The following is a 62380-nucleotide window of genomic DNA, read 5'->3' on the forward strand; positions in this document are numbered from 1 at the left end:
CTTCCTTTGTGTCAGCAGTCTTCCCTCCCCTACAGAGGGCCCGTCCCACCCTCCGACCCTCAGGGATGACCCTTCCCATCTCCTGATTGGTCAGTGGAGGAGAAAGTTGAGATGGGGTTGCAGGGAGCGGGAGGGGAGCAGGTGCACCATAAGGGCAGCTGGAGGGGGAGACCCCAGTTCCTGGTACAAGTCCCCACTCTGCCCGCTGCCCCGACTTCCCTGCGCAGCAATTTCGGTTTCTATTTTAAACAGTTTGGGTTGGTTGCTTCCCTGCCTTCCTGCTGGGTGTTTATAGTGGGGAAAATAATTGGTGATATTTGCACAGATGTGCTGGTACTGCAGCTCATCACGGGCACCTATGCCCAGGGGACCCTCCCTGCCCCCAGTTCCTCTGCCAGCCTGAGGAACCAGCCGGGAAGGGGGGAAACTGCTGGCCCCCTGCTTCCCCGGAGCCTCAGGCACTGAGACTCAGGCAGAGCTGGAAGCAGGAGGCCTGATGTGCCCCAGGCATGCCCAGAGGCTGGCCCCGGCTTGCCAGGGGAAGGGGCCCTGCCCGAGTGGCAGGGACTGATCAGGATGGGCCCCAGGCTCCATGGGATGGGCCCTTCCGAGGGGTCTGGGCAGAGAAGCCCTGAGGGCTCTGTTACTGCTGACATCGTTTCCTCCTGCAGAGTCTGAGTTTGCTGTTGAGGGTAGGCAGGGGGTGAGGACCATGGGGAGAAAGCCCTGGGTTGAACACAGGAAATCGTTGACCTGTTTCTCTTTTGTCTCCGGGCATGGAGCAGCGTTCTGGGGGGCTGGGCAGGAGGCAGGGGCTACAGGACCCGGACTGGAGTGGGTGCTGCCCACTGCCAGGCACCCAGCCCACTGGGGATGAGGAGACCCCAGAGCAGGTGTGGCTGGGTGGGGCCACCACGTTTCCTGTGTCACGCCGGTGTGGGCATGTGCTGTGTGTGTGTGCACATGTGAGTGTGTGCACGCAGTATCTGTGCTTGTGTGGGCTGTGCCCATGTACGCACACGCGTGGATGGAGGTGTGTATGTATGGAGGCGCGGGCAGGCACATGCTGTGTGCACATGTATGTGCCCGTGTATGCGTGTCTGTGTCTTGGTTTGGGTTCCCCAGGGTTCATCTGAGGCAAGGGTTCAACTGTAGGTAGTTTATTGGGAGCTGATCCCAGGAAGCAGGAAAGTGAGGAAGACGATGGGGAGAGGAAGGCAACCAGCGAGGGACGTGCTTTTGGTTAAATTGCCACTGCCAGTAGCTGAAGCTCCATTCTTCTGGGGAATCTCAGAGCAGGTGGAATATGGCTGGTGTCCTTCCATCGAGATGCTGCGAAACCTATTTGTCCACTAGCTTCTATCCATCAGTGGTTGAAGCAACTTCGGCTTATCCTACCTGTGTGCCCAGTGGCACAGAGTTCCCAGGAAGCAGCCTTCGGTGTGGGGAGGTAAATGCTGCAGGATATAGGTGGCATCACCGGGTCTGCTGCTGCATGATGGGTGTGCTGGGTGCGGTGATGCACTGTTCAGGGCCCTGCGGGAATGACAGGCTTCGTCCTCCAGCAAACAGCCTTCAGGGCATCCCTCAACCTGGGAGCAGCCTCGGCTGAAGAGATCCACTTTGCCCAAGGGTCACAGCCCTTTTCTGGGTGGCTCCCATCCAGTGACTGACTGACAAGCAGCAGTGGAGGCCTGGCCCTTCATCCCACCTTGAGTCAACTCTGAGGGCACCTTGGCTCCAGTCCCCTCCTCGGGTTGGCCCAGACAGTCATTTGGCCAGCACTGCAGCCTGACTGGAGAAGGCGACGGCACCCCACTCCAGTACTCTTGCCTGGAAAACCCCATGGATGGAGGAGCCTGGTAGGCGGCAGTCCATGGGGTCACTAAGAGTCAGACACAACTGAGCAACTTCACTTTCACTTTTCACTTTCATGCATTGGAGAAGGAAATGGCAACCCACTCCAGTGTTCTTGCCTGGAGAATCCCAGGGACGGGGGAGCCTGGTGGGCTGCTGTCTATGGGGTCGCACAGAGTCGGACACGACTGAAGCGACTTAGCAGCAGCAGCAGCCTGACCTCCCCATAGTTCAGATCTGCCTTCTTCTGCTCCTCTCCTCTAATGTTCTCCCAAGAGTATCTTCTAAGGAGTATCATGCAGTGATCTCCGTCTCAGGGGTACCCAGCCTGTGCAGCATGTGTGTGTGTGTGTGTGCGTGGAGCTGTGTCTTCCAAGTAGTCATGTGTGGGTATGGGCATGCCAGTGCCCTCCATGCAGTGACCTAGAGGCCAGGCTGGTCCCTCTGATAGCCCAGGCAGGTTCCTGGGGGCCTGGAACAGAGAGGATACTGGGGATTTGGTGCTGAGGTTGGGGCCTGAATCCGACAGAGATGGTTTCCTCCCCATACCACGCTTGAGCAGCCCCCACTGGGACTCAAGAGAGGGCATCAGGGGAGTGGGGTCCTTGGTGACCCCATACCTTGCGTCCACCACTGATGGCTCCAGGCAGCTCAGGGGAGCCTCAGTCACCCTGGCCCACGTCTCTTCCTACTGACCTCCCAGGCTCTCGAGTCTAGAATGGATTTTTCTTCAGCCTGGACGTTGCCTTGTCTTGCAGAGTCAAATGCACGCCACACCATCACCCGGCATCCAGGCTACTCCCAGCAGAGTAGTCCTCCAAGCCAGAGCGCCCACCCCCTCTCCTAAGGCCCGGATGTGGGCAGGTCCTCTAGAGAACATGCTGCAAGGGGCCAGGAGCGGTAGACTGGGGGTTGGAGGTTGGTCTTGGGGAAGGATCGGACGCAGGCGAAGGTGGAGGTAGGCGGGGACAGCAAGAGGCCCAGAGGCAGCAGGTGTTACAGAAACGTTTATTACAAGGGTAAGTATATACAGTAACGGGACATTAAAACTGCTGATCCTGGGCCTGTGAGGCTTCAGGGGATGCACTGAGTGGAGGGCTGGGTAATGCCTGGGCTCGCGGAGGATGGTGGACAAGTTGGGTTCACAGCTCCGAGCTCTGGATGGGGCCCCGGCATGACCAGGTCCACAGACCATGCACAGTGAGAGCCATAGCTTGAACGCTGGCAGGGCTGCCCTCCCAAATGTGCTCCTCCTGCCTGTCTGGGTGTTTCTAGAATTCTGAAATTTCCCTATTGGCTAAGAGTGTTAAGAGCAGCTCTGAGAAGAGGTGCCGGTGAAGAAGCTGCAAGGCTGACCAGGGGTCCATCACTGACCTCCAGCATTCAGAGGTGGAAAAAGATCACTGGCACTTGAGGCACAAGCCTGACTTTCCTCTTCTTTGAGTTGGTGGAGCCTTCAGTGTGGCTCCAGCTGGATGTTCTAGGCGTAAGCGAAACAGCTCCAAAACTCCCATGGGAGGCTCCTGCCACAGCCCTGCCCACAAATACTAAGGGTCATCCCTTAGTATCCCTTCAATACATTCTCTGTATCCGTCTAGACCTTGCTCACCTCCTCTAGGAGGCCCTCCTGGGCTGCTCAGCCGCCATGCCAGCCCTGTGTCCCCTCATCTACACTCACTACGCAGGGTCTCCTTGCTACATGCCTCCATGGCTGGATCCAGGATCCTGCACTCAGTGGCTGCTGGACTGATGGCACTCTCTCTCTCTGTCTCTCTGCCTGGCATGGTGCCAGCTCAGAGCCCCCGGAGGAATCCAGAAAAGGAGGATGGGGGCAGAGAACAGGAGCAACGATATTCCAGGGCCCTCCAGGCTCCGTCATCTCATCTGCCTTTCGCTCCTGCATAAAGACACTCCAAGAACCTGCCCTCAGTATACCCACCCCAGGCGCCCCTTCTCCACCTGGAATCTACTCTGTCTTACAAGCCCACAGAAGAGGTAAGTACCCTCTAGAACCAGAAAGACCAAAGGGGTCCCTTTGTGTGTATTTCCATCTTGGCTGGCTGAGGTCTGGGCATCACAGGCCAGAGAGTGGAGTTGGGAAGTTCAGGGAGACCCCAGGTGGAGACGCCTGTGTGTCTGCCCCCCAGCCACCCCTTTATCTCTCTGTAACCTGTTCTTCTCTGTGGAGAGGTTAGCAGAGTTGGGTAGTGGGTGGCCACAGGGCAGGAGACCCTTTGGGGAATGAGCAGAATGGGGAGCGATCCCAGCCAGAGGCAGCTCTGCCTGGATGGCCAAGTGGGCAGCCCTACCCTCTCCTGGACTGAGTGATGCCCCCGGCCTGCTCTAGGCCGGTGGCAGTGGGTGGGAGGAAGTGAAGCTCGTGCCCCGCAGGCTGCAGCCTGGGGGGCCGCCTCCTGACAAGCCACCCCCGTGAGTTGTCTCCCCAGAGAGTCTGCTACCCCCAGTACCCCATCTCTACCTCCTCAGGCGGAGTAGGGGAGTCAGGATGCCAGACCTTCTTGGCCACTAGCTGTGGCCATTCTGGGACATATAAGCTGCCAGGGCCACCACCACGGCTACATAGAGACCAGCCCCCACAGCAATGGAGAGTGTCGCCAGGAAGAGGGCCCGGCGGGAGGTGGTGTTGGCCAGGCGGAAGTCCCCCTTGGAGATGGCCTTGCTGGTCTAGGGAGAGAGAGGCGCTGGTGAAAGGGAACATTCCCATGCCCAGCAAAACAGCCCCGGCTCCCCAGGCCCTGACCCCAGGTCCCCTGGGGAGGGGGGGTGGCCAGAGCAGAAGCCCTGGGCCCCCATGGGCTCTTACCCCCTGGGAGAAGTAGAAGGCGGCGATGCCCAGGGGCCAGAAGCAGCAGAGCATGGAGAAGATGGTGAGACCCAGGTGGTCCCTGGGAGGCAGCGTAAGGAAGTTGTCTTCACTTTCACTCTCTGTCGATGTGGCATCACTCTGAAAAACATGAGTGGGCTCTGGTGACCTGGCCCGGGACACCCATCGGCAGTGGTGTGGGGCACCAGGCAGACTCATCTGTCATTAGTGGCAGTGTGGTTGGGCTCCGGACTCTCTACCAAAAACCTTGACAATGGTTCGATGATTCCACCCTTAGGGATTTATCACTAGGAAAGACTACAAGGATACACATGCAAGAATACACACACAAGTATACATGTACTAGAATGTTCATTATAGGATAGTAACTGTGAAAGATCAGGAAGTCTCAATGCTCAGGGACCAGGAGATTGGTGAATAAGTGGTAGAAGAATGTACAATGGGATACCATGTGACCCTTAAAATTCACCTTGGTAGAAAATATTAGATTACATGGACCAAATACGTTGCTTAGAGAGGAAAATTCAGTTACAGAAATATGTATAGCAAGAACTCTTTTGTGGGGTGAGGTAGAAAAAAATGTAAGTAAAAAGACTGGAAGATCATTCACTAAAATAATAGCTATCTTTGAATAATTTTTTGCACTGACTTTAAATTGCTTATATAATTAAGACAACAAGAACCAGGTGAACTTTCCTCAAAGACCAGAAGTCCATAGCTGGATGGATGAGTGGACAAAGACAATGTTTATCTATATGTATAAGGGAATATTATTCAGCCACAAAGAGAAGGAAATCCTGCCATTTGGGCCAACATGAGTCTTGATAATTATGCTAAGTGAAATAGCAGTAGTAGTAGGGTTAGTCACTAGGTTGCATCTGACCCTTGTGACCCTGTGGACAGTTGCCTGCCAGGCTCCTCTGTCCATGGGTTTCTTCAGGCAAGAATACTGGAGTGGGTTGCCATTTCCTTCTCCATGCTAAGTGAAATAAGTCCAAGACAAATACCATTTGATCTCATTTATATGTAGGATCTAGAAAAGCTGAACTCATAGAAACAGTGAGTAGGTCGGTGGTGGCCGGGGGCTGGAGAGTAGGAACAATGAGGAGAAGTTGGTTAAAGAGTAAAAACTTCCAGTTATAAGGGGAATAAGTTCTGGGGATCTGCTGCAGCGTGGTGACTGTAGTTAATAATAATGTATTATACACTTGAACGGAGAAGGCAATGGCACCCCACTCCAGTACTCTTGCCTGGAAACTCCCATGGACGGAGGAGCCTGGCAGGCTGCAGTCCATGGGGTCGCTATGAGTCGGACATGACTGAGAGACTTCACTTTCACTTTTCACTTTCATGCATTGGAGAAGGAAATGGCAACCCACCCCAGTGTTCTTGCCTGGAGAATCCCAGGGATGGGGAAGCCTGGTGGGCTGCCATCTATGGGGTCGCACAGAGTCAGACACGACTGAAGTGACTTAGCAGCAGTAGCATATACTTGAAAGTTTCTATGAGAGTAGATCTTAAATATTCTCATTATAGCAACAGCAAAATGGTAATTAGGTGAGGTAAACGATGTGTTAACTAACCTTACTGTGGTAAACATTTTGTGATACATACATGAATCAAATCATGGCATTATATACCTTAATGTTACAAAACAATTATATCTTGATTGAACTGGAAAAAAAAAAAAACAAGAACAAAAAACACTATTAAAAAGTCAAATAGTCATAACCTTTAAAAATTGTGAATCATTATGTTGTACACCTGAAACTTATGTAATATTGTACATGAGCTTCAATAGAAAGATACCTTAATGCAATAAATAGTAAAAAAAAAAAAAAAATTAGTCAGCTCTAACTAGTGTTTCTCAAAGTGTGGATAGCATCTGTGTCAGAAGGTCTTTTCTTTAGTAAAATACAGATTCCTGGGGCCCAAGCCAGGCCTACAAAATCTCAGTACCCAGAGGTGGGCCCGAGAATCTGCATTTACACACACGTCCTTACCTCTTCTTCCTCCGGGTCACCCTCTTGGCCTTGGAACTCCTCTTGAACCCCATAGGACACAGTCTGGATGGCAACATCCTCTTCCGCTTGGCCAGGTTCCGTGGACCGCTCCGTAGGCCCAGCTGGGGGCTCCCTGCCCTCTGTGAAGCTGGTCTCACAGCTGCCTGCCCTGGGCTCCTTGACCTTGTCTCTCCCCAGGAGGCAGCTGGGCCTGTACCAGGCCTCCACGGCCAGCTGCAGGGACCCGGGGTCCAGGAGCTGGTGGGCATGCGCAGGGCCAGCACCTCCCAGGAGGTAGGAATAGATCTTCTCCCGGCACGGCCAGGCGGGAGAAGCCTCGGGGTAGGGGTAGGGGCCATGGAGGTGCGTGGGGCTCCGAGGCAGCAGTGGGTTCTGTAGCTCACTCAGACTCTCCATGGTTCTGGGGGCAGCTCCAGGGAGGGGAGCCCCAGAGCCCTGGGACTTGGTGGCCAGTTGAGCCGTCCTCAGAGGGCCTGCTGGAGAGAACAAGACAGACACTGCGGCCGGCATTCTGGATGAAGGACAAGAAGTAGTGAAGAGCACAGACTCTGCAGTCTGACTTGCCCTGGACCCTGCCTGTACCACAGGCCAGCTGTGGGACCTTGAGCTGGCTACTTAACTCAGATCCTTCGTTTCTTTGTCTGCAGCAGAACTTACCTCATAGAGTTGGGTCATTCATTTATTCATTCACCACATCGTCACTGAGCATCGGTGATGGTCAGGCACTGTACAGATGCTGGGGATGAAGCAGGGAGAGGAAGAAGGATGCCCACTTGGTCTTCCAGAGCTCACAGTCTGGTGCAGAAGATGCCTGCCCTGAAGGGGAGGTACAGCAGAGGGTGTCAGAATGTACGACAGATAGAACTGACACAGAGGTGCAAGGGGAGGCTTTGGAGCTGAGATCTGAAGGAAGAAGATGGGTTGACAAGGCGAGGGGAGGGGGACACATTTCACGCAGCGGGTGGATAAAGGCTGGTTGGCCTGAGAGCTGGAGATGAGGCTGGTGTGGCTGCAGGGACAGAGAAAGGTGTGAGACGGACTGCGGGCCCAGACGGTGCAGCCCTGTTGAGGTCAGAGGGGTCCTCGGGGGTCTTGGTAGGGTTGATAGGATGAGACTTGGGCCCTGAAGCCTTCCTTGTGGCTGTGTGTGGGGTGGCTTGGACTGACTGTCTCATGGATAGGAGGCTTTGCCATGGCTTCTGATAAACTGAGGACCACTGAGACTGAGCAGATGGCGAAATGGGGAGTGGGCCTTAGGAGATACTGTCAGGATCAGTGGCAGATGGGATGCTGCATCAACAGAGGATTTGTTCTCGGGTTAGGTGGGCCCACGTTTAGCTCAGAGCTCGCCCCATGCCACGTGCTCACAGAGGTCAGCTCTTCCTGGTGGAGGCGCTTCTCCCCAAGTATGGTCTTAGGGGGTGCTCCTTAGGCTCACCTCCCTTCTAAGGCGAGTTCTGGGATCTGCGAGAGGGCTTAGGTCACTGCTGTCTGCGGGTGGGGGGTGGTGCTCATCAGCCCAGAGGTGTCACTGCTGCTCTCTCCTCCTTCCTCTCCAGAGGCCAGACATGCAGGGAGGGGAGCCCTTGGACTACAGTGACGTGGAGGGGCTCCTTCCTGCTGATGGGGAGCTGGGCGTCCAAGGCAGAGGCCTCATAAGGTTACGTCCGTGTCTGGGCTCCTCTGGGCTGATTCCTAGCAGAGCTGGACTCTCTAACCCCCCAGGGCAGCTTCTGAGCCCCTGTTACAACCTCCCTCCACCAGCAGATGTGAGCCACAGACGTAGAGCTAAAGGACATGTGACCACAGGCCTGTGGGTTTGGGAGTTAGATACACAGAGTTTCCATTCCTGATCCACATTAGCTTTTGACCTGACGGTTTCCCCATTTGGAACCAGAGGAGTTGGATTAAACAGTTGATGGTGGCACTAATATACCATAATTCCATAGCTTCAAGGAGCCCACCAGAAGTGAAATTCCCCCATTCCCTGTCCTTTTTCAGTAGTCAGGAATGGATGAGCACACTCAAATGAGCCCAGGGGGTACAGGGCTCTGCTTCCCCACCACGGCCCCTCCAGCAGGGTCAGGGAGGCAAAGGGAAGGCAAGACATCTATTTGCCAAATGAGCCATGGAGCTAAGGGGTCGTTGCCCAGCTTCCCAACTCCCTCTTGGCTGCCTTATCCTGGCCCTGCTCCTCCACCTGGCCCCTGCCCCTGCTCACCTCACCTACTCTCTGGGCTTCCATCCACGTGGGCAGAGGTGGGCAGGGGCCTTTCTGAGGGAGTAGGGTTGGGGACACCAGCCCTAGCATCTTCAGAGCGGATGAATGCATCAAATTCACCTCTGCCCTATGGCTTGCCTCACCAAGAGGCCGCACTGTCATCCCCTAGGGGCAAAGGAGGGATATTTATGACCAGGAGTCAGGCCCTGGAGCTCTGAGGGGTGTTTGTGAGGGCCCTTATCCAGGGCTGGCAGGGGTGGCTGTGTCCCAGCCCATCACCCAGTTCCTGCCAGCCACCCTTTCTTGGTCAAAGTACACCCAGCTGAGCCTCTGAAACCCAAGCCACGCACCCTTTCCTGGATCAGTGTCCCCCTGCCCCCCCCAACACATGCCCTGGTCGTGTCTTAAAGTAGAAATCAGTGCTTCATGCACTAAGGGATATGAGCCTGGGTTTTCCACCATAGGGACAATCTGGAAGCCACCTGAATGTTCAACAACTGGGGACAAGTTAAATAAATTATGGTGCGAAAACAATGGTACAGGGCCTTCAAACAGGTTTGCAAAAAAGGAATAATATGAGAAAATGCTCTCTGCAGATTCAGTGAGAAGGGAGAAAAGAACACCGTATGTGCATGTGATCTCAACTCCGCCAAAATGTCAACAGTGATTATCTCCAGGGGTGGGAGCACAGGTGCTTTTCATTTTTTTTTTTTACATCACATTTTTTTCTGTTTTCCACATTCATTTTTTACGATGAGCATGCATTACTTTTAAATCAGAAAAAAATTAATGGATTTCTTCTGAGCCAAATTATCTAAAATCAGTTTAAAACCTCCCCAGGCTGGGGCATTCCTTCTGAGAAGGAATGAGGCTGAGCACAGCATCAAAACCTGCCCCCTGGCCAATATGCACAGAGAGGCACAGAGCACACGTACACAATCACACACACCCGTGTTCAAAGAGTAACCAAGTCACAGGCTGCAGCACCTGCCCACAGTCCGGCTAAGGGTCACGATTCTCTGTTCTTTCCGTCACCTGTCAGGGTCACACAGGAGTTCACTGGGCTGACTCTGGGGACCCAGCTCCGAGTCCTGGCCACTAGGAAGTGGTGGCTGGGCTCTAGCCCAGTCTTCCCTGGCCTCGGCCTGGCCTGGCCTTTCGGCCTGTTGCTTAGGGTTGCCTCCCTCTCTTCCTGGAATAAGGGACTAGCATTCAACGCAGAGCAATTTGCATCTCCACTTCAGCTGCCTGGTCTCACCTGGACTGTGGTCCTTCCACACTGTATATGGTACTGCGTACGTGCTCAATCGCTGGTGAGCATGTTTCTGTGTGTGTGTGTGTGTGTTTTTGTGTGTGTGTGTGCATGTGTATACTCTGCTCCGGAGGAAAGACATGAGATGTCTGGGATACTGAATGTAAGAAGATTGCTCCCAACGTGTGGTCGTGGCTGGAGGTCTGGGCCAGGCCAGGAGACGGGAGGAGAGATGGGTCTGTGAAGCCACGGTCCCTGGCTTCTTTCCTTTGGAGCTGAGAACTGAGCTGGGCTCCTGGGTGTGCCATGATGATCTGGGGAAGGAGAGCACACTGCCACCTCCCAGACAAGGGGCAGGAAACCATCCAAATACAGCCTCCCAAGGGAGTCTGATTGCACTGGAGCCCAGTCACGCAGTGTGACGTCAGTTTGCTTATCTATGAAATGTATGGAAAGGGTAGAAGGAGTTGATTTTTAACAGCTCAGCTCAAGATGACCCTAGGATTCTACTGGGAGAAGAAAGAAGAAGAACGTATACTTATTGAGTTTTTTGCCACGTGCCAGGAACTGAACTGTTCTAAATGCTCACTTTGACTCTGTAATTCTAGTGGGGAAATAACAACAGGACAGAGGGCTTCTTTTCCAGCAGTTGCAGACTAACTTGTGTTATACAAACCTGTCTACGAAAGCCAGGGGAACTATGAAGGCACTGAACAGTCACCAAGGAAGAAAGAGCTTGAGGGGTCAAGGGGCTAAGGACAGGTGAGCCTGACCTTTGGCAATACTTTCCCCCTCTTCCAGTAGGGAGGAAAACTGGAGTTCAGGGATGGTTAAGGAGGAAGGGCTCCAGTAAGCATGTCCAGTTTTCAACTGGGACCACTTTAGGGCTACCCATTGGGAGTAGAAGAAAACCAGGAGCAGATCAGCCCTCCCGAGGACAGAAACCTGCTTTGAATCAGCTCTGCTCCTAACTGGATTAAGGTGATCTGCATATAACCTTGCTGTTTGCCAGAAGCAAAAGTTGTCTTCAGGCAGTGGTTCTCAAACTAGCCAGTCTCAGCATCACCAGGAGGACTTGTTAAACCCAGATGGCTGGCTTCCACCCTCGGAGTTTATGATTCCAGGATGGGGCTTGAGAATTTTCATTTCTAACAAGAATCTGGGTAAGTTGAATCTGCTGGCCCAGGGACCCACTTTAAGAACTATTGCTCTGATAATCACACAAAGAAGAGTAAAATATATAACTAGTGAGATAACAGACATGAAATAATAAAGGTATTTAATTTACCCTAAATGAGACAGAAGGAATATAGAACCAGTTAGACAAATAGAAAACAAATAGTAAGATGTTAGGCTTACACCCAACTATATAACTATATTGGATATAAATGGAATAAAATTGCCCATAAAAGACAAAGATAGTTCCATAGTGTATTATTCCATTTATATGAAGTTCTAGAGAAGGGAAAACTATGGTGACAAAAAGCATATCAGTGGTTAAGGGCCATGGTCGGGAGGGGATAGGCTGCAAGGGGCATGAAGATTTTTGGCGGTGATGTTCTGTATCTTGATTGTGGTAGTGGCTACATGACTGCAGGTGTTTCACAAAATTCACTGAATTGTGCACTTAAGATTGGTGACTATTATTTTATGTAGATTATACTTCAAAGATGATTTTAAAAAGAGACAGAGACTAGATTTTTAAAACAACACAATCTGACAATATGCTACTTATAGTCAATGTACCTTAAATATAAAAATACAAAGAGTTTAAAGTTGAAATAATAACATCTCACACTTAACTAAATTCTTACTGTGTCCTAGGCACCGTTCTAAATGTGGTGTATTCTCTCATTTAATCCTTAGAGAAACTCTATAAATCATTGTCTCCATCACTGTCTCCATTTTACAGATGAAGACACTGAGGCATAAGCAACTTGTAAGTGCCCACAGGCATGCAACTGGAGAGTAGTGGACAGGACATGACACCCTGGAAATCTGACCCCGGAGTCACTTTGCTTTCTTGCCACTATCTGTTGGTGGCCATCTACTGAGAGCTTGCTTTGCTCTCGACACCATGGAAAGTGCTTCAAATGCAGTATCTCACGTAATCTGTCCTCTTAATGTGGGTGAGGGGGATTGCAACTCAGAGAGGTTAAACAGGTTTTCTGAGATCACACAGCAGGAGAGCGGCAGAGCCCCATCTGACCCAGTCCGTCTGATGAGAGCTCTTGCAGGCCTGAACAGTATCAAATTCTCTGGGATTAGCTGTGGGGGGTGGGGCTTAGAGGAGGTCTCCTGTGCTGAGAACAAGCAGGGTGAACACTGCTAAAAAGAGATCATGGGACAGTGTGATGTGGGACCAGGAGTTGGGTTGTTGTCCATGGGATAGGGCCAGTCCTTATCAGAATGCTGTAAAATCATAACAGCTACTTTTTACTGCATCCTCACGTGAGCCCCGTGTTTCACACACTGTATCTCAAACCTGTACAACAACTGATGAAATTGGCTATTATTATTTCTCATTTTCAGATGAGGAAACTGAGGTTCAGAAAGGTTAAGTAACTTGCCCAAGATTAAACAGTATCAGACCCTGGATTTGAACCTAGGTTTAACTGAGTCCAACACCTGGCCTTTCAGAGCCTACCTGTGTGTAAAGGGTTGTGATAAATGGCGTGGGTGTGAGAATGGCAAGGACTTGGTCTTGAATGGGTTAAAATCAGAGACCTTATTGAAGGGAATGGGAAATGGGAGCTTTAGGAAAAGATTAAGAGATTTGGGGTGATTTAGCAGCCCAGGGATGGCTGCCGAGATAACCTTAAGGTCTGGATTCAAATAAATGCAGAGCTATAGTGAGGAAGTTCAACCTCTGACCACTATCTCTCAGTGCAACAAGAAAGACTGTTTCTAAACTGGAAGATAAAAGCCAGAACTTCCTAGCAGGGCAGAAGATTAAATAGAAATGATTACAATCCAGAGGAGAGGTGCCGTCTTTAAGAATAGGTGCTAGACCAACTTCCAGGCAGATAATATGTAAACTGTTCTGTAAACTGTGAAGTCCTGTGACTCGAGAAGCTGTTAGTAGATGACTTGGGGCTGGATTTGATGATTTCTGGCCTGTAAGCAAGAGAGCCACCAAGCCAGCTTTGGAGTCATGGATGCTGCTTGTTGCATCTGACAGCAAAGAGAGACAGAGTCAGGGGTCAGGGTCCGGGTGGGAGGCAGCAGAGTTGAGGGAAAATGGGAGATTTAGCTTTCTTTGCTTCAGTTTCCCCCTCAGGAAGCTAACGCAATTGATTATGCTTTCTTTCTCCTCTGTCTTCAAATGCTCCTAACTCTTGATCTTCCCCAATGGCACTTAAACATATTGTCATTCCCTGGCTTAAAAAAGAAATCATGATGACTGCACAACCTGGCTGTCAACCCTTTGACATTCCTCCCATCGAGAAGTAGGGGTCTATGTCCCTCCTTTCTAATCTGAGTAGGTCTGTGACTGCTTTTACCACACAGCACAGCTAAGGTGATGCTCTGAGACTTCAGAGGCCAGGTTACAGAAGGTCATGCATCTTTCACCTTGCTCGCTGGAATACTCACCCTTGGGACCCTGAGCTGCTCTGAATTACCCTGAAGCTGTCAGGCTGGAAAGGCTGTGTGTATGACGCTTTGGTCAGCGGAGCCTGCTGAACCCAGCCTTCTGGTCATCCCAGTATGCCAGGCATGTGAGTGAAGCCATCTTGGACTCTTCAAGCCAGCCCATCTGTCCGCTGAGAACCACTGGGTGACCTCTGCTCATGCCACATGGAATGGAATAATCACACAGCTCAAGCCTGGGTGAATTTCTGACCCTCAATGTCATGAGATAAAATAAGATGTCTCTTGTTTTAGCCGCTAAGCTTTGAGGTAGTCAGGCAGAAACAGAGGGGAGGAACATTTATCTTCCACGCCACCTCCCCTCCTTCAGCTCCTGTCCTTCCCCTCTCCTTTACGTCACGGCTATGCTGCTCAGAAACTGTCTCCACCCATATCAGAATACTTCAGCTCTCAGTTCAAAAGTCACCTCCTTAGGGAGATCATCCCTCCATACTCAGCCTAGATTTAGGTTGCTGGTTATCTGCTTTCCAGGCTCCAGCTCTTTCTTTCCAAGAGCTTATCCCAGTCTCTATTTACATATGTGTGATTCCTTGATTAGTGTCTCTCTCCCTCACCAGATCTCGTGAGCTTCAGGAGGGTGAGGATTCTGTCTGCTTCCTCATACTTGCAGCCCCTGGCCTGGCATATAATAGGCACTCCATAAACAGTTGGTCTCATGAATGAATGAATGAATGAATTAGTGGATGAGTGAGCTAGGTGGGCTGAGTCTCCTCCTTAAGAAACTCTTTCCAGGACCTGGGATGGATGGAGCACATCTGGCTGGGGCATATTTAATTTTGTACAACCAACACTTCTTAAGCAGTTCAGACCAGTTTTTGGAATGCAAAAATCAACCAGAAGTGGTACCTGCTTTGAGGAGGAGGGGAGAAGACAGACTAGCAAATACAAGGCTTCAGTACCATGGAGTAAGTTGTGCTAGCAGGACATGGGGAGTTGTGGGTACACTGATATGGGACTCCTATCCCGAGGAAGGAGTGGACGTGATGAAACTAGGAAACGGTTTGCACAGCAGGTGACATCTGAACTGAGTCTTGAAGGAAAAAGATGAGTCATTAGGTGAGACAATGAGAAATGAGTATTTCCAGCAGAGGAAACAGCACAGAGGCATGGGACAGTGGTCTAGAGGGGAAGCCGGTGGCTTGATATTGATGGAATCAGGCACGGGAGGTGGGGAGGCCTCCAATTCCTTGCAGAGAAGTTTTTTACTCTGGGCAGTGGGGAGCCAATGATGGTTGTTGCAAGGAAGAGATACAGTCATGCCTGTGTTTTAGCTATGGTTCGTTCCAGTAGTCATGTATGGATGTGAGAGCTGGACCATAAAGAAGGCTGAGCACTGCAGAATTGATACTTTCAAACTGCTGTGCTGGAGAAGACTCTTGAGAGTCCCTTGGACTGCAAGGAGATCAAACCAGTCAATCCAAAGGAAATCAACACTGACTATTCACTGGACAGCCTGATGCTGAAGCTGAAGCTCCAATACTTTGACCACCTGATGAAAAGAACCAACTCCTTGGAAAAGACTCTGATAATGGGAAACACTGAAGGCAGTAGGAGAAGAGGGTGACAGAGGATAAGATGGTTGGATGGCATCACTGACTCAATGGACATGAGTTTGAGCAAACTCTGGGAGATAGTGAAGGACAGGGAAGCCTGGCATGCTACAGTCCTTGGGGTTGCAAAGAGTTGGACATAACCTAGCGACTGAACAACAACAACAACTCTGGGTGGCAGCAGTGGATACAAAGGATTTGAGGAGTGTGAAAACAGAAGCTTGGAGTCTATTAAGAGGCTACTGTACAATGCAGGCAGGAGGGGATGAGGACCTGAACCTGATGGTGAAATGGATGGAGATGAAGAGTAATACCTGAGGGGTAGTTAGGAGGCTAAATGAATAAGATTTTGAGACCAACCATAAGTGAGGAAGAGAGAGGAGCAAGAATGACTTCCAGGTGTCTGGTTTGTTTAACTAAGTAGAAGGTGATGCCACAAACTTAGGCAAAATCTAGGGGGAAGCTGCTGGTTTGAGAAGGCAGCCTGAGCGTAAATGTCCACATCTTCTCCCTCTTAAGGTTCCATTAAGATGACAGGATATATTTTCAAAATAATGAAATCACAACAAAACTGGAAAACAGAAAAGATTATCAGTGGACCAGAAACTCAGAGGAATTTCTGGGAGATAAAAAGCAGATGAGATTCCTTGGTGAAGAAATGAGTACAGAGACAGTCACAGTCCCGAACACCAGTGGTAAGAACAATAAACATTCAAAGGAGAGGCCTGTTAGGGAAACAAACTTATCCAACTTCAGAGGAAATACATGCCAGCTGCCTATATTAGTCAATATCTTTTTTATTCATGAGTCTGAATGAACAACAAAAGATAAAGAAAAATAGCTATGTGACAATAAAAGAGAAAGATTAAATAAACAAATATAAAACTGACCCAACAAGAATTCCAAATCATTCAAGTTATAGACAATATATATAAAATTTTTTTTCAATGCATACCTTCAGAGAGATGTGAGAGGATGTTGCATTCATAAAACAAGAATAGGCTGCTATGAAAAAGGAGTAGTCAAAGAACAACAAAGTATTTTAAAGATTGAAAATAATTGTCTACATTTTTAAAAATTCAATTGAGATTCTGGATAATAGAATGGACACAGTTAAAGATTAACTTTTTAATGTAAAAGAAGAAGTTAATGGAATTTCCCAAGACACAGAGCAAAAAGACAAAAAGATGGAAGATATGCAAGTTAAGAGAAACGGAGGAGAGTCCCAGGAGATCAAACATCCATCCAACAGGAATGTCAGAAAGACAAAACAAAGAGACTGGAGGGAAAACAATAATAATTAAAGAAGCAAAAGCAGAACATGATTCATGAACTGAAAAAAAAAAGAATATTTAGATTGAAATGGGTCACCAAGTATCAAGCTGAAAAAATGAAACACACACACACACAGATGGAAAGAGTGAGAAAGAGAAGCAGATGAGTTTGGTTTTAAAGTGCCTTTGGGATACAAGGAGAGAAACCCCACCTGGCAATTGATGTATGGAGATGAAGCCCTGGGCGGTGGTCAGGTCTGGAGAGAGATTTGAGAATGAAGAAGGACCTATGGAGAATGAGGAGAAGAGGGCTGAGGGGGAAACCAGGAAAGATAAACAGCTGGAATACTTCTCAGCTCCCACAAGAGGCATCTCAGTTGCTCTTTTCTTGGGAACTTCAGTTCACCTTCTGTTTTATCCACTGCCACCCTGGACTCCCAGAGGCTGGACTGGCCTCTTCCAGAGCAAAATCTGCTTGCCTTAGGGGTGCGTTTGTGGCTGACAAAGGTGAAAATTGCTGGGAGGATAGGAATGGTGATACCATTACACAAATTAGTCTGTTTTCAGGTGGAAATCAAATCTTTATTCTTGCTCAAACAATCTCTCTCTCCACTGAAGCAGCTCATTCCCGAACACTTAGAAGCAAACAGAGCATCTAACAGTGAAAGATAACACATCTGATGGAGAGGAAGAGCACTGGGCTCTCACTCTTTGCTTGGTTTGCTTGGGGCAAGGGTTGAGGCTGGGAGTTGGGCAGAGGAGCTACTGGGAAGAGGAAGAGAGAATAAAAGCAGAGGCAAGAGAGGACCTGGTTACAGAGAGCAGAGATGAGATCAGTCTTTTGTGTCCCCTGGCTTGCAGCAGAGGGGGCCTTGCTCCAGGCAGGCTGTCCACCCAGCCCCTGAGAAGGGAAGGGGCTTATAAAATACCAAAGATTTAAAGATCTGGGATATTTATTCTCCCCAAAGTGAAGCCTATTCCTTCTGCCTTTTCCTCTCTGGAGTGGTGTACTTTAAGGCTGGAGGTCCCTCTAGGATGCACAGATGAGTTGGCCTTTTGAACTTGAAAGTAATTAATAATGTACAGATTTCTCAGATATTCTCTGCCTCTGTCATCTTGTGTATGCCACCAGGGGAAGGGGCCTGCATGTGGATATTTCAGTTTCAATCTGTTGCTTCACACACACACATTCTCATACACACACAACACACATTATTATTTAATGACCACGTCACATTGATCTCCTCTTCCTCAGATCTCCCTGCCACCCATCCCTCTACTCCCAGCCCCAAATAACTGAGATTAGCCAGTCATGTGCCAGGGTCGACTCTTTTTTCCCTTTGAGGCCTTGTGAAGGGGGTCAGAATGGGAGCCTCAGATGGAAGGGGGGCTGGAGGGGAAGATAAGAAGTAGTCAGTGGGCAGCTTTCCCTGGTTGGGAGAGGAGCCAGATGTGTCTGCCTGGGTGACCAGAGGTGCCCTGCACCCTGACACCTCCAAATCTGGAAAGTCTACTCAGACAGCTGTAGAAGCGGGGCAGTGCATTGTTCTAGCCCCAGCAGCAAGCCAGTACCCCCAGAGACCAGTCACACAGAAAATAAAGCCCCTTTCTGTGCTTTCTACCGCCACTGTTGCCATCACTTTGTTGTGAGGGTTAGTGACTGCCCATTAACTCTGGAGAGCTGATTCTTGCCAGTGCTGCACCAACAGCTGGGAGCCAGAAAGTGCTGACATGGGGGAGGGGTTGATTCCCCCACCCTGGCGGGGCGCTTGCAGGGTAAGTCTGGGAGGTCACTGGCATGGCTTACTCAGCTCTACTCAATTGCCAATTAGCTAAGGTTTTTCTGAACATCACTGGGCCTGCCGCAGTTGAGGAAAATTATTGTCAGAGAAGCTCATTTTGTTTTCAAATTAAAAAACTCTCCCCAGGGATGGAGCTTTCCTGACTGTCCCCTCCTCTAGTCTTAGGAGGGGGATCCCAGTCAGGAAAGGTCCCTAGGAGAAAATGGCCTAGGACTAGGTCCCTGGCCCTTGGCTACACACAGGGGTGTTCTGGGTTGAGCAGTGGGGAGTGCTTTCCTGGCCTCTGGGCTTGGAGGCAGGGACCTCCTCCCCAGCTCAGCAACTCTGTACACTCTCATGGCATTCTCAGGGAAATAAGGAAGAGAGGGAAATCTTAAGAAAACACTGAAAATACAAATGGCCTTTTTTAGTTCCTTTGCTTCCCTCTACTCCATTAATAAAATCTTATTCTTTACTGAGAGAACATAACTTACTCTCCAAACCAGGTTAATGAAGTTGGTCTTCCATGTTCAAGGAGAACTGAGGGATTTGAGGGCTTGGGACAGACCTCAGAGAGCCGCACAGAATATTAGGGCTTAGAATCTTAAAACTCATCTCCCTCAACCCTCTTCTTTGACAGTTGAGAAAACTGAAGCCCACAGAGGGGAGAGGAGATGCCTGAGTCAGTGGTAGATCTGAGACCAGAACACAGGGCTCCTGACTTCTAGTCAAATGCTTTTATAAAACTTCATTCTTTTATTTTACACCCAATTACTGAGTCCTTACTATCTTCCAGGTGCTATGGGGGAGGGGAGGTGTGGAGGAAAGCGAAGAGATGAAAACAACACAATTCTTGCCTTCAAGGAGCTGTTTCCCTAGATCTGTGATTCTTGGGGGAAAAAAAAGAAAACAAACTGAGTCAGACTCTCACCCTATATTGTCTTCTATAGGTGATGACAGAAGAGGAGAAGGGGAGGGAACCCTCTGGGCTTCTCAAGATTTATAAGTTGTGCTTCCCTGACTCTGAGGCCCCAGAAGGCCAAGGACGAAAAGAGCCGAGGTTGGGCTGGGAGAGAATGGGGATAAAAGTGACAAGGATCAGGTCACTGCCAGCTGGCCTGACTGCTGGATGGGGATGGGCACGCACACTTGTCTGGTGGCATACAGTTGACAAGCCTTTAATCTCAGATGCTGTTTCACTGATTCCTACAGCAGTTCCTTGAGGTGAACAGAGCAGCTACTTTATCCTCACTTGACACATGAGGAAACTGAGGTTCAGAAAGGTCAGGTAACTGGCCTAAAGCCAGTTAATGCCAGTGCCCGGTTAGGAACTCCTAGTCTAGTGCTCTCTCTGTGACTGGCAGGGGAGAAGTTATGCTGGGTTGAGAGCATCGGGATAAAGCAGTGGTCAGCCACAGTGATGGGCCAGTCTTCCTCTACGCAGTTTCATTTTGATCACCATGTTCTGCCACTCAGAGAACTATGTTCTGAAGAACTGGAAGCACTTTGCAGGCCTGAATGAGCTCATTCAGCACACTCTTGCCAGAAGGAAGGAGGACTCCAAATAGAGGCTCTGTCTAGGGTCCCCAGTATATAGTCACCTAAGGGAAAATGGGACTCAGGTTCCCCACCTCTGCCTTCATGCACCAATCAGTGCATTGCAAAACCAGCCTTCTTCCATGAGAGTCAAGAGGGCCACAGGAAAAATATTGAGGTATATTCTGGTACTTGCCTCCTTCTCTGGAGAAAAGGGCCTGGCCTATCTGTTGGCCCAAGGGCCATTTCCTGGGGAAAGAAATCTTGAGGCAGGGGGACCACAGCCCACCCCAGTCACCCTGATGAGCAGGCTTGGAGGAGGAGAGGGGCGCTTAGTGAAGCGGCTCAGGTTTCCCTAGTGTCGCGGGGACTGGGGTATCAGGAGTCCTAGAGACTCTCTTCAGTTCCTTGTGAGCAGGATGTCTCAGAGCTGCCTGAGGTCGGGGTCAAGGCCTGGCCGGTGTAGGGTCAGGGTACCCGGGTGCCTGTGTGGGCCCTAGTCCCCCAGGCCCCTGCCAGCATCTCCAGCCTGTAGGGGGAGGGGGAGGGGGAGGGATGGACTTGGCGCGATCTCGGGCTGGAAGGAAGTCAGAGCCCCCGTCGCTGAGAGGGGTCCCACTGCCCTCCCCAGCTCAATCCCAGCCAGGCGCCTAGCTCTGCGCTCCCGCTACGCCCCCAGACGGCTCCTTACCTGTCCCGCCGAGGGCAGTCCCACCTCCTCCGCGGGGCTTGGGGGGCCCGCCGGGCATGAACCGGGGCTCGACTGGCGCCCTCGCCTCACGGCTTCGGCGAAGCTCCCAGAAGGGCGCCTCTGCTCCCGGCCCCGGGTCCCCGCCGCCTCCGCCGCCGCCGCCGCCGCTTCAGCACCGCGGACAGCTCCCGCCCGCCGCCCGCCGCCGCCGCCGCCGCACGCCCAGCCCGGCTCGGTCCCGGGAGCCCCGCATCCTGACCCGGCCCCGCCGCCACCGCGCAGCCCTCACTCAGCCCGGCCCAAGGCGGCTCCGCGCCGACTTGGGAGAGCAGCGAGCAGGGTCCCCCGCCTCCCCGCCTCCCGCCGCCGCCGCCGCCTCCCTCTCGCCTCCGTGCTCCCTTCTACGCTCCGGAATCAGCCCACCAGGCACTCCGGACCCGCTCCGGGGCGGGGCGGGGCGGGGAGGGGCGGGAAGTCGGGGGGAGCCCAGAGGAGGCGGCCGCGCGAGGGGCGCGCCGCTGGAACTGGCTTCTCTGGTTCCTGGAGCTGAGCCCCCTTTCCCTAGATCTTTGCCTCAAACCTACTCCCGCATTTCCCCAGGAACTATGGGCGGTGCTCCCATTTTTGAGCCCTGAGTTTTAATATTGTTCTGCACCCCCCACCCCCCAAAAGAAAAACAAGCAAACAAAAGCCACTCATAGGGCACCTACTGTATACCAGACACCATGCTGAGTCTTAACATTTTTTAACCAATATCATCTCATTTAATTTTCTTAACTCTATGAGGCAGTATTTTTTTTTTTTTCCCTTTCTTTCCTATTTTGTACATGAAGACACCAGGCTCATAGAGATTAAATCTCCTGATTTAGAGATCGCAGTGCTGTGCGGGAAGTGTACAGGCTGTAAAGACTGTGGGCCTAAGATTTGGCCCTAGTGTCTCTCCTGTTAACTATATAACTTTGAGTAGTTAATTAACCTCTCAAAGCCTTGAGTTTCTCCTTAGCGAAATGGGGGAAGCTGAATCACCTTGTGGGGTCATATGAGGACAAAGTGAGATGGCATATGTGACACGTTGGCCCCAAATAGGCCCTCAGTGGGTGAGTGTTCCCTTCAGCTCTCCCAGAAGGGTCCCTGATGTCCTCAGATACCAGCCAGGGTTTCTGGCTGCTTTGTCTCCCTGACTGTGCTGTTCTTTATCAGTCCCACCCCCACCAATTTCCTTTTTTCAAGCATGAGGGTATCCTCATCTTGAGTGTTATGAGTGGACGAGGCTGTTTTTTACAAGGTCTTGAGTCTCACTGTAGTACCAGGAGGTTGGGAGAGGAGAGGATTCTCATTTTCTGAAGGTAAATAGAGGTCTGCAAAGTAAACCTCAGAGGGACTTCTCTGGTGGTCCATTGGTTAAGTATCCACCTTGCAAAGCAGGGCACGAGGGTTTGATCCCTGGTCAGGGAACTAAAGATCCGACACATTGTGGAGCAGCTAAGCCCACACACCCCCAAGTACTGGAGCCCATGTACCATAACAGCTGAGCCTGTGCACCCCAACTAAGACCTGATGCAGACAAACTAAATAAATAAACAAACCTCAGAGCAAGCTGAAGCTGGGGCTGGGGCTGGCAGGAGTCACTGAGAACCAGCCTCTGGCAGCAGGAGTTTTCCCTCCCCCATCCAAGAATTCACAGTGCACCGAACGGTGGTCTCCAGGACGCCCTCACTCCCACATAACATGGAATATCTACACCAGTTCTATTGAACTCCTAGCATCCTCTGCAGGAGCCAAGAGCCCCCATCATGGAGTTTGGGTCTGCTGCTCTTCAGGACTGGGCAGGGAACTCCCTAAGCTCGTGGTCTTCCTCTGTCTTCCAGCTAGTATTGATTGGTGTTTAACCTGTTGGGTGTTAAATATATTCTTGCTTTTCTTGCCCTTGCCCCATCCGTGTGGAAGTCCCAAGACTAGGAAGGCTCTTGGACCACTCATCCTGAGGGCCATATAGTATCTGCACAGACACCCTCCACCCCTACCCTCACACAAGACACTGTCCTTGAGTCTCAGTGCCCTCTTGCTCTTTAACTCCCCTCTGGCTTCCCCTTCACAGGGACTCATGGCTCCCTACTTGGCCTTTCCTTCCTCTGTCTCCCCCGCTCTCTATTCTGGCTTTGCTCCATGTCTGGGCCGCATACGGAATTGCTAATCAAATGGATAATAAAAAAGCCAGTGAAGCAAAAGCCGCATATAAATTCTAAATACTAATGTTGATAATTATATGCTGTTGCCTGGAGGGAAAACTTGAAGTGAGGCCGCTGGTGTTGTGTCAAGGGTCCTGGTCTCTGGTCCACCACGAGACCTGAGTTCTAGTCTGCTCTTTGTCGTGAATTGGCTGTGGGACCTTAGGCAGTTGCCTCATCTCCCTGGGCCTTTACTTCTTTAGGATTGCAAGCCTCTTCAGCAGCTTTGAGGAAACCATAAAGGCATTCAGCACCATGTGAGTCTCGTGATAGAGAATGGTGGGCCAGTGCAACAGTACAAGTTTATTTTAAGGAAATTACCTTTATCCTTCTCAAGACATGGGAGGCAGCTCAGGAACTGAAAAATCTACAACTGTGCAGAGTTTCCACTCCATTTGCCATTCCCTTCCTTTCTTTCTCCCTTCCTTTCTCCACTGAGCCTTTCCGCCTACGTAATGAAAGTCAGCTCCCCGGCTAGACCCTGAAAGTACAAAGTATAAGTCATAGTCTGGGTCCTTGAAAGAGCTGCCATATAAGGACGGTGGTGGGACTTTCCTAGCTGTCTGGGGGCTAAGACTCCACGCTCCCAATGCAGGGGGCCTGGGTTCGATCTCTGCTCAGGGAACTAGATTCTACCTGCCGCAACTAAAGATTCTGCATGCTGCAACTAAGACCCAGTTCAGCCAAATAAGTAAGTAAATAAATATTTTTTAAAAGAGTGGTGGGGTGCCTGGACATGATAACCAGCAATTCTAATACATCAAGAGAAATACTATCATAGGGTAAGTGAAAAGTTCACAGAGAAATGGATTTCCCTTTGGTGGTCCAGTGGTTAAGAACCTGGGTTCAATTTCTGGTCAGGGACTAAGATCCCAAATGCCATGGAGCAACTAAGCCCGACTAAGACTGGACGCAGCCAAATAAAATAAATAATGTTAAAAAAAAATTGAACAGAGGAGGAAATGATTAGCTAACTCTATCTGGGAAAGTCCCAGGAGGTTTCCTGGACGTGGTGACATTTGAGTTGAGTTTTACTGAAGGATAAGACATCCATCAAGCAGGCCAGGAGAGGAGAACATTCTGGGTAGAAAGGCTGGAGTGAAGAGATGAGGCTGGAGGACAGATGAAGAAGCTATAGCAGAATCCAAGAAAGAAATGGTGGGAACATGAATAAGGCAGATTCAGCAGAAGAGGGAGCAGGGGATGGGTTTGAGACACTTCTGGGGGAGAACAGAGTGGAGAGATTTATTGTGGGGAAGAGGGTAGGGCATCAAGGATAATGTTGGGGTCTCCTACTTCTAGGAAGCTGATGTTACCTGCAAGAAGGCAATGGTGGGGAGGTAAGAAAAGTCTGCTTACCCTGGGTAATGCTACTGAGTGTTATAAATCCCTCAGTTTCTAAGATTTTACACTGTTTCAGTTTTATTCTTTTTTTAGTTCTGAGCAAACTTTCTAAACCCCCTCACTCCCAAATCTCATCTTATCTTGATTGTCTAAGTGGAAAAGGGAAAGGTCCAGGCTTGGAACAGGAGATCTCAGTGGGGCAGAGCAGTGCTGGAAGCCTTCCTGGAGGAAGCAGCAGGTAACCTAGCTGGGTCCAGAACAATGCCCACAGATAAGGGATAGAGTAGGCACTGGGTGAAAACCTTGGAAGAGATGTCTTCATGTCCTGTTCTGCTCCCACCTCTCTGACATTCCCCGAACAGAATAACATGATGGGCTCCATTTCTGTTGGAATTAGCTCCGGCTGCTAATCTCTTTCCATCTGAGGACTTTTCCTTCATAAGCTCTTTCATGCACAGACTCTTAGTTCTTTTACAAGGGGTTGATTTGCTTACAATGTTCCCTAAGAAATATAATTCAGCACTAAGTGTGGGGAGATCTGCTCTGCTGACTACATCAATAGACCACATATTGGAAGAGATGTTCCCCATAAGGAGGAAGGCAATCCCCACCCTCATCCCTGTCCCAGTGAAACTCATGTTCAAGGCTACATGGCTGAGACTCAGAAAACCCTGGGTTGGGGTGGAGTGGTAGTGGGGAGACAAGCTGGCAGAGTGCAGTGACAAGCAGGTCTTTGGGCCGCTCATCACCCAAATCCTGTTCCCATGGACATGGCTCCAAAGCAGGATTCATTCCTGGGTATAAGCATAACTCTGGACTCAAGATGGCTTCCCTGGTAGCTCAGTTGGTAAAGAATCTGCCTGCAATGCAGGAGATCCCAGTTCGATTCCTGGGTTGGGAAGATCCCCTGGAGAAGGGATAGGATACCCACTCCAGTATTCTTGGGTTTCCCTGGTGGCTAGATGGTAAAGAGTCCACCTGCAATGAGGGAGACCTGGGTTTGATCCCTGGGTTGGGAAGATTCCCCTGGAGAAGGGCATGGCAACCCACTCCAGTATTCTTGCCTGGAGAATCCTCATGGACAGAGGAGCCTGGTGGGCTACAGTCCAGGGGGTTGCAAAGAATTTGACACAACTGAGTGACTAAGCACACACTGGACTCAAGAGAGAACACTGGAGATCTTCACTGCTTCTGAATTAGACCCTTGGATTAGAGGGGTTCCTCCCTCTCCCTCACCAGCAAGAGGGTGTATAATCTGTTTCTTAAACTTCTTTGGAGGCCTTTGGAAGTTCATTACCACAGCTGTTCACTTCTCTCCATAGAAGAATACAAAGCTGAATTGCAAAGGCAATATTTTTTTTAGCAACACACCAATTCATGCCAGAGAAAGGAGATGAGGAGAGTTCTCAGCACCACTCCTGTGGAACTCTGTGCCCTCCTGCCAGCCACAGGCTCACTCAAGTCTGGGAAGGAGAATGGGCGAAAGGCAGAACCAGAGCATACAGTGGAGGAACACAGCAGCTGCAGATGGTGCAGTTCAGAACTCCACCATCAACTCTGGCATCCACAGGCTGCCTCGGGGGCATGTGAGCATTGGCTCATTGGCAGAAGAACTTGAACTGTTGGCACTCCCTCACTTTTCCAGACCGTGTATGTGTGGGGGTCTGGGGGGTGGGGTGGGGTGGATGGGAATTAGCAGCAGCAGCAGCAAGCAGACCAATTGGGTTTTTCACCTGACATAATAATGAAAACAAAACTGAGTGAAAGAATAAGAATGCTTGATGTTTGCCTTGCACGCTACAGTTTCTTTTTTTTTAAATAATGTTTGTTTGTTTGTTTTTGGCTGTGCTGGGTCTTCGTTGCTTTGAGGGCTTTGCTCTAGTTCCAGCAAGCAGGGGCTACTCTGCTTGTGGTGCACGGGCTTCTCATCAGGGTGGCTTCACTTGTTGTTGAGCACCAGCTTTAGGACACGTGGGCTTCAGCAGTTGCTGTGTGTAGTAGTCGCGGCTCCCGGGCTCTAGAGCACAGGCTTAATTGCTCCGCAGCACGTGGGATCTTCCTGGATCGGGGATTGAACCCATGTCTCCTATACTGGCAGCTGGATTCCTCACCACAGAGCCACCCACTACAGTTTCTGGAGCTCAGAAATCTGCTCAGCCAATATCTCATATGTTCTTCATAAACATGTGTCATTCTCAAGTTAAAGATGGGAAAAATGAGGCCCAGAGAAGTTAAGCAACTTCCCACCTGGAAAAAAGGTGTCAAAGGTCAATAGTAAACCATTGCCACTGCTCCCCCCACCCCCTCCCCCTCACCCCATTCTCTCTTGGGTCCCCTAAGCCCAGCTGAGTCAGGCCAGAAACATCAGACAAACTAAGGAAAAGCAAAAGGGAAATAAACTGCAAAAGGAAGCACATGAAAATCCTTGGCCTTTGAGTTTGGCAAACACAGGTTCCTGACTTAGCAGAGAACATGGGGCCTTGTGGCAGTCTAATTCTGCCTGAGAAGGCACTTTTTTTTCATTTTGAGGCAGTAAAGCAATATTATGGTCTATCATTATGTTACACAAAAGATCTAGAAACAACAGGCTGGTAGAGAAGAAATGAATGGTAAGCAAGAAGCAACAGAAATAAGTTAAAATTGAATTATTTCTCATGATATTGGTGTGAAAACCATTTCAAAGCATGTGGGTCTGGCTTTAGGGAAGGCTTTGTCCACTGGCCAAAGCCTGTCATAAAATTAAGGTGTTTGTCACCTTGTCTGCTTTACTGGCTTTTTTTTTTTTTTTGAAACGTGAATTAGCAATAGTCCTACCAGATGTCTTTTAGAATTTTATAGCACTCTCTGCTAAGAAGTCTGACCAGCTGCAGGGTCTTTTTTTTTTTTTTATTGGAGTATAATTGCTTTACAACGTTGTGTTAGTTTCTGCTGTACAACAGCGTGAATTGGCTATAAGTATACGTATGTCTCCCCTTTCCTGAGCCTCCCTCCCGCCCAGCCCCCATCCCACCTCTCTTCATCACAGAACATGGAACTGCACTCCCTGTGCTATACAGCGCCTTCCCCTAGCTAGCTGGCTATTTTACCACGGTAATGTGTGTCTATCAGTGCTACTCTCTCAATTCATCCCACTCTCTCCTTCCCCTGCTATGTCCACAAACCCATTCTCTATATCTGTGTCTCTATTCCTTAGGCTCATCAGTACCAGTTTTCTGGATTCCATATATATGCATTAACTGGGTCATTTGTAGTAATGTGGATGAACCTAGAGTCTGTCCTGCAGAGTGAAGGAAGTCTACTGGCTTTCGACAAAACTGATACATGACCTTTCCCCTGCCCTGGGAGCTACAGTCAGCCAGGTGGGGTCTGCAGGGGGAGGCCTTTTATGCCTTCACCCTGAACTGAGACAGTGGGCCCCCAACTTCTGCCAGGTCTTGCCCTCAAGTAATCCTCTGAAGAGCTATATCCAGGACCTAGGACCACTCCCATCTGTGTGTGTGTGTTACTGTGTGCTTGCCCCAGGGGTGAATTTCTAAGCTGGGAAAGGAGAGACTTTTCTTCCTCTGTGTGTAGGAAAACATTTTTTCATGCCTCCCTGCTGCACGTGTCTGTGTGTCTGATATGCTGATGAGAGAAATGACCTTTCACTCCTTGCCAGATCATAGTCTGGGGAGGCAGGGAGCTTAAAGAGCTACTGATGCTAAGAAAATGTTCTTAGAGAAGCTGAGTACTTGTTATATCTTTCAGCTCAGGGTGAGCAAGAGAGACTCATCCTGGGTCCCTGCTCTGTGTCAAATGCTTTTATCTTTTCATTTTCAAAATAATTTAAGTCAAGGCTCACGGAGGTTAATGTTCCAGATTCACACATTTCAGCAAATGATGGGCAAGATTTGAAGCCAGGTCTGTCTGATGCCAAAGCTGAATTCCCCACCCACCCCCATCCCCCTTCTCCAGCAACCCTACTCATCTCCATCATGGTCTGAGAAGTTGACACATTTAACGAGAGAGCAGAAGAGGAAACAGCATCAAAATGCAAAAAGAGCCTCTCAGCGTATACATTCGCTCTCAGGTGGAACTGGGATCCACGAGGCCCCACGTGCTCCATTGGGTTAGGAATCTGTTTGCCAAATTCAAAGACTAACAGTTTTCAAGTGCTTTGTCGGGGGGCTGTTATTTCCCTTTTGTTTTCCCTTGATTTTTCTGATGCTCTTTTTGAAGTTCTTGGCCTGGTTCATCTGGACTAAGGGGACTCAAGAGGGAACAGGGGCGGGAGAGGAAGGAGCAGAGGCAGCCCAACCCTGGGGAGTGGGGGAAGCAGGGAGGCAACAAATTCCAGAATGAAACACTCAAGCTGCTGCTTCCCTCTTCCAGGACACTCACTCCCAGAGCTCTTCTTTTCGCCTGTCGTGAAAGAGATGTGTGTGTGTGTGTGTGTGTGTGTGTGTGTGTGTGTATGTGTGTGAAAGGGACAAGGGAAAAGTCCTCAAGAGACCAAGCTACTTGCAGTTGTCAGCTTCTTGATTCCTGGCCCCTCACAGTCTCAGAAGCATTTGGGGCACCCACGTAAGCCCTGTCTCTTAGTGAGCACGTACTTGATTCCCCTGCAGCCTATATCCCATCACTCATCCAATCCTGGTATTCCATCCTCTCCCTCTGGCTCCCAAACCAATTATTCCTTTACAGACCTTGGGCCCTGACTATACCACCACAACGGGGCTCTGCGGTGTCAGTGATGCTCCACGACAGGGCTGTGAAGGCACACCTTGCCAGGCTGGGCACCGGAGAACTAAGGAGCGAGAAGCACAACAGACAACAGAGGGACGGGCGGTTGGATGGATGGATGGATAGATGAGAAGCTTTTTTGAGTGCCTGCCATGTGCCAGGAACTAGGCTAAGAGCTAAATGAGTATTATCTCAATGAATCAGCTATTAAATCCATGAAGTGAGAATTCATTATACCATATAAATTGTATTCATTCTAATAAGTGCCAGGCAGTGTGCTGAATGTTTCACTAAGCCTGAACAATAATCCACTTCTTTTGTATTAAGAGAACAATTAATACAGTGATCCCTAGTCTTTGCCTGAGGAGGTACTGGAGGGGTGTGGCAAGTAGAAAGAATAGGAGCCTTGGCATCAGGCAGGTCCTGAGTTCAAATCAGTAGAGTTTTTGTCAGTACAGGTGAGTTCTTTTATGGAAAGCAATTTGGCATTTCTGTATCAAGGACCAAAGTAAATACACTACTGGGAATCTACCCTAAGACAATAGTAAAAAGTAACATTTATAACTATTCATGCAGGCACTGTCCTAACTGCTTTAGATGAGTCGTCTAAAGCATACTTAATTCTAGCAATAACTCTACGAGAAACTTACTTTACCATCCTTATTGTACAGGATGTGAAAACCAAGACGGTAATTTACCCAAGATTATATGGCTTATACGGATAGAATCTAGATTTCAAGCTAGATAGGCAGTCTCTAAGGCCTCGCTCTTCAACTCTACAACACACAGTATAAAATTTACACATAAAACTAGCTATCACCAGAAAAAAAGAAAAAAAAGAGGACTTCCTCAGAAGTCCGGCAGTTAAGACTTTGCACTTCCAATGTAAGGAACACAGATTTGATCCCTGGTCGAGGAATTACGATCCCAAATGCCATGTGGTAGGGCCAAAACAAACAAAAAACTGAAACAAATTTAAAAACCTGGCTATTAAAAAAAAAAAAAACAAAAACCTGGCTACTACAGTATTGATTATTGTTATAGAAAATTTGGAGCACATATAAATGTCTAAGAAAACAGGGCACAAATTTAAATAATGTTTTTAAAAAGTTTACAATACCACAAGGGAAATGCTTATAATATGAAGTGGGGAAAAGTAGGTTACATAGTCATACATACAATATAATCATAAGTGTGCAAAAAAAGCCTAGAAACATCCTAGGAGGAATTAAAGCAAAGAGCCATTAAGAGTTGTCCCTGGGTGAAGGCAGCCATGGTTCATTTAGATATTCCTCTTTTTCCTCATCTGTAGTTTCCAAATTCTCTGCAGTATACATACTTTACTGTAAAATTATTTTAAAACTTACATAAAAACTGATATTTACTGAACTGTATGATTGGTAGGTTGGGTGCCCTTTGAAGACTCATCTCCTCTCCCAATTTCATCACTTCCAGCAGGGATAATGGGGGGTTGGGGGGGGTGACCTCTCCCCTGGCCTGCACAGTGGGAGATTTACAGTAAATGAGGTCACATTTCTAAAGTGTTGTGTTCTCCTTACAGCTGGGTGGACTAAAGCCCTAGTGATTTTCACCAAAAAAAAAAAAAAAGGAAGGCAAAGAAGAAACCAGTAGAGTGGAAAACAGAAGGTCAGGAGCGAAGGAGGGGGCAAAGGAGACAGCTTGAGGAGGAAAGGGGAAGTGAAGAAGGAGAGCTGACCCCCAAGATGGTCAGGGAACTGCAAGGGAAGAAAGCAAATGAGTGATGAGGCAAGACAAAGAGTGGGCAGAAGACAAGAGATTGAGAGAGGTGCGGGGGGAGAGACTGCAGCAACCTGTAAGACAGTTCATTGTTTTCAATGCCAAGGTTTCTGTTAAGCTGCAGGGGATTGCCCCAATGTTACAGAAACCATTTTCTGCAGTTAAATGAGACTTCCATCTAGAGGAGCACGTCTCCTGGGCTTGTAGCTTGAATCTCTCTCGCAGCTGACTGGCCACTCCCTAGTCCTCAAATCTCCAACCAAAAAGGACCTTTCTGGACTATAGCCACTGCAGTTTGCCAGGGACAACTAGATTGTCCCTGCTGCCATTCATCCAGCCCATGCTATAGAGCTCTGGTGCCAATGGACGTGAGTTATGACATGATTCACTCGGGATTAACACCCAGCTGTCCCAGAACACAGTTTGCAAAGGCTGGATAAGGCTTTTAGTTGATAGGCACTGAAAATGGATAAAAGAAAAAGAAAACCATGGAACAATGTGAGATCTGCAAAGGTCATCTGTAGAATCTACCACAGGGAAAAAAAATGAGGTCCAGAGAGAGAACAACTAGCTACAATCAACAGCTGCTGACAGCAGTGGGGTCTGGGCTTTCTAATTTCTTATGAGTAGAACAATCATTTATAACATGAATGAGTGATGTTTCGTGTCTTCAAAGGGCTCACTGTGAATCCAGCTACCCTTCTTTTAGCCTGATAAATGCCTCTGAGATAGGTAATCCAGGAATAAGCTTGATATCTGTGGGGAGAAAAGAAGTAGCAGCTCAGAGAGACTATGGAATTCTCTCTGTGTCGACGGACTGATTAATAAGGTGCTGGAGCCCAAAGCTAAATTTCTCGAGAACAAGAGTGTGGCCACACACATTCCTGAGGAACTTGCAGCCCCAGGAAGTTGGGAGCAATTTCAATTTCTGCGATTTGCTGCTTGGGACTATGTGTCAAGGGTTGGAGACAGAGAGTGCAGGTTTCCAAGTTTCTACTGTCACGTTCTGATTTCTACTGTGACAGCATCTGCTTGACTACAGTTCTGATGTGTGTGGCCTTAAAGCCATTATCACTGAAAACCATGGATGGAACGCTTATTGTACACAGGGAATGGAATAGGTTCTGGGGATACATGGAGACATAAGACATGGCCTTAGTCATCAGAGATAAGCTGATGTTAGCTGTGGTATAAGGCCAAATACAAACATATACAAAGAGGTGATGAGTCAGTTCTCGAATAGCGCCCCGCCTTTGTTGGTGCTGTTCTACTTCCTCAGAATCCTCTGCTGCACCCACCTATGCACCCACCCACATTCCTAAAATCTCAGCTCAGGTGCTTCCTCCTCAGGCATCCTTACCCAGACTCCTCAGCCTGGGTTGGATTCCTCTCCTCTGGTTTTCTGTAAGTTCCTCCATGTTTCCATCCTAGAGCACTCAGCACATTGTACTTCTAAATCGTACTTGTCTCTCTCTCCTACCTGACTCTGATTTGGGAGAGGAAGATGGGACTGTATTTTTTATCCCTGGTAACTAGGCTGTGCCTGACATAGTGTTAATCTCTCAGTCACATCTGGCTCTTTGCAACCCCATGGACTGTAGCCTCTGTTCACAGAATTCTCCAGGCAAGAATATTGGAGTGGGTTGCCATTCCCTTCTCCAGGGGATCTTCCCAACCCACGGATCGAACCTGGGTCTCCTGCATTGCGGGCAGATTCTTCACCGTCTGAGCCACCAGGGAAGTCCCATATTAATTGTGCCAAACATAACTAGACAATTAATAGATAATTGCTGACTAGACAAAAGCAACCATTCTGCTTCTGCTGCCTCCAGCATGAAATCTTTAAGGTCGCTTGCAGCTCTAACATACTGTGACTTTATACTCGCCAGGTGAGGCATTGTTTTCTTTGAGGCTGGACGTGACTGCACTTAGTAGTGATGGAAACCACCTCACTGTTGCCCCTCTTTTCCTCCTCAGAGACCTAATGATAATCTGGGCATGGATAACATAGGGAACCTGTGATTTACTTCACCTCCCTTTCATTAGAGTGGCCAGAGCTGGCAGGAGTCCACTAGGAACTTCCTGTCCATGTCTAACAAGGTCTCCACCTAGTTACCTGGTTGCTGGGAAGATGAGGCTGGGAAAATCTAGTGGCTAAGCAACACAGTAAACTCAGGAAAGGAAACCATTTAGAAGTATTTGCAGATTAGAAAAGCAAGGGAACTTGATGGAAACAAACATTCAAAGTACCTGCCAGGCTTTTAATAATGTCAGAGGAGAAGAGTCTGGAACCAGCTGGAGGAAAAAGATAAGAAACACATTTATGTCCTCTGCCCAGAACCATGACATCAACTGTCTCCCACCCCCACCCCTCTACCTTGTGCTTTACTGTTGGAAAACAATGGTTGCACCTCTCTGGCATGGTGCATTGCGCCAATCTCTCTCTGCGTGTAGGAAAACCAAGTCCAAGATGTTAGCAAATTTGGCATCAACCGTGGCGTGTGTTACTGTCCATGGTGTTGAGTTTCCAATAGGGCCCTGAAGCTTCTGAGTCTTAGCCAGGTTTGTCTGCCCTCACAGACGACCCAGCTGATGAATGATAGGAAGCAGTTGGACTGTGGACAAGGGAGACTTGAGAGTCTGTCTGGAAAGACAGGTCCACAATAAATTATCTGAAACCCTTGGTGCCAGATGTTTTTCAGAATTTAGAATTTTTCTGATTTTAACAAGGTAATATGGTGCACCTACTGCTTATTATGTAAAATCCTTAGTGAGGTCCAGAGCTGCACCACGGAACCAAGCATGTCGATATTTCCTTAGAAAAATGTATGACTAATCATCCCAAGTGTGATCAATAAAGATATTAAAGAGCTTCATGGCAGTTCAAGGTCTTCCTTCAAATGAGTTTTTTTTTTGCCTTAGACTTATGAAAAAGCTTTTGATCTCAGAGTATTTTGAATTTCAGAATTTTGGCTAAGGGACTGTGGTCCCAGCCTTGGATTCCATCTTGAATCAAATTGACCTGCAAACATTCCTCTGGCTGATCAGAATTTCTAAGCTTGTTAATATCCCGACTGGGCGCTGGAGGCAGGGGATGGATAAAGGAACCAAAGAAAGGCAGCTTTAAGTACAGTCTTCAAACCTCCCCACCCACAAAGAGTTAAAAGTATAATTTTTCTCCTGAGGACAAATAGCTAATAATGAAGGGTTTCCCAGGTGGTGTGGTGGTAAAGAATTCATCTGCCAATGTGAGAGAGGGCTTCCCAGGCGGCACAAGTGGCAAAGAATCCACCTGTCAAGCAGGGAACACAAGAGTTCCCTGGGTTGGGAAGACCCCGTGGAGAAGGGCATGGCAACCCACTCCAGTATTCAGGTTCGATCCCTGTGTAGGGAAGATGCCCTGGAGGAGGAAATGGCAACACGGGCCAGTATTCTCCAAAATGACTGCAGATGGTGATTGCAGTCATGAAATTAAAAGACACTTGCTCCTTGGAAGAAAAGCTATGACCAACCTAGACAGCATATTAAAAAGCAAAGATATCACTTTGCTGACAAAGGTCCATATAGTCAAAGCTATGGTTTTTCCAGTAGTCATGTATAGATGTGAGAGCTGGACCATAAAGAAGACGAAGCATGGAAAAATTGATGCTTTTGAAATGTGGTGCTGGAGAAGACTCTTGAGAGTCCCTTGGACTGCAAGGAGATCAAACCAGTCAGTCCTAAAGGAAAGCAACCCTGAATATTCATTGGCAGGACTGATGTTGAAGCTGAAGCTCCAATACTTTGGCCATCTGACGTGAAGAGCTGACTCATTGGAAAGGTCCCTGATGCTGGGAAAGATTGAAGGCAAGAGGAGAAAGGGACGACAGAGGATGAGATGGTTGGATGGCATCACCAACTCAATGGATATGAGTTTTAGCAAACTCCAGGAGATAGTGGAGGACCGGGGTACCTGGCATGCTGCAGTCCATGGGGTCGCAAAGAGTCAGACACAACTTAGCGATTAAACAGCAACAACAACAACAGTGTCAGGGCAGAACAAGTAATGTGATTCAAAGCTGAAGCAGCCACACTCCTAGTGCTAGAGCAGATATATAGAGATCTCCCTAAATTTGCTTGTAGGATAGCATCTAACTGATAGCACTAAGTTCTTTTATCTTGGAAAGTGAGACTAAATGGATCCAGAGATTTCTTGCTTTCTGCTCCACTCTCCCCAGTCACAAACTGACCATAGTCTAAAAAGTTTGGGGACTTGCCTTGTGGCCTAGTGGTTAAGAATCTGCCTTACAATTCAGGGGTTACAGGTTTGATCCCTGATCGGGGACTAAGATCCTAGATGCTATGGGGCAAGCTCATGTGCTCTAGAGCCAAAACAACCCGGTGCAGCCAAATAAACAAATATTAAACAAACAAACAAAAAAAAATGGGGGGACTTCCCTGTCAGTCCAGTGGTTAAGACTTCTTCCAGTGCAGGAGGTGGGGAACTAAGATCTCACATGCCTCACGGCCAAAAAACCAAAGCATAAAACAGTAGCAATGCTGTTACAAATTCAGTAAAGACTTTAAAAATGGTCCACATTAAAAATGTTTACAAATTAAAGAAAAAAACTTTGGAGGCCATTGCTCTTGGCAGATTGAACTTTGGAGCTTGGACACTAAGCTCCTGCCCTGAGAAAAGAGGCAGGGTGGATATGTAGAACCCAGGGTGTACAGCACTGAGTTTAAAGTTAGAAGTTCTAACCCTAAACCTGCCACCCCACCACCTTGCTGTGTGACTTGGAGCAGATTGTGTCTTCTCATCAGAGGCTTTCTAAATCCCACACAACTCCAGGATTCCAGGATTCTGTTTTGGTTTGCAGGATTCTGCTTTTGATGTCCAGGAGTACGCAAAGGAGGCTGCAGGGAACTAGTGTCCTTGGAAAGCTGCTGGTTAGTCTGGTTTTGGTGTTTGGTCCACTTAGGAAAGCAGAGTGCTGCTTAAGCATTGCAGGCTCTGGGGATCAGAAAGACAGGCTTAAACTCTGACTCAGCCACTTCTTAGCTCCCTAATGTACTTATCGGAGCCTCAATTTCTTCATTATGTAACATGGGGTTAATAATAGCACCTATCCTAAAAATATGACCTGCCTTTTTTGATCTTTCACCCTACAAATGTTTGTTGAAGTCTCCCTGTGAGGCATGCACTCTGTTAGGCATTGGGATACAGTTATGAGAAATACCAGATGGAACATAGACAATGGCTGGGTAGTCATACTAATGACTATTTAAATTTTAACTGTGAAAAGTGCAGCTAAGAATGGCAACAGTTATAAGACTCTGTAACAGAGGGATTGATGTAATAAGAAAATTTACGTAAGATTTTCCTGGGAAGGTGATACTTGCTTTGAGCACTTAAGAATGAGGATAGCTAATTGAATAAGAAGGGAAAGATGTACAAAAGATTTGTGGTAGCATATAAGGAAGAAGACCAATGAGGTTGGAGGGAAGAGAATAAAAGAGAACTAGGTGAGGGGGAAGAGATAAGCAGGGTCTCATGATGTTTTGCTTTTATTGTAAAATCAGTGGGAGGCCACTGAGGGGTTATGCAGGAAGCTGTTATTATCAGATCTTCCTTTAGATGAGATCTGTAACGAAGAATAGATTTGGAGACAGGTGGTAAAATTAGTTCATTAGTTAGGCACATCAGCACGGAGGCCACTACTGTGGTCCAGGTGAAATAAGATGGTAGTTTAGAAAGGAATGCGAATAGAAGGAGTTAGAGCAAAGTAAATAGATCAGAAAGCTATTTAGGAGATGAAATAAGCAGGACTCCGTCATGGATTAGATGAGCTGGGATTGGAGGGGTGCAGTAAGGGAGAGGAACTTGTCACAGATGATGCCCAGATTTCTGGTTTGGATGGCTAATGGTGCCATTCTCTAGGAGAGGTACTCCCAGGGGAGCAGCAGGTGTTGGGGAAAGAGCCTGAGTGATTTGGGACCTGTTGGCTTGTGGTCCCTTGAGACAGTCAAGTCTAGTTGTCCAGCAGGCAGCTGGATCTGTGAGTCTGAACTGGAAATACAATTTGGGGAAAATTAGCACAGACAGCAACTGAAACCATGCATTTGAATGAGATGTCTCAGGAATCAAGTATTATGTAAAGAAAAGAGAGGACCTGGGTCTCAACCTTAAGGAAACTCAACATCTAATTTTGGGTAAAAAGAATGAGCCTAACAAGGTGACAGGAGGGGAGGGGAGGTGAAACCAAGCCTAAAAATCGTGGGTCACAGAAGTGAAGGCAAGAAGGATTTATGAAAGAAGGAGTGCTCAGCCATGTGGAAAGATGATGAAAGGTCAAGTAAAATAGGACTGAAGGATGCTCATTGTATTTAACAACACAGAAATTGTCAGTGACCTTAGCCAGAGCCGTAAATGTGGAGTGACAGGGTGGATGCCAGGGTTGAGGAGAGAGTGGGAGGTGAGGGAATGAGCTCAGTTTTCACAACTGGGAAGGGAAGGAGAGCGATTGGACAGTAGTCTGAGATTCCCTGGTGGTCCAGTGGTTAATAGTCTGAGCTTCCCTGCAGGGGGCACAGGTTTGAGTCCTGTGTGGGGAAGTTGCACATGCTAAGTGGTGTGGCAAAAAAAAAAAAAAAAGGTAAAAAATAAAATACTTAGGACAGTATTCCACCCAGAGTAAAGTGGGCACTGAGGGTATTTGCCTTAGAGAAAAGGATATGAGTTGACCCTGACTTTAGTGCTTCCACATGTCATTAGTGAAACTTACATTCTAGAACTACAAAAGGGACTCAGCTCTCTTGAAAGGGAAACCTGGGGACGGCTGGGCTAGGAAGAGATTAAAGCTGCTTTCTTCAGAAATGACATGGTCCACGGTCAGGCAGGGCAAGCAGAATCAATAACTGTGGTTAGGGGTGATACATGGGGAGGAATGATTTCCCTCGGAAGGTCCAAACCTCCAGAGCATCCCTCTTTCTGTGTGCTCAGCTGCTCAGTCATGTCCGACTCTTTGCGACCCCATGGACTGCAGCCCGCCAAGCTCCTCTGTCCGTGGGATTCTCCAGGCAAGAATACTGGAGTGGGTTGCCATTTCCTTCTCTGGGGGATCTTCCTTACCCAGGGATCGAGCCCGCATCTTTTGTGTTTCCATTGGCAGGCGGGGTCTATACTGGTACCACCACCATGAAGCTTTCATCAGCTACTTCGACTCACGGATGTTCTCAACTCCTGTAGCACTGAGGACCCTGAATGATATATCAATTGTTTATATGGAACTCTAATAAATCAAACAGATAAAATGATACTTATTAGAACAAACTTACTTTATAAGTTCAATATTTATTTAAGATCAATAAATGATAAAAATGAGGTTGTTCTAATAATGTTTAAATAAAAAAGAAAATTAGGAGTTCTATTGGCTGAAGGAAACCAACTTGTTCCTTTATTTTGTTTTGACTGTAAAAGAACCTTAAAATTCTGATTCATTCAGATCAGTAGCTGCAAATAATAACAGTTTTACCTAACAATGTCAAGATATTCTCTAATTAATCAAAGATGGCAGGACTAGGGACATTCCCTGGTGGTCCAGTGGTTAAGACTCTGTGCTTTCACTGCTGAGGGAACAGGTTCAGTTCCTAGTGGGGGAATTAAGATCCAGCAAGATGTGCAGCACAGCAAAAAAAAAGGTGGCAGGACATTCATTCTAAGGTTTACACAAAAGTGAACTAGCCCAGAGAATAAGAGGCTTCCAATGTTTAAAAATATACGTATGTATGTATGTACATACAAAATATACACATTATATACATATACATTTGACAAACTATTTTTGAATATTTTGACTAGTTTATTATATTTTTTATTTATTCCTCAAAACAACCCTGTAAAGTAATTATTATTATTATTATCCCCATTTAATATGAAGCTCAGAGAGATTAGGCAGACTTCCATTTCTAGAGACATGGAAGTCTAGATACACTAAACAACCCTTCCACTAAAAACAACGAAATATTCCAGATTAAAAAAAATTATTTGGGGGGGGGTGGGCTGTGTATGGGATCTTAGTTCCCTGACCAGGGCTTGAACCCAGGCCCCATGCTAACCACTAGACCTCCAGGGAATTCCCTGGAAGACATATCTTTAATTCAGCAATGCTTTAGCATTAAGAAAGGGTTCAGTAAGAGGGCTTCCCTTGTAGCTCAGTAGTAAAGAATTAGCCTGCCAGGGCAGGAGACACGGTTTCAATCCCTGGTCTGGGAAGACCCCACATGCCACGGAGCAACTTGGTCCATACACCACAACTACTGAGCCTATGCTCTATAACCCAGGCTCCACAGCAAGAGAAGCCGCCTTCAAGAGTAGACTGGGCACCGCAACCAGAGAGCAGCCCCTGCTCGCGGCAGCTAGAAAAAAGCCCTTGCAGCAATGAAGACCCAGCGCAGCCAAAAATAAATAAATAAAATTATTCAAAAAATAAAAAAGGAAAGGAAGTAAGCAATATTCAGAGTGAAAGGAGGAACTCAAATAATTGAGAAGGTTATTGAACCTGCCTATCACCCTGAGGAGGTCTTCTCAACCTTAGTAAACTTAGGTTTGAGATTGTATACATCCAGGGCTCAGAAAGACAGAAACTAAGTGTCCAAGATTCTTGTAATGTTTGAAAACAGGGTAAAAGTACTGATTTAATTTAGATTTCAATAATTTAAGGATGTAGACTTTTTCTAAGACAATCACCAAAATAATAATATCTTCCAAACTAATACCAGAAACAAGTAGAGTGAAAAAAAATTCAATTAACACACACACAAAGCAAATCAAGCAGGGGGGAAACCATCAAAGGATGAAACGAATGAAATACACAAAATGCAATGTAGAATTAATCCAAGTATTATTTATTGCAATTAAAAATATATGTGGGTTAAATGCTACTGTAAAAGATCTTAATATTTGTGGTCAACATCTACAGGCTGCTGGCTTTAAGTAAAGGAGACTATTTTTGAAAATGAGGGTAAGACTCATCTAATCAGTAGGAAGGTCTTGAAAGCAAAAGTGAGGTTTCCCCGAGGAGGAAGCAATTCCGTCTGAAGACTACAGCATCACCTCCTACCCGAGATTTCCCAGCCTGCAGACCTTCTCTACAGATTTCAGACTTGTCAGTTTCCGCCGCTGCATAAGCCGACTCCTTGAACTAGATCTCCACATCTACGTATCCTCTTGTTCTGTTCCTCTGGAGGACCCTGACGGCTACACCCACGTTTCACTCACTGCTTCCCCCTTTTCTTCTGAAAGCAAGGTGGGAAGGGAATAAGTGGATGGGGAGGAGGGGGAGTGAGAAGTGGTGGGCCAAGGGGGGTTGAACCAAGAACCCTCCCTTTGTGATGTGGGGAATGGAAATGCAGGAAGCAGTGTGGGCAAGCCTCTCCACCTCTCTGGGATTCATCTATCAGCCTGGAGGGCTGGGGACATGAAAGGGAAGTAATGCCATCCCCTCGAGGTAGAGCGTTCTTAGCATCACAGCCCAAGAGTAGTCCAAGGCCATTGGGAACCACCCCTCCAGTCCACCCTCTTTTTTAAGTAGCTGAAGCCTGGGTGACAAAGTCTCTTGTCTGAGGACACAGCAGGTGAGGGGCAGAGCCGCTTGACTCCCAGTTGGGCTGTCCATCTCCTCTGTGCTCCATCAGGGATCCTGAAGCTGTCCACGGTGACACTCCACCCACCTGGTGGTCCCTGTGGAAGGCCACACCAGAAACCAAGAGGCACAAAGGACCCATCTGTCCTCCACATCTTCTCTCAGCTCTGGCTGCACATTAGAATTCCCTGGGGTGTTTTGTTTTGTTTTGTTTTGTTTTTTTAGAAATTCTGCTATCCGAGGTCTACCACAAACCACTTTCATCAGGTTCTCTGGGGGACAAGCTAGAGCACTCACACTTTCTGCAAAGCACCTGCAGACGGTTCTAACATGCAGCTGGGCTGAGAGCAGCTGGTCTTGACAGAGCACAGGGAGCACCCAACTGCTGCATTTCACTTCCCATTTTTCACCTCACATTTTAGCCTCCCCCATCCCTGCTGGCGGGCTGTCTATTCTCATTATTGTCTATGCTCTGCCTAGAAGGGGAGAACCAGGGAGGAGGCTGGCCGGGCTGGGAACACCTTCTCTGTCCCTGCGCTGCCCTGGAGTCTGGCACACAATATCCAGCTCCATGGCATCCTATCTGGAGTTGCCGCCCCACCGAAGCAGAAATGCTAGTACACCTCCTTCTTCCCCTCTGTGCTGTGACCTCTGACACTTCCTTCTCTCTCTCCAGCCTCTCCTCCACCTCCTTTCCTTCTTCAGTCCTTTTTTTAAATTTTTTTTTTTTAAAGTTTATTTATGGCTGTGCTGAGTCTTCATTGAAACTGAAACTCCAATACTTTGGCCACCTGATTGGAAGAACTGACTCATTGGAAAAGACCCTGATGCTAGGAAAGATCGAAGGAGGGAGGAGAAGGGGACAACAGAGGATGAGATGGTTGGATGGCCTCACCGACTCAAAGGACATGAGTTTGAGTAAACTCCAGGGAGTTGGTGATGGACAGGGAGGCCTGGAATGCTGCAGTGCATAGGGTTGCAAAGAGTCGGACATGACTGAGAGACTGAACTGAACTGAATCTTCTCAGCTGCTGCATGGGCTTTTTCCCTAGTTGCAGTGAGCTGGGGCTCCTCTTTATTGTGGTGTGCTGGCTTCTCAATGTGGCAGCTTCTCTTGTCCTGGAGCACAGAGAGTGTGGGCTTCCCTGAGTGTGGCCCGTGGGCTCATTTGTTGCAGTTCCCGGGCTCTAGAACACAGACTCAATAGTTCAATGCACACCGTTTTGTGGCTCTGAGGCATGGGGGATCTTCCCGGATGAGGGATCGAACCTGTGTCTCCTGCACTGGCAGGCAGATTCTTTAGCACTGAGCCACCAGGAAAGCCCTCCAGTTCTTTACCAGAAGTTCTGAGCCCACTTCTTGGCTGCCTTCCTCCCCAAACCTGCTGTTCTCCCTTCCACATGAGTGGCTGACTGAGCCCCCAGTGGTGTCTTTCTCCAGGAGAGGGATGTGCCTTCCTCCAGAAGCCCTGGCTGCCCCAACCCCACGTCTGCAAACAATGCCTCTCAGATACCTATTGCAGCCGTCTGGTTGACTTCAGACCACAAGCAGAGAGTGTCTCCCTCAAGCCCTTTTCTCTTCCCTCTCTGTGCTGCCCGAGAAAGTTTCCAATGAGAGAACTGCAGCACGAGCTGCCAAGACAGACTTTGGACTGCTCTGTGGTACTTTCCCAGTATTGCAGAATCTTCTCTTGATACCCTGCTATATGCCAGGCACCAGGATTACAAAGATGAGTAAAGCAGTCCTTTCCCTCAAGGAATTTATAATTAAATAAAAGATAGAATTTCTTATGGAACAGGGAAGAAAGGATGGTAGGTGTGGGATGGGGGAAAAATGAATACTTGTCTCTATTAGCTAAGTGCCAGGGAAATGCCTTCTTCTCCATTTCATATAGAGTTTTATGGGCAAACTCCAAATAAAAGGCCCTATTTTCCCTTTTATATAGAAGAGGATACTGATGCAAACAAGTTTAAAAGCCTTGCCCAAGTTTAGATAGCTACTAAGGGACAAGGTCAGGGTTTGGGCCCAGGTCTTTGGACTCTAGTTCCAGCACTTTCTTGGAGTCTGATGGTTATTTCATATCTGACCCAGTGCTCTTCACCAGACTGAGCCATGGGGAGAGGAGAAACCCAGGAGCCGGGGGTCTGGCTTCTTATCCTGGGAAGCGAAAGTGTTAGTTGCTCAGTTGGGCCTGACTTTGTGACCCCGTGGGCTGTAGTCTGCTAGGCTCCTCTGTCCTTGGAATTCTCCAGGCAAGGATACTGGAGTGGGTAGCCATTTCCTTCTCCAGGGGATTTTCCCAATCCTGGGATCCAACTGGGTCTCCCACATTTTGCAGGCAGATTCTTTACCATCTGAGCCACCAGGGAAGTCCCCTGGCTTTCTTGCTAACTAGCTATATGACACAGGCAATCACATCCCCTCTCTGGGCCTTGTTTTTTTTTTTTTTTTTTAACATATAAAGTGAAGGAGAGTAGGTAGTTTTAAAGATCCTTTTCAACTCTATGATTTTCTTGATTGCGTTTCTTTCCCCAGTTGGTTATATATTCATTTTGCTTCCATCTTAAAAGAAGGGTCACTAGAGCTCGGGGGCGGGGAGGGTCACGCTGTCAATCTGGCTGGCACCCATAGTCCAGCAGCCTGGCACACTGCAGTGGCCATCAGTCAGGGCTGGATGCGTGCAATTACACTCCTCGGGGAGGCACTGAGAGTGCCGGCAAGGATGCCAGGAGCCGGGGTCGCAGCTCTGCCAGAGCCACCAAGAGAGACCACTGAGTCCAGGGAATCAGGCGGAGGGGGAGGAAAGGACAGCCCAGAACCAGTCACTGGGAAGCCTCCCCAGGCGTCTCACGCTTTTGAAAATGGCCCTGAGAGAGATGCTATCAGGAGGTGTATTTAATGGGTTTTGGAAATTGGCTAATTTTGTCGCAATCGTCTGCATGCTGTCTGATGCATGCTAAGCATCTAGGACCAGTGTGGGCCTGAGTGGGGCCAGGGTGTCCAAAGGAGAGACGTGGCATGGGAAGGGAAGGGCAGAGTTGCTGGTTGTTTCTAGCTGCCCAAAAAGTCCCCGCTGGCCTCAGGCCACGAAGCTGGGTGCTGGGTCAACGCCGTCTCTTAGGCCACAAGGGGTCATCCCCACCCACCTCCTCCATCCCTCCCTCTTCTACATCCGTCCTCCGTCTCCTCTCTCCCTGGGCCTCTCCTCCCATCCTTGCCCCCAGCCTTCTTACCCCACTCCCCCCCACCCCCCGAGCCAGCCCTGCAGCCACCCTTCTCCCATGCCTCGGGTCAATAAGCCATCAATATCCTGCGCTGAGAAGGAACACACAGCCTTTGCACGCTTGATTCACCCAGAATTGCTCTCCCAGCCCCTCCCTGGGCCTCTGGCACGCTCCCTCCATCCTCTGGGCCCTACCGCTCCTCCTCCAGAGAGGTTGCTATCCATCAGCTCTCTGCCTCGCTGGTCACAGTTACTTTCACTGACTGTTTTCAGCTTGGTTGTTTATTTTCTCCATTTTCCCTCCACTTCCTCCCTCCTCCTCCACTCATTCCCATATCTGGGTTTGCTGTGGGTTGCTTCTCAGGGCTGTCCTGCAGAGGAGGGCAGAAAAGAGGCTCAAAGCGGGGCACCCATGTCCCCTTCTGGGTGCCTCTCTCTCCTCTCCAAAGCTTGGGATCTTCAAGGAAAGAGGGCTGCAGTCTCCTGCAGAGGCACATGCTGACATTTCCAAGGCCCCAAATTTGGAATCAGGGGACTTTAGGAACTAATTCTGAGAGAACTTTGGGTAGGTTCATTAACTTCTCTAAGCCTCAGTTCTCTCATTTATACAACAGAGCTGTGATGGGACTTCCCTGATGGTCCACCAGTTAAGACTCCACACTCCCAGTGCAGGGGGCCTGGGTTCAATCCCTGATCAGGGAATTTGACCCCACATGCTGCAACTAAGACCCAGCACAGCCAAATAAAATAGAATGGAGCTGTGATGACCGAGTGAGAAAATCACAGCTGTCATTTATTGAATAAATTTTGTATGTTAGACTCCCTGCTGCTGCTGCTGCTAAGTCGCTTCGGTCGTGTCCGACTCTGTGCGACCCCACAGACGGCACCCCACCAGGCTCCCCTGTCCCTGGAATTCTCCAGGCAAAAACACTGGAATGGGTTGCCATTTCCTTCTCCAATGCATGAAAGTGAAAAGTGAAAGTGAAGTCGCTCAGTCGTGTCTGACTCTTCATGACCCCATGGACTGCAGCCCACCAGGCTCCTCCGTCCATGGGATTTTCCAGGCAAGAGTACTGGAGTGGGGTGCCATCGCCTTCTCTGAGACTCCCTGCTAGGCACTTTTGAATAAGGTTGTGTTTAAGCATGTTTGTGAAAATGCTTTGTATATAAGAAAGTGCCACGCAAGTGCCTGTTAGTATAGAGAAAGCCACTATTGGCATCTACATGGCTCTACTTTCCACCCAGAAAATAATTCAACAGGCATTTTGGATCAGTTTACACAGAATTTCATCCATATATCATCTCATTCACCTTCATATGGTTGCTTTAAAATAAGTGAGCAAATATGGTGGGTTCCACCCTATGGTTAAGAAGGCCAAGATGCAGAAAACAGATTCTGGGGAATTCTGCCTATTTTCCATCTGTGTCCTCCTGACCTCACTGCTCCCACCCCGCTGCAGTGTGTTGGGAAGTATACCTGTTCCATCTTATCTGATGGTAAACAGGTTGGGGGGCGCCAAATGTGAGTGTGTCTGCAGCAGGGGCACCATCTAGGAAGGTGGAGTGCTGGGCCAGGCAGAGGAGTTATTTGGAACAGTCAGGGTGGAGCTCTGAGAGCAGCAGAGTGCCCAGCTACCAGGGTGACACAAGCAGCATTGTCCTCAGAGGGAAGGGGCGTGGGGGGAGGGGCCAGAAGCCAGCAGGAAATGGGGCTGCCTAAGAGAAGGCATGGAGTGTCACAGGGCATGTCATGCGACTAAGACTCTAAACAGGGGCCTCTGAGCCCAAGAGTCTAGCAAGAACTTGTTCTTATTCTCTGCTAGTCTTGGGCCAATCAGATCATCCCCCAAACTCTACCTGGTAGCCCACGTCCTCAGGCCAAGGGACCAGACTCTGGTCCAGGAGCTTTGCAGTACACCTGCAGCCCCTTCCAGGCAGCCTGTGTAAGGACCCAGGCCTCGGACCCCTCCTCACCTCCAGCCATCAAAGCCACACGGCTCATTAGCATGCAGTCTGAGTCCTGGCACCAGCCTGCGCCCATGTACCAGGGCTTCCTTAGAAACATGAAGAGTGATTGGAAGCTGCTGCTGACCCCTTCCGAGAAGCTCCAGTTCTCCTGGCCCCGATAACTGCACTGCCTGGGCAGATTCCTTTAAAAATTGCAGCCAGTTCAAGCCACCAGACCCAAGGAGATAGCCCTTCTGCCAGCTAGGCTCTTCTTCACACTCATCCCATGTCCCTCTGAGCTTCCCTTTCTCACCTCCCATGGCCCTGTCCCCTACCAAAATTTTCCCTGGGCCTCTGGGCTCTCCCCAACCCCTGCTCCATGGACTGCTGGGCGTGGGCACGGTTTCCCTTTGGGCATCTCAGGTGGAAGCTGCCCTTCTCTCTCAGCACTGGGCCTCAGGAGGCAGGATGGTGACTCTGGCTCAGTGAACCATGATGCCCCGCCCTCTACAGGGAAAACCAGTCCCAGCAGGTTCGGGCTGCTTGCTTTGCACTCCACTCTTCCTTGGCACTGTCATGAAGTGAAGTGAAGTGAAAGTCGCTCAGTCATGTCCAACACTTTGCGATCCCATGAACTCAACAGTTCATGGAATTCTCCAGGCCAGAATACTGGAGTGGGTAGCCTTTCCCTTCTCCAGGGGGTCTTCCCAACCCAGGGATCAATCCCAGGTCTCCCACATTGCAGGCGGATTCTTTACCAGCTGAGCCAGCATAGAAGTCCAAGAATACAGGAGTGGGTAGTCTATCTCTTCTCCAGTGGGTCTTCCCAACCCAGGAATCAAACTGGGGTCTCCTGCTTTGCAGGTGGATTCTTTACCAACTGAGCTCTCAGGGAAGCCCTGGCACTGTCCTGGAGCCACTTCATAAAAGGGAGCCCTCTCTCTCTCTCTTCTGGGAACAACTTTATCCTCTGCAAACTTCAACGTCACCATCACACCGGATGACGTCACATCCACACGGGCTACTCTCTCATCAGCTTGATGTCTCAGATGCACTCCCTACTCCACAGCCACCCCCTGGACCTAGTCATCTTGGGACGACCCCAGCTCTGGGGTGTTAAACACAGACGCCCTGCGGGCAGTCCCCCTCACTCTTTTGTGCTCTCCACAGCCTTTCTCACAGCTGACCTGTGATGTCATTGGTCTTCCAGTCCCTGGGCTTTTCATTTTCTCCCTATATTAGCGCCCCCTGTTTTCCCTTCTATTCTGAGTCAGCCTGGGGTCTGTATTTCTTTCTTTTTTTTTCCTAATCACTCTTACCTCTGTTGTCCCCTTGTCATAAGACCCTTTGGGCAAAGCCCCAGCCCAAAGTTAACTCAATGATTTGCCTTCTCTGCACAGGTGGTGCTAGTAGAACCCACCTGCCAATGCAGAAGACATAAGAGACACGGATTCAATCACTGGGTCAGGATGATCCCCTGGAGGAAGGCATGGCAACCCACTGCAGTATTCTTGCCTGGGAAATCCCATGGACAGAGGAGCCTGGTGGATACAGTCCATGGGGTCATGAAGAGTTGGACACGACTGAAGTGAGTGAGCACAAACACACATGTGCACCGCTACCTAGGATACTGGCGCTGTGGGAGAAAAATCACACAGCTGCACGGAGTGAGGGCGCTGCAGGGCCACAGCCCAATCACAACCAGGACTTCAGAGTGGCCCAGAATTTCCTTTCTTTTCCTTAGTTAATTCTCTAGAGCTCATCATCAGCTCTTTCAGACCTTCTCCACTCTCTTTAAGACACCACCTTTCCCAACATCTCCCTTCAGATTCCCAGCAGATAACCTTGCAAGAAAATAAGGGTTGTTTGGCCAAAGTTCCATCAGCATCCTGCCATCAAACAGATTCTTTCCTTCTTTGCCCTCTGGTCACAGTGGGTAAGGCAGGCATCCAGAGACTTCTGCTAAGAATTTAGGCTAATCTGATTCAGTGCTTTGCTGACTGCCCCTTTCCAACTCCTTTTGAAATCTCCTTTGGTTGGTTTTCCAACCACATGTCTCCTGTGTTTCCTGTGTTTCTCCCTCTCTACCAGCTTATTCTCATTAGCATTTGAACATGCATGAGATTCACTCTTTAAGAACAAAGTAAATCTTCTCCCTTAAACCCACTTTCTTATCTCAACACCCCTGTGTGTGTATATAAATATATATATATTTATATATACATATGTGTGTATATATAATATACACATATAATATATATAATGTGTGTGTGTTGAGCTATTTCAAATCCTAAAAGATGATGGTGTGAAAGTGCTGCACTCAATATGCCAGCAAATTTGGAAAACCCAATAGTGGACACAGGACTGGAAAAGGTCAGTTTTCATTACAATCCCAAAGAAAGATTATGCCAAAGAATGTTCAAACTACTGCACAATTGCACTCATCTCACATGCTAGCAAAGTAATGCTCAAAATTCTCCAAGCCAGGTTTCAACAGTACAGGAGCCGAGAACTTCCAGGTGTTCAAGCTGGATTTAGAAAGATGGAGGAACCAGAGATCAAATTGCTGACATCTGTTGGATCATGAAAAAGCAAGAGAGTTCCAGAAAAACATCTGCTGCTTTATTGACTACGCCAAAGGCTTTGACTGTGTCGATCACAACAAACTGTGGAAAATTCTTCAAGAGATGGGAATACCACACCACCTTATCTGCCTCCTGAGAAATCTGTATGCAGGTCAAGAAGCAACAGTCAGAACTGGACATGGAACAGTGGACTGATTCCAAAACAGGAGAGGAGTACCTCAAGACTGTATATTGCACCCTGCTTATTTAACTTATGTGCAGAGTACATCAAGCAAAATGCCAGGCTGGATGAAGCACAAGCTGGAATCAAGATTGCAGGGAGAAATATCAATAACCTCAGATATGCAGATGATCCCACCCTTATGGCAGAAAATAAAGAGGAACTAAAGACCCTCTTGATGAAAGTGAAAGAGGAGAGTGAAAAGTTGGCTTAAAACTCAACATTCAAAAAATCATCAGGGTATCCAGTCCCATCACTTCATGGCAAATAGATGGGGAATCAATGGAAACAGTGACAGACTGTATTTTATTGGGCTCCAAAATTGCTGCAGATGGTGACTGCAACCATTAAATTAAAAGATGCCTGCTTCTTGGAAGAAAAGCTATGACCAACCTAGACAGCATAGTAAAAAGCAGAGACATTACTTTGCCGACAAAGGTCTGTCTGGTCAAAGCTATGGCTTTTCCAGTATGGGTGTGAGAGTTGGACCACAAAGAAAGCTGAGTGCTGAAGAATTGATGCTTTTGAACTGTGGTGTTGGAGAAGACTCTTGAGAGTCCCTTGGACTGTAAGGAAATCAAACCAGTCAATCCTAAAGAAAACCAGTCCTGAATATTCATTGGAGGAACTGATGCAGAACTGAAGCTCCAATGGCCACCTGATGTGAAGAACTGATTCACTGGAAAAGACCCTGATGCTGGGAAAGATTGAAGGCAGGAGGAGAAGGGGATGACAGAGGGTGAGATGGTTGGATGGCATCACCAACTCAATGGACATGAGTTTGAGCAAGCTCCAGGAGTCGGTAATGGACAGAGAAGCCTGGTGTGCTGCAGTCCATGGGGTCGCAAATAGTCAGACACGACTGAGCAACTGAACTGAAGTGATATATATTCGTGCATGCTAAGTTGCTACAGTCATGTCTGACTGTGACCTTGTAGACTGTAGCCTACCAGGCTTCTCTGTCCATGGGATTCTCTAGGCAAGAATACTGGAGTGGGTTGCCGTGTCCTCTCTTACATCTCTTGCCTTGGCAGGTGGGTTCTTTACCATTAGCACCACCTGGGAAGCATGTGTGTATATATATATAAGAATACACACACACACACACACACACACACACGTACGGGCTCTAGAGCTCTGGAGCACAGGCTCAATAGTTGTGGCACACGGGCTTAGTGGCTCCACAGCATGTGAGCTCTTCCCAGGCCAGGGATCGAACCAGTGTCCCCTAAATCGGCAGGTGGATTCTTATCCACTTGGGCCATGAGGGAAGCCCCGTCTCCAGATTCTGCTCTTCACTGAGATTGCTCTCAATTCTCAGAATTCCTTATTTCAAAATCCAGAGGCTATTTTTTAGTCCCTATCTGAGGTGGCTTTTCTGTAGCATTCCATCCTGGTGAGTTCCTCCTCACAAGCACGTCTTTCCTTAGCTCCCGTGATAACACAAGCTCCCTGATTTTCTTTGCCTTTCAGCCCTTCCGTGCTGGCAGTGACAACTCCTTTTCTCCCATCTGTCTATCTCTTAGGGTTGCTGCACCTCAGGGTTCCGACCTCAGGGTTCCCTTCTGTGAGCATCATCTGGCCTCTGAATATCTGATCTCCTGGTGCCCACTGCACCCCTGCAGAATGTCCCCTGGCTCCTGCCCTCCTCCCAGTGTCATCAGTTCACATCAGCACCTCAGGGCTACTCTTTGCCCAGTCGTGAATTTCTCAACTAAAGGAGGAGGGAAGAGGCCTGAAGGAAATATGGATAAAGGCATACATGAATGCAGGAAGTAACTGAAAATCATCTACCTCAAATGGAGAAGCCTACAGTGTGGTTTGATTATTATCTTCAAGTCTCCAGAGGACTCTTGGCTTGGAAAATATGACCAACTTCCCTGTCTCTTCCAAAAACAGAATAGGGAAAGGTAAAGTTTTAGTAATGACAGATCTGGGTTAAAATAGAGAAAAGCATTAAATGCCAGGAATTAGCAGAGCAATGTAGAGTCTGATGAGCAGACTTTTAAAGTAGGTTAGATTTTTGCACATATGAGATGATTCCTGAGTAGAATGAGCTAAGGGTGAGCAGGTGGGTTGGGTAACTCACCACACCTTCCTTCCATGGCTGCGTGAGGGGAAGTCCAGGTTGGCACCGAGCTCAGAACACAATCTCTTGTCCATTTCCAGCAATGGGATGTGACCATAGCAACCCCTGGGACAAAGAATGGGTCCATTCTGGTCTGCAAGTTTAGGACAGTCTAGCCACTGCTGCTTGGCTCCATCAGTCCTGAAATTGCCCAGAGCCTGGGGTTATAGGCAGGAGGGAGTAGTGTGAAGATGAGCATGGGTTGGTATTGAGAAGAAGCACAATCAGAGAGAATAACCTTGGCTAAGGAGCTGGTTGGTGCAACACCTCCTCCAGGAAGCCCTCTCTGGTACCACCAGACTGGCTGAAAGCTAAAACTCTGTGTTCTCACAATGCCCTGTTCTACCTTGGTCCTCAAATGGATCCTGTGGCACTGAGATGTCTAAGAGTTTGTTTCTCCACTCATCAAGCTGTGAACTCTTTAATGGCAAAAACGATATGTGGTTGACAGCTATCTCTGGGGTCTGGAGCAGAGTGTAGACCATGTGAAGCACTAGTTGTGGCAGTCTTAAGTAACTGACCCGCGGGACCAAGGCCTCGGAGGACTTGGTATCCCATCATCCTCAGAGGTAACCTCAGTACAGCCCAGCAGAAAGCCCTGGCTTTTTGGAATCATGTTCCAATGGGACCATGGAAGAGATGACCCAAGGAAATTCGGGTTCTGGTCCCTGCTCAGCCAATTATTAGCAGAATGAGCTGGTTAGCATGTGACAATTCCCTTCTCCAGGCCTCAGTTTCTTCGTCTATGAAATGGGGGTGATGACCTCACAGCTTCACAGAGTTGCCTTGAAAACCAAATGAGATAATGGGTGTGCAGGCGGTGAAAATATCTAGAGAAAGGTCTTGAAGGCTTATACAGAGGTAAGAATTTATTAATAGTCTCATTAATATTCTTACCCAGAATGCCCGTGGAAAAGCAGTATGTGGCAGCCCCAGCCTCCGCACCCCACCCTTCCCTACTATTTCTGTCCCTGGAAAGCAGGTTCTTGGAATGGTAATCCCCATTCTGCCACTGTGGGGCAAGGGGGCAAATACTGAGCAGAGTTGCCCACCCCCCTGCCTTGGTTCTGCAGACTGCCACTCCCTGGGGGCTCGCACCAAACCCCTTGATTTAGAAAGCATGGCTGACACCCGCACACCAAGCTGGAGGACGGCAGGAGGTACCTTGTCTCTGTCATTTCCTTTGATGCTGAAATGCTGAGATGACCCCCCCAGTCAGGCCCAGATAAGAGAAGAAGCCGTTTTCCCTCCCCTCCTGCACTTCTGGGAAAGTGTGAGCTGCTCCAAGTGGCTGGTCTTTTCTTCCTGCTTTTCTTCCCAGGGCTACTCAGCGGCCTGCCTTGCCCACAGGGTGGAGAGGTATGGCCCTGAGTGGGAATAAGTCCGGGGTTTTCTTCTCCCCCGTGCTACTTACTTCCCTGCCAGGCCAGTGTGATGTTTACCAGCATCAGCTGGCCCATTACTAGGGAGCAGCAAAGAGAAGCAGGTGGCCTGAAGGTAGGAAGAGGAAATCCAACTAGTTGGGGTCTGATGGTGACTTTATTCTCCCGAAAGTTCTGGAGATGACATCCAGGTTCTATCAGTCAGCAGAACGCCCCCTGCCCAGGAAGTAAGGCCTGTAGGCTCCGGGCAGAACACCCCACCTCCCCAGCCCTGGGTTTCATCACCTGGTTTCCTCTGGCCATGTGCTAACCTGTGAAACATCAGCATGAGGGCAGAGCAGACCTGTAGATTTGGGGTCTTCACTGGCTTTGCAAATAATCAAAGCCCAGGGTCAGCAAGACAATGGACAGCAAAGAGAAAGCCAAGACAAATATATCTGAAGTCCAGGGAAGGTGGGTATCTGGTGTGAGGTGTCAGACAGAAGTTCCGTCAGCCCCGCCCAGGGCCATGTCCACAGTTGAGTCCAGTCTTGTGGGAATGGGCTGCCACCGGAAACCTGGCCGCCTGCTCAGGGGAGGTCTCCTAGCTCGGCCTAGCGGGCCCTCTCCTCCCCACTCGGCCAGCCAGGTCTGCTGCGCTGACTTAAAACGCTGCCCTCAATTCTATCTTTAGCTCTGGCTGCTGGGAGCCTGAGTGACAGGCAGGGTGGGGGCTTGTGCTGGGGTGGGAAAATTTTGCAGCTACCTGGTTAGCTGAGGTGGCATGATTGCAAGGAGCATGAACCGTGTGGTGCTCATTGCTGCATCTGTAGCCCATGTGGTGGTGGGCACAGAGATCCAGCGACACTGGATGAATGGATGAGTGGATGCATCCAAGCACAGATGGAGCAGAGGTCCCCAGGAGAGAGAATGAGAGCAGGGCCAACCAGACCATAGGCCAAGTCCCGGAAGGCACTCCATGCGGTCTTGGGCTTGTGACTTTCCCTCCTGGCCTCCGTTTCTTCATTTGTAAATGGGGGCTAGATAAGCAGTTTTCAGACCATCTCTATGGACCACCACCACCACACCCACCTCCATTGCTCATTCCCCACATCCCATCCCCATAAAGAGGGTGCTGCTGCTGGGCGCTTGAGTTGGAAGGAAGGGAAACGATGGATTGACAGGGCTCTCCTGCTTCCATCGAGGGCTGAGTCATTTTTATCGATTCTGGACATTGAGTTTCTTGGAAAGGATTTTTTTAGACAAAGGGCAGCTCAGTTCCCTAAAGCATTTCCAGACTTGAGGAGCCAGAATAAAATTGCCTCTTATAGTGGGTGGCAAGAAGAGCCCCTCCGCTGTCTCTCATCAGGACTGATATGAAAACCTCTTATCTGAGCAATAAGACACCCTCAAGCTCACATCCAGCCAATTATCTCTTTCAATAAGAAAAAGTGAAGTTCCCCAGAAAGGATGAGAAGGGGAGGGGGATAGGTCCTTGCAGAGCAGTAGGAGGGTGGATAGGAAGGGGCTGAGCAGGGGCTGATCTAAACCCACAGCTGGACCTTGAGGAGAAGCAAGCTGACATGGGGCTGGCGAGAAGACCTGGGGCAGCAAGAGTTTTGAGGAAAGAACCATAAGAGTGGAGTCAGGATCCAGCCTCCCCTGACTGTCCTGAGGTGGAAAGGCTTGCAGACATTTGAGGTTCAAAGGGGGATCTGGTGACCTGGTGTCCTGAGACCTGGGTGCCAGCTTGGTGTGCTGAATCCATGGAGTCCAGGGGAAAAGGTTACTTGCAAGGTAGGAAGGACCTGGGGAAAGAAGACTTCCCCAGGGAACTCTTTGCTCTTCCTCATGGCCTGCCTTAGGAAAATGATCAGGTTTGTCCAGGATCTCAGGCAAGTTATTTTAATTACATGTGCCTCCATGCCTTCCCCAGTTATAGGGAGATGACCTCTGACCCTGCCTACATCTCAGAGATATTCTGACTAAAACAGATTGTGGACATGAAAGGTTTTCCTTCTAAATACTAGAACTGCTTTATAGGTTTTACTCAATGGCCAGGGGGCTGGGGGTCTAGCTGGCAGGACTCTGCTTCTCCCAGGTTCTTCTTCCTTCTGCTCTTACAAACTTGCTCCAGTGAAGCCCAGGGCCTTGAACCTCCTTTCACCTTTTTTCTCAAAGGCATTCTCCTGCCACCCCCTTTCTTTCCTCTGCCTTTAACCTGGCCTAGCCTCTGGTGCTATGCTCTCAATAAGGCTAAGTTCCTGTTCGGACCCTGCTCCAGCCTCCTGGCTCCAGCTCATCCCACACACTCGGGCTGGCATCATTATCCCCTCCCCCTTGCTTGGAAACCTGCTGTGTGTTCAGATGAGCAACCCTCATTGAGCCCGAGTTACTCATCAAGCGAGTCACCTGGGCCACTCACTTCTTCCTGACCCGACCCCCAACCCCAGGCACCACCTGACATAGCTCCCTGCAGACAGTCAGCTTCCTACTTCCTTCTGTCTCCAGACCACCCTTTCACCCACCCCCTGAAAGGCCCTCCCCTCTCCTCATGCTAAATCAAGAAGAAAACACCCCTTGAATAATTGGTTCAACTTCTCCTCCCCTCTAGGAAACCTTTCCCAAATAACCTCACTGAAATCTTGCCTTCCCATCACTTTATTTTTTTAATCTTTTTATTTGTTAAAGTTTTTATCTTTTTGGCCACACAGTGTGGCATGTGGGTTCTTGTTTCCTCACAGAGGGATTGAACCGTGCCCCTTCATGGAGTCTTAACCATTGGACCACCGGGGAAATCCTTTCCCTTCACTTGGATACTTTCCAGAATGGAACAGGATTGGCAGCTCTCTTGTGCATGTACATGTCAGGTATGTGGGTCTGTGGGTCCTGGTAAGTTCTGTGACAGACATCCTTCCCAAAGGCACCACACCCAGTTGTTCCCCATGGGGGGACTGGTACAGACAGCTGACCAACTGGCAGACTCATTACATAGGAGGATGACCAGGTCAAATCTGGTGTTGGCGAAGACGGCAGGACAGCATCACAGGCAGAGGCCACAGGGACCTTTATGACACTGAGACTTCCCAGGGCCTTTTCACTAAGACGCGTCCTCCTCCAATGCCACTCTGAAGCACTCATCTCCTGTATTATTGTTTAGTCACTCAGTCACATCCAACTCTTTCATGACCCCATGGACTGTAGCCTGCCAGGCTCCTCTGTCCATGGAATTGTCCAGGCAAGAATGCTGGAGTGGGTTGTCATTTCCTTCTTCAGGGCATCTTCCCAACCCAGGGATCGAACCCACGTCTCCTGCATTGGCAGGTGGATTCTTTACCACTGAGCCACGAGGGAAGCCCCCATCCCCTGTGGCAGGGGTTGTCGACATGGCGCAGACATCGTCCCCTTCCCCAGGATGGTAGGTTGCCTGCACTTTGCTAAGGGGTGAAGACTCAGGGGCTACTTATGTGCACACATCAGTTTCAGCACACAGTCCCAGCCTATTTTGTGGATTTAAATCCAGAGATGCCAAGGACAGGATGTGTTTGTTGCTCAGGCAGGCGATTTAACCCGGAATACCCTTTTGGTGCTTTCCAACCCTGCAGTCTCTTTTCGTATCATTCGGGTTGGAAAATGAAAAGCCCTCTTTGCCAGCAATTAATTTACCAAAATAAACAAGAATTCTGCTTTTCGTGACAAAGACAGTCCCTGAATGCCAATCTTAGGGCTGCCAGATTGCAATTTCAAGTGGGTGCCGCTTGCGAGGTTATAATTTACAGGTGATTTATCATGAAGGTTATGAGAAAAGGAGAAAATGCAGTCAGGAGAGAGGAGAAACGTGTCGCGTAGCTCTTGTCCTCATCCCCAACTTCTTTGGCAACAAGTCTCGTGTCCTTGACTTGAGGTTTCCTCCCCCGACCCCAACCTTTTTTTTTTTTTTCAACCACAGATGATTCTTGTTTTTCCATTCTGTTCTACTTGGCTCATTTTCAACCCTTTGCTGACAAGGGTGCAGCCTGGCTCCCCTGCTTCCAGACGGCATCACTGGCTGCTGATTCCTCCCTTGCCTTGCCCTTACCCAAGGGTCCCTTCATCAGAGTGCTGCTTTGGGAGTAGTTGGTTTGATACACTCTAGAATGGCACCCCACTCCAGTACTCTTGCCGGGCAAATCCCATGGACAGAGGAGCCTGGTAGGCTGCAGTCCATGGGGTCTCGAAGGTCGGAAGTGACTGAGAGACTTTACTTTCACTTTTCACTTTCATGCAGTGGAGAAGGAAATGGCAACCCACTCCAGTATTCTTGCCTGGAGAATCCCAGGGACAGGGGAGCCTGGTGGGCTGCCATCTATGGGGTCGCACAGGGTCGGACATGACTGAAGCGACTTAGCAGCAGCAGCAGAAACAGTATCCAGACTGGAGATTTGGCCTCACTCCTTCCCCTTCCCTGAAGGCTGAATAAATAGGTGCATGGATGAGATGCATTGGAAAAGGAGCCAGCAAGCATAGATTTGAGATACAGAGTTGCTGAGGAGCTGGAAAGAGTTTGCTCAGGTAGGCAGAGTGGAGGGTCTGGGGGTGGAGGCTCAGAGTGGCACCAGCCAGGGACCATTAGAGATTATGCTGGGGGAGTTAAAAGCAATGATTAAGTCTGGGAACATTGTCTCCTTCATCTCAGCCCCTGCTGAGAATCCATCCCAGTAATCACCCCTCCCATGCCCATCACTGCTCTCTGAGGCTCAGCTCACTGGCAAGGACCCACCAGCCTTCCTGACACACCTACTCTACCAACTTCCTGCTTCCTACCACCTACATTTGAGGACTTTGCTCTCTGTGGTTTTCAGTTTGGATGGTAATCTTTGCCAAGATTTCATCCACTCCAGTCCTGGTGATTCCTTAGGTTGGATTGTGGTCGAGTATTTATTATACATGGTTTCCAAGTACTTTGTGTGAAAAGCAGACACAGCCCTAACTTCAAACAGCTCACAGTTTCTCTTCGGAGTCAAGTTAAACACAGAAAACAATGAAAACACACAGAGAACTAGAAAATAACTTCCTTCCAGGCATAGCAGGAAGTTATTAAATCCTCTTCCCACTTTTCTGCTTGCATCTCGCTCTTGCTACCCCTCCATTGTCTTCCCTACAGTTCTTCCTGGAATAGTTTGGGCCAGGGCTCTCCAGAAGCTAATGGCTAATGATCTGAGGTGGAGCTTCAGTTAGTTCAGTCGCTCAGTCATGTCCAACTCTTTTTGACCCCATGGACTGCAGCACGCCAGGCCTCCCTGTCCATCACCAACTCCCGGAGTTTACTCAAACTCATGTCCATTGAGTCGGTGATGCCATCCAACCATCTCATCCTCTGTCTTCCCCTTCTCCTCCTGCCTTCAATCTTTCCCAGCATCAGAGACTTTGCTAATGAGTCAGTTCTTGAAATCAGCTTCAGCATCAGTCTTTCCAATGATTATTCAGGACTGATTGGTTGGATCTCCTTGCAATTCAAGGGACTCTCAAGAGTCTTCTTCACACACAGTTCAAAAGCATCAATTCTTTGGCACTCAGCTTTCTTTATAGTCCAACTCTCACATCCACACATGAATACTGGAAAAACCATAGCCTTGACTAGACAGACCTTTGTTGGCAAAGTAATGTCTCTGCTTTTTAATATACTGTCTAGGTTGGTCATAACTTTTCTTCCAAGGAGCAAGCGTCTTTTGATTTCATGGCTGCAGTCACCATCTGCAGTGATTTTGGAGCCCCGAAAAATAAAGTCTGACACTGTTTCCACTGTTTCCCCATCTATTTGCCATGAGGTGGAGCTTATGTAATAACAACAGAAATAAAGTACACAGCTATTGTAATGAGCTTGAATCATCCCCAAACCATTCCCTGGTCTGTGGAAAAATTGTCTTCCACAAAATTGGTCCCTGGTGACAAAAATGTTGGGGACCGCTGGTTTGGACATAACACTCCATGAAGCCTCTTTATTTAGCTTCTCTCCAGAATGTCATAGAAGTGGGCCCTTTCTTTCTAGAGGGGTGGGTAGGCAGAGCAATCTTGATAATAAAATCCAGTGAACAATTTCCAGACCCGACTAAGAGTGAGTAGTTTGCTGTGGGTTCAGTTCAACACTTTATGTACAACCACTGTTGTGCTAGGTCTTCAAGGGAGGGGTGAGTGGTACAAAAATTAAAAAGAAAAATTTTGCCTCGAAAGAGCAGGTTCTTCATGCATTTCTAGTATTATCTGATTTATAAAACTTCAATCATATGAAATTCTTTGGAATATAGTACTCTGAGGTATTAATGCTTTTCAGACTCTTTCACTGAACTACCATTTCAGTCATAGCACTGACGTCTTTAAAATCTCGTGACTTTTTATAATTACATGGAATTTACATTCTGCTCTGTATCAGTATTGGTTTTAATATAAAATGATCTTCCTCCCCCTCGTTCCTCAAGGTCTAGTTATAACTGAAGCCATAGGAAAATGGGACACTTCTGTCTTTTGTACCCCAGCACATTATCTTACACCCAAGGGACACAGGTACCCTCCGAGGATCAGGGTAACAGCTCAACCCCTATCTATTGATTCTCCCTCCTTCCCAGCCTACCTCCTAGGTCTGACCCTGCCGGGAGCTCCAGACCCTCCATTTTTTCTACCTTGGTTCTCCACTGCGACAAGCCCAGAGTCTCCTAGCTCTGGGACATCTTGCCCCTGGCTTACCTTCTTCCTGTGCCTCTCTCCAAGGAGGCTCCCTGTTCAGTACCGGTTCTTCTTTTTACATTTTGTATTGTTTTTGGTTTTGGACACACAGTCATTCAGGGTCAAGGCAAATAGTGGCAAAAAAGTCATCAATCATTTAATTAACTAATTCTTTCAAAAAATAAGTATTGGCTACCTGCTGCTCAGATGAAGTGCTGAATATGGTGATGAGAAAAATAGAAGTATTTTCTACCCTGGTCGTGGTTACAAGTTATTGAGAAAGATGACATTAATCAACTAATCCTGCTGCTGCTGCTGTTGCTAAGTCACTTCAGTTGTGTCCGATTCTGTGCGACCCCATAGATGGCAGCCCACTAGGCTCCTCTGTCCCTGGGATTCTCCAGGCAAGAATACTGGAGTGGGTTGCCATTTCTTTCTCCAAAGCATGAAAGTGAAAAGTGAAAGTAAAGTCGCTCAGTGGTGCCTGACTCTTAGTGGCCCCATGGACTGAAGCCCACCAGGCTCCTCCGTCCATGGGATTTTCCAGGCAAGAGTACTGGAGTGGGGTGCCATTGCCTTCTCCCAACTAATCCTATCAGTATGTAATTGTGAGCTGTGCCAGGAAGGATGGACATGAGGGGCTATAAGAACAATAGAGCAAAGTAGGGACTTGATCTGATCCAGGTGAGGTGGTGCTGGAAGGCATCCTTGAGAAAGAGACATTCCAGCATAAATGGGGAGGATGAGTAAGAGTTAGCTAAATGACAGCTAACTAAATGAGGGGGGGGCATTCCAGTCAGAGGGATCAGCATGTGTAAGAGTCCCGTGGCTAGGGGAGGGGAGCACAGCCAACTTGAGGAACTGAAAGGGGACCAGTGTGGCCAGAGCATAGTCAGAGAAAAGAGAAGTGAGTCAGATGGGAGCCAGAATTGTAAAATCCAAATCGCTAATTTTAGCTAGAGATACATACATAAACACTGGATACACAGTCAGGACATAACCAAATATGCTTATTTAGTTCCAGAATAAACAAAGGAGGGGGAACCTTAAGTAAAAACAAATTCACCAAGACCAGAAGTTCAGGAAAGGTAAATTCACTAAAATAAATATAAAAAAAAAAAACACAAAACACCCTCAGAAGACAAAGGGCAGGGACATGTTTGTTGAATGAAGGAAGGATAAACGATGGATGAATAAAGACCTGCTACTGCATTAGCCATCTCCATTTGCAGACATGCTCCCAGCAGAAGCCTGACCTGGCTCTGCCTCTTTCAGGCCAAAATGCTCAGCCTTTCAGCCTTCAGTGCTCTTCCCTCTGGATGCTATGGCTTGCTGCACGGTGACAGTCACGGCATGATCCCACTGTATGGCCTTGATGGGTTGCCACTTACCTTTACCACTAGACTCGCAGCTCCTTGGAGGCAGGGACCTGGCCCTTCTCACTTTTTCACCCCCAGGGCCCAGCAGAATGCCTGGCATACAACAGGTGCTCCTTGCTTGAAGGAGTGCAGTGTCCTCTCATATAAATTCCACAAGGGGATCAGGGTAATGAAAGTGAGCAGTTGCCTAAGCCATGCATACCCTCAGGACTAAGGGCAAATATTTCCGGAGTACCATCTGCCTTAGACATCTGGTTTGGTGGCAAAATTTTAAATTTGTTCTTAGAACGATCAAATCCAAGACCTTGTTTTCTGTGAGTGTGTCCAGCTCATCAAGTCAATAGAAACTAAGCAGAAAAATCCACAGGATGAATTGCCAGTCATCTCCGCTAGCCCACAATATTCCTAGACTCTTTTCTCCTACATCCATCTGCCACTGCCCTCCCTTCCCCAGTGCTTTCTTTACCCACCTTGAAAGGAGATGCTTTTTAGCAGCCACAGGCTGGGAGATGCTCCGGATAGCTCTGTGGGCCTCGTTCCCATCCAGCCAAGACCTGGCAAGCTCTGGAGGGAAGCAGAGGGGCTGCAGAGATTCAGCGAACCAGAGAGGGGAGAGTTGGATAAGCCAGATCCGCTTTCTCTAGAACTCTCAGAGGCAACCTGATACAACACGCAGCTACAGAGCAGGCATCGTGACCCAGAAGTAGGGTGAGCAGCCAAGAACAGCTGGGAGGTTGGGGGAACAGAACTGAAGACAGATAACCGCCAGGAGGGGAGGCGGGGAGTCGTTTCCTCCTGAGCCCAAGGCCAGGGAACCTACTGGCTAGAGACAAACCAGTGTTGTCAATGAGCCCTGGACACAGATGACAGCTGGCTTCCACAAAATGGGAGCCCGAGTCCTGCTCTAGAGCTACCCACCCAGGATAGGGCACTATCTTGCCCTTCTTCCAGAGAATGAAACCAAATCAACTGTTTCTCTTCCCAGCCTTCTGGAGACCAAGGCGACTGGAGGGTTAAACGGTCAGATTCAAAACCTAAAGAATCAGGACGTTTGTTTTCCACGTTAAAACAATTTGCTAAATGGGAATTCCCTGGTGGTCCAGTGGTTAGGGCTCAGCGCTTTCACTGTAGTGACCCAAGTCAAATTAATCCGTGACTGGGGAACTAAGATTCTGCAAGCCATGTAGAGGGGCAACATAAATAAATAATCGCTGAGTGCTGAGTTTTCGGCATTTACTTAAAGAGGAAACAGCAGTCTCAATTCTCAAGATGTTTACAGTTTAGCAGAAAAGTAAGCTGACACACAAAAACTACAGGTAAAAAACAAAGTGGCTAAGTGTCATAGAAAGAGGATTAGAACCTGCCTTAATGGAGCCAAACCACAGGAGGCCGTGAGGAGGCCACTGGTCTTGAATGGCGCCTGAAACGAAATCTGGAAGACAAATCCATGGCAAATGCCTGTGATTCTAGGCCACTGAGCAGTTTCCATGGATGCAACCTTCCTTTCTTATCTAGGAGGATAATAATCTTCCAGTCCTTGTCAGAGCCAGAGCCAGGCGCTTTGATGAGCACTCTGACGCACCACCTTGGGTCTTCATGGGAACCACCTCAGGGGGGTCTGCTTATCCTCCTGTTTTACAGCTGAGGAAACTGAGGCCTTGCACTGTGCTGTTCTTAGTCACTCAGTTGTGTCCAACTCTTTGCAACCCCATGGATTATAGCCCACCAGGCTCCTCTATCCGTGGGGATTCTCCAGGCAAGAATACTGGAGTGGGTTGCCATACCCTCCCCCAAGGGATCTTCCCAACCCAGGGATTGAATCCAGGTCTTCCGCATTGCAGGTGGATTCCTTACCATCTCAGCCACTGGGGAATTAAGAAAAATAACTCATTCCAAGGCAATTGGCTGGGGAAAGAGTTAGAACTGGGATAGAAACCCAGGATATATTTTAAATTTTAAACTGTATAGAAATCTACAACCAGGACTTCCCTGGTGGTCCAGTGACTAAGACTCCGTGCTCCCAATGCAGGGGGCCCAGGTTCAATCCCTGGTCAGGGAACCAGATCCCATATGCCAAAACTAAGACCTGGTGCAGCCAAATAAATAAATATTTAAAAAGAAAACCTATAAACTACTGTGTTCCAAAAGTGAAAACCTCCCTACACAGTCCTAGGGAAATGCTCAGTGGTCCTGTGGAGTGGTTCAGCTTGCACTGCTGTCACCTCGGGTGTTGGGCTCCTGGACTCTAAAGCTCCCTAGGAGGAACCAAGACCATGTGGGAGAAGGCGCGATGAGAAGATCAAAACCACATCTCAGAATTCTGGAGAATCAGGTACAAGTTCCTTGGGCCAAATCTACCTGAAAGTGTTAGTCGTCCAGTCATGTCTGACTGTTTGCGACCCCATGGACTGTAGTCTACCAGGCTCCTGTGTCCATGGAATGCTCCAGGCAAGAATACTGGAGTGGGTAGCCATTTCCTTC

The 62380-nt window shown here is 48.5% G+C and overlaps 1 protein-coding gene across 4 annotated transcripts; it reads right to left on the reverse strand.

Moving 5' to 3' along the window:
* Nucleotides 1-2851: 2851 nt before the first annotated feature.
* Nucleotides 2852-60471, reverse strand: SYNDIG1L (synapse differentiation inducing 1 like). Of its 4 annotated transcripts, none has more exons than XM_061429450.1 (5): nucleotides 60370-60471; nucleotides 7384-7542; nucleotides 6706-7202; nucleotides 4682-4822; nucleotides 2852-4542 (listed from the first exon to the last, which is right to left on the reverse strand). In XM_061429450.1, the coding sequence occupies exons 3-5, from the start codon at nucleotides 7120-7122 to the stop codon at nucleotides 4384-4386; spliced, it is 717 nt and encodes a 238-aa protein (XP_061285434.1). In that variant the 5' UTR covers nucleotides 7123-7202; nucleotides 7384-7542; nucleotides 60370-60471; the 3' UTR covers nucleotides 2852-4383. The 4 variants fall into 4 exon arrangements, with proteins under 4 accessions (XP_061285434.1, XP_061285437.1, XP_061285436.1 ...); XM_061429453.1 differs by lacking the exon at nucleotides 60370-60471 and adding an exon at nucleotides 20683-20805 and having other exon boundaries at nucleotides 2852-3391; XM_061429452.1 differs by lacking the exon at nucleotides 60370-60471 and adding an exon at nucleotides 20683-20803 and having other exon boundaries at nucleotides 6706-7199.
* Nucleotides 60472-62380: the final 1909 nt, after the last annotated feature.

Source organism: Bos javanicus, chromosome 10 (assembly GCF_032452875.1).
Source record: "Bos javanicus breed banteng chromosome 10, ARS-OSU_banteng_1.0, whole genome shotgun sequence".
NCBI lineage: Eukaryota > Metazoa > Chordata > Mammalia > Artiodactyla > Bovidae > Bos > Bos javanicus.

Excerpts from the sequence above, each read along its gene's own strand:
- SYNDIG1L (XM_061429450.1), bottom strand. The coding sequence starts at position 7,122 with ATGGAGAGTCTGAGTGAGCTACAGAACCCACTGCTGCCTCGGAGCCCC. Across the intron at positions 4,823-6,705 it reads GTGACCCGGAGGAAGAAGAG|AGTGATGCCACATCGACAGA; the intron begins GTAAGGACGTGT and ends CATGTTTTTCAG. Across the intron at positions 4,543-4,681 it reads CCTTCTACTTCTCCCAGGGG|ACCAGCAAGGCCATCTCCAA; the intron begins GTAAGAGCCCAT and ends CTCTCTCCCTAG.